This window comes from Glycine soja, chromosome 3 (assembly GCF_004193775.1).
Source record: "Glycine soja cultivar W05 chromosome 3, ASM419377v2, whole genome shotgun sequence".
Taxonomy (NCBI): Eukaryota; Viridiplantae; Streptophyta; class Magnoliopsida; order Fabales; family Fabaceae; genus Glycine; species Glycine soja.
The window spans coordinates 28,052,786-28,124,874 of record NC_041004.1 but is presented as its reverse complement, the minus strand read 5'-3'; the positions used below and the strand labels follow the sequence as shown (position 1 = coordinate 28,124,874).

The following is a 72,089-nucleotide window of genomic DNA, read 5'->3' as shown; positions in this document are numbered from 1 at the left end:
ACAACCTTCAACAATGCGTCTAGAATTGGCAAAAAGTGGAGCAAGTCACAATTTTATCGGCCCTTAGGTCACCCATGCCTTAGGGCTGAAGGTGGAACAAAATAGATGCCTGAAGTAAGATTAGGAGATGGTCACCGAGTCACTACTATGGGGAAGTGTCGGAATTTGGAGCTTCTGTTGGGAAACTTTCCTATAGTGGTGGACGCGTATGTTTTAGAACTAGGAGATCTGGATTTAATCTTAGGAGCCTCCTGGATGCAGAGTTTTGGGAAAGTGACCTTTGATTGGGACAAAAAGAAGTTGAGTTTTCCTTGGCAGGGAGGAATAAAGGAAATATAGAGGATGAACTACAGAAGGAAATAGGATAAGGAGACGCAGAAGACAGGACATTATATGCCATCTCTATATTGTTTGTTGTGGGAAGATGAGTTTAAGGGGGAAAGGGTAAATGAGGTTGATCTGGACCAGCAACAGCAAAGGGAATTGGAAGAGGTATTGAAGCAATTTCCTGAAGTATTCCAGGACATCATAGGTCTTCCTCCCAAAAGAGAAATAATGCATTCTATTGTTTTAACCAAGGAGGGAAAACCAGTGAGTGTGCACCCTTATGGCTATCCTTATCACCCCAAAGAGGAGATCGAGAGACAAGTACAGTACAGGATGGAACTAGGAATTATTAGGCATAGCTCCAGTGTTTTTTCTAGACCCATCATCTTAGTTAAAAAGAAGGATGCATCATGGCGAATGTGTGTGGATTACAGGGAGCTGAATAAGGTTACTGTACCTGACAAATATCCAATTTTAGTGGTAGAAAAACTCTTGGATGAGTTACATGGAGCTTCATATTTCTCAAAGTTGGATTTAAAATTAGGATATCATAAATTAGGATGAAGGAGGAGGATGTGCATAAAACTTCTTTTTGAACACATGACAAACATTACGAGTTCTTGGTGATGCCATTTAGGTTTATCAATGCTCCAGCTACTATGAATCAGGTGTTCAAACAATTGTTAAGGAAAATAGTATTGGTTTTTTTAATGATATACTTGTGTTCAGCAGGGGATAGCAGGAACATATGGAGCATTTGAAACAAGTTTTGAAAGTGCTTCAAGATAATCAATTGATAGTAAACAAAAAGAAATGCACTTTCGGTAAAAGGCAGGTAGAGTATTTGGGTCATGTAATTTCAGGTGAAGGGGTAGTTATGGATCTGGAAAAGGTAATGAGTGCTATGAATTGGCCTATACCTTGCAATGTCAGAGGTGTAAGGGGTTTTTTGGGATTGACGGGATATTATAGAAATTTTATTGCAGGATATGGAATGTTAGCTAAGCCTCTGATAGAGTTAACAAAGAAAGAGGGGTTTCATTGGGGAACCGAGGCACTCAAGGCTTTTGAAAAGCTAAAGAGAGTGATGACCCAAGCCCCAGTGTTGAAACTTCCAGACTTCAGTCAACCCTTTGAAATTGAACGTGATGCGTCAGGAAGAGGAGTAAGAGCTGTGTTGATGCAAAATAAGAGACCCATAGCATATTTCAGTAAGGCTCTATCTAAAAGTAACTTAAGTAAGTCAGCATATGAGAAAGAATTGATGGCATTAGTGTTGGTAGTGCAGCACTGGTGACCATACTTGTTGGGTAGGAAATTCATGGTGTATTCAAATCAAAAAAGCCTGAGACATTTGTTACAACAAAGGATAACTACAGTTGATCAACATAATTGGTCAGACAAACTCTTAGGCTACCAATTTGGTATTATCTATAAATCAGGGCCATACAAAAAAGTTGTTGATTCACTGTCTTAGATATATAAAGAGGGAGGACTGTAGAACATCACTTCATTTTCAGTTTGGATGCAAGAGAAATAGGTTCAACAGGAGGTTTTTAAAAAAAACCCTGCTCTATAAAGATAGATTGGTATTGTCTACCAAATCTGCTTGTATCCCTATATTGATGAAGGAATTTCATGCCTCTCATATGGGAGGACACTCTGGTTTCCTACAAACCTACAGAAGAGTGGTTGGAAGCATGTATTAGGTTGGAATGAAGTCTACCATCTAGGAATTTGTAAGGAGTTGTGACGTTTGTCAAAGGTAGAAATACTCAGCATCATCTCCAGTCAGGTTACTTTATCCACTTCCAACCCCAACTCGAATTTAAGAGGAGATATCCTTAGATTTTGTAACATGGCTTCCTAAGTCTAAGGGTTTTGAGGCAATGTTTGTGGTGGTGGATAGATTATCCAAGTATGCTTACTTCATACTTTTAAAACATCCTTATATCACTAGGAAGGTAACAGAGGTGTTTACCAAGGAGATAGTGTGTTTGCATGGGATACCACAATCAATTGTAAGTGATCGAGATTCACTTTCTGTTAGTCTATGTTGGAAGAAGCTGTTTAGATTGCAGGGAACGGTTTTGAAATGATTTCTTCATATCATCCAGAGACGAATGGGAAAACAGAAGTAGTAAACATGTGCTTAGAATCATATTTGTGATGTTTTGCCTCTGAACAACCAAAAAATTAGACATATTGGATATTGTGGGAAGAATTATGGTACAATACTACTTTTCAAATGTCCACTGAAATGACTCCGTTTGAAATAGTGTATGGAAGGAAACCTCATTTGTTGGTTTGTGTTCTGTAAAGGGAAACATGGGTAGAAGCAGTGGAAGCTGAATTGTTGGATAGGGATGAGGCATTGTGCCAGTTGAAACATCATTTAAGTCATGCTCAAGAATTGATGAGAAAATATGCTAACCATAAATGCAAGGATGTGTCATTCAAGGTAGAAGAATAGGTGTTCCTGAAACTCTAACACCATAGATAGGTATTTGTGGCTAGAAGAATTAATCCGAAATTAGCTCCTAGGTTCTTTGGACCTTTTCCAATATTGGAGAGAGTTGGGGTTGTGTCGTATAAGTTGAAATTACTAGAAGGAGCTAGGGTGCACCTAGTATTTCATGTATCACAATTAAAGAAAGTAGTGGGAATTATTCTATTGATGTAAAGTTGCCTGTAGGATTGGAGCTAGAACTAGAAGAAATTGAGGAACCAAAGGAGTTACTAGCTTTAAGAGAAATATTTGAAGGAGAACATCCTATCAAATAATGGCTGGTCAAATGGAAAGGCAGGGCAACTGAGGATACTACTTGGGAAGATAAGACATAATTGAGAAGTCAGTTTCCCAAACTTCACCTTGAGGACAAGGTTGTCTCTTCAAGGGGAAGTAATGATAGGGAACTAGTGCACAAGGGTGAATTTTCAAATAGTAAGGAGGGACATAAGGGCATTGTATGGAAAGTCTACACTAGGAGAAAAAAGATAGAATCAAAGGGTGAGAGTTAGTTACGTGACGTGGCAGGAGATCAAAACAAAATCTATTAGAATGGTATCATATAAGGAGGGAGGAAAGAAAGAATAGGGAAGGAAGGAATTCGGTTAGTAAAGGAGATCATTCTCTAAGTGAGGAGTCTGTGACTCTGGCTACTTTTCTCACTAGCTAGTTGTAATAGAGATTTGGGAATTATTCCCTCTTGATAAATAAAACTATTACTCTATGTTACCTAAATTCACTGATATTTTGTTTTTAGCATTGTGACTTTTATCAATATTCATATCATAATTTGACAAAATATGTGAATTAAGATAATACAATATATAATATAAGATGTTAGGAACTATGTCAAAAAAAATATTATTTGGTATACATCATACGCAGAGTTCAAGATGAAATATGGTTTTCATATGTATCTCAACGCATATTGTGGAAAAAAGCCTTGAATGGAAACAAGACAAACTTTAGAACCTTGTAATATTTTCCTAAGCTATGAGGCAAGTTCATGGGGAAACATACCAAATATTGAAATGTGTTGGTACAACTTTTATTTAGGTTTTGCTCTATCCCCTGTATTCCCTATTGCATAAGATTTTGTCATGTAAGGCAGCCATTTATGTTTTCTATTCTGATTTCAAGAACACATGAACTCTTTCCATATGATTAATTTATGCTATTTTTAAGAGATAGGTATGCATATGAGTAGTTGTAACACCCCATTTTTCGTAAAATAAATTAAAAAGGATTTTATTTCTTTAAAAATAAATAATTTTAGAAAAATGATGAGGTTTTTATAATTAAACAAATAAGGAGAAATAACCTTATAAATTAAAATAATGGTTTGAAGGAACATAAAAAAGATGTTTTATTTATTCATTTGATAGGAAATAAAAGAGAGTTATTGTTTATAAAATAATAAAAATAGAATAAATAATAGGCTGGGAGTACCCTAGCTATAAATAAAGATACGTTAGGTTATTTTTCAGACTGATGATACATCTCAATGCTTTGTCTTCCTCTCAATTTCTTTTTCTCTTCTTCCTCTCCCAAAACACTCTCTTTTTCCCGCATACACTAAACTTATCTTAATAAAATGACGATCTCGAACACTCTAACCGTTGGATCGTTGTGAAATTTAGTATTAGGTTTGGAACTCATTTCCAAACATTCTCACCGTTGGAATTTTTGAAAATTTGTTTGAGGTGATAGAAATGTCCTTTGCATCGTAGCTTTCTCTTTTCCCATAGAGATCCAAAACATGTCTCAGTAAAACTACGATCCCGAACTCTTCAACCGCTGGATCATTGTGAAATTTGGACATCGCCTTTGGAACCCATTCTTGCACATTTTCACCACTGGGTTTTGCAAAATACTTTCCATAGAGAGAGAAATGTCCCTCGCATGGAGACAATAAAATGGAGGCTTCAATCCCTTCTCTTTGGCTCTAACACTTGGAAACCCTAATAGAGCAATAAGAGAAAAGACTTGAGGAATCTTAGACAACTACTAGAGATGCCACTATCACTGTCGGAATATACATGTGAGCCCGCTTAGAGGTAAGGGATGAGTTTATCACAATTAGGGTTAAAATGAACATGTGTAGGGATCCTTAGAGGATTAAATTAGATTTATTTTGGGATGTTTATTGAATTATAATTTTTCCTTTATGATTATAAATATGATATTGTTTTGTTTGAAGAACTAATTGATGTTCTGATGCGAATTGGTTGATAAATTGAGTGCTCTTGGTGTTTTCATTTTTTTTTACCTATGATTTTAATTCCTTGATTTTGATATGATTATGTAAAATTGTTTGAGGGATTTTACTCCCCACGTTATGAGAAACATTTTTGTATAAATTGTTTGTATTTTGGATAAGATTTACTAGGTAAGCATGATAAATTGTAATATTGAGATCATGAAATTGTGATTAAAATTGTGTGTAAATGATAAATTGAATATGTGATGAATTGTGGGATAACATGTTGCTTTGAGATTATAATATTGTTATTGAGATTGAGTATAAGTGTAAAGTTGAACATGTGTTAATGTGTGAGATACACATAAACATGTGATGGTGGATTGTGAAATTATGAGATGTTAAATTATGGACATGAGATTTGATTGTGAATAAGTGTGTGGTTAACACTTGATGTGACAATACTTGTGTTGTGAGCTGTGAATTATACAATAACCTAACTGGTGTTTATCTTGAGAAAAGTGTTTATGCACAGTGTTAAAGGAAAAGTGTAGGATTCCTAGTTAGGAACCTAAAGTGTTAAATTGTAGCGTAATGTGTTAAACGTGTTTGAAACATGAGTGTGAGGTCGTGAGTATTGTATAATTCATGAGCAGTGTCTACGTGTAAAAACTTTTTTAGGGGTTGAACCTGAATCAAGAAGGTGAGGCCCTAACGAATTCTTCAGAGTTTAGGCCTTGGGGGTAAAGACACTCAGTTTAAGTGCTCCTTTAAGCCTATGTTGATCCCATATGGTTGGAGTATTCTCGCAAAACAGAATGACCCTGACTGGTCACCTTATGATTTTACTTAGTGAGAGTGACCTGACATACCCATTGTGTGGTGTGTCTTGTTTTGTAATTCTAAGCACCCCAGGATGGTTTTTTAGTGACATGGTACCACATTGCAATAGGCTTGAGTCTTAGTATAATTGTTTCATAGCGCTTGCTAATTGTTTATTATGAAATTGATGAGTGTTACTACGTCTTGACCCGAGTGTGTGATTCATGTGTAATATGATTGGTGATTGAAAAATGAATTTTAAATGATAAAGTGGTGAAGTGACATGGATTGTATTAAGTTGAGCTATGTTATAATTACTTCCATAATTTATTTTGATTACTTCTTTTTTATTTGTATTATTTTAGAAATGTGATAACTCACTCCCGTGTGTTATTTGTGTTTGGATCTTGTAATGATCTCGAACCTTGTGTTTGTGGGAGCAGATAACTAGGTGGATGACTTTAAAGAATCTCGTGCTGGAGGATGTTGGGACACAATGCTCTACTAAGATGTGATATTGGGGATGAGTTTTTATTTTAATTTCATGATGTTATTTTATTTTATTTTATTTTATTTTACCTCACTGGTTTAATAAAATTTCTTTTATAAACTTTGACGGCCTTGTTCTGAGCCGGATATGTTTTTAATAAATTTTATTTGGTAACAGTAAAGTGAATGTGAACTTTTTACCCATGTGAATTTGTTTATCAGTATTTTTATATGTTTTATTTACTTATATGTATGTCGGGGTAGATGGTGTTACAATAGTGATACATGAACCGACATCACTCAAGCATTTAACACTAGCATCCAATGGCAAATACTTGGCAAAGTCATTACAATGGTGAAAGGTTGCTAAACCTCCTACTGAGCAACCTGAAAGTAAAGCCTACGCCGGAGATGAGATTGAGTTTTACAGTCATGCATGGTGTAAAATAGTTTAAGACAGTCTTTTAATTATAAATTATCATTGATATGACTTTGAAAGTACATAATATAAAAGTCAACAAACTTGTATAGTAGTCTATGATGGAACATAGAATAAAATTGTTTTATAAGGTTAGGTCAGTGCATAATTTTTTTCTCTTATAAATTTCGTTTACATCATACATAATACTATTATAATTTGTTGACTTAAACTAATGAATGTTGAGACTTGAGAGAATAAACGAAAGCAAACTCCATAGGGGTGGAGTATTACCTCTCGTGCATTTCCCAAACCTTGTGGTAGAAGGTCGTGAATAATGGCTTCCCAAATCTTTTGCCCTTTGAAATAAAGTATTGTTGTCTGATATTCATCACATAAGCATGAAGAGTTATTTTATGCAGCAAACTTGGTTTAGTCACATTAAAAATGCTGATGAAATTTACCTTGTTAGTGAACATGGCATCTCTAGTAAATGAAGCTCCATCGCAATATCTCAGCTTTACAATATGATAAACTTCAAGGTTAAGGCTCTTAGGGCGACAACACAGTCTTGGCCTTTTTCTTCTTTTCCAAAATGGCCTTGGCAAGTGCCTCCACAATTCTCTATTGCAACTCTAGAATAATCTCAGTGCGCTTCATCTCCACCTCCATCTGCATGGTCTCAATCTCCCTCGCCATCTCCTTTTGTTTCGTTCTCACAAACCCATCTCCCAAAACCTTAATTGCAGCAACTAACTCCCCCACTGGGTCCCTCTCCCTCTTCTTCCCAAGATTAGGGTTAGGGTTTTGATTCAAACTAAGGTTGAATTTCTAATTCCCAAACACCTTGGAGCCAAATCCAGGCTGGGCCATACCCAACCCAGTTGGAATTCGAATCCAAAACCCACCAGTACCAGCATCGGCACCAGCACCAGAACCGACAGTAGAACCCGAAAAGCCATTCCTATACATCTTGTTGCTACGTGAGTGCCACGGTGTGGTAGAAGTGATACAGCGGCAACAACACTGGTGAGGGCTTCACACTTTTGCAAAATGTAAAAGGGTGTAAGTGAGAGAAAGGCATGTCTTTCGAAGAAGTGAAGATTGCGTGAAAATCAAAAGGAAAAACACATCCCTTTCGAAGACGATTTTTTAAAACTGACATTGAAGTCTTGCTTTTTAACGTCCATTCTTGAAGAAACTAAGGTCGTAATTCATTTTCAAAGACCATCTCTAAAAAGTTACAATTATTTACAAAAATGACACCACATTTTAAACGATATTAGTTTTTACAGAATCATCGTTAAATCAACCCACATCTTATATTATTGGTGATTTAAAAAATTACTTAACCATCTTTTATTTCCCATTACCTGGACGATTAACTTTGGTAGGATGCCAAAGTTTGTCAGTGGCATAAATAGTCATCTTGTTTTTAACTATATCCTATAAAAAAAACATATTGTGCATTATTTTTCGAAATTACATATGTTCTTATTTATTAATATTTTATTTTATTTTTTTATTTTCGGTGTATACAATATTTTTTTAAAATCAACAAAATTACCCCAAAATCATGTAAAACATTAGCCAATGGCATTATCTTGAACCAAAATTAACAAAAAAAGAAATTAATTAACAGCAAAAAAAAATTAACTAACTCATGTATCTCATTCTCAACAATGGTCAAAATATAAATTAGATTCCAAAAAATGCATGCCATCTACATTTAGTTTTTTTAGGTAGGATAGAATCCACATTTAGTCTAAAGTCTATTAAGAGAATAAGTCACTCAAAAAATCAAAAAATCGTCATTCTTCTTCCCAATGGGAACATGACTTAATTCGTCAATCCACACTTTATTATTATTATTATTATTATTATTATTATTATTATTATTATTATTATTATTATCCAACAGCGTTTTTGTTTTCTCTCCTCCATCATCACCCGTTGGAAAAAACACGTTGTCCACGAACACTTCCACGTCGCTTTTGCTGAACCCCACTTTGTTCTCAACCTCATTTTCGGGAATATAAGGTGGCCTCGCAATGTGCAACACCGTGTCCCACTTAACCCCCTTGAAAAAATTGTGGCCCTTGATTTCATTAACCTGAATCCGACGGTCAGGATTTTTCTCCAACAATTTCCCAATCAAATCCCGTAACGCCGTCTTCTCCCCCGTTAACTCCGGCTCCTTCATTAAGATTCGGTAAAATGTCTCTTTCCTATTCGAGCCCTTAAACGGCGTTGTTCCATACAACATCTCATACAAAACAACACCGTACGACCACCAATCAACGCTGAAGCCGTGACCTTTTCCGGAGACTATTTCTGGTGCCACATACTCTTCTGTTCCTACGAACGAGTTTGATTTTTCAACCAAGTCGGACTCGGTGTGACGCACTGAGTTGACGCTGCTGAGTGGGGGCTCCGAGTCCGAGTCGCAGGGCAAGATTCCCGAGTTGCAGAAACTGTAGAAACGCATTAATCGTTGCTTCCTAGTTTGTTTTGTCTTCGAGTTGGGACTCGGGGAAGAGTTTTGACTCAGTGAGTGAGGGGATTTAGGGTTTAGCTTTTTGGAGAGGTCAAAATCAACCAACATTATGTGACCGTTATCTTGAATCATCACATTCTCTGGCTTCAGATCTCTATACACTATTCCCAAATTGTGCAAATACTCCAATGCGAGAACCAATTCCACTGCATAAAACCTTCACACAAAAAATCCCAAGACAAAAAAGAATCAGATTCTTCGCTTGTTTTTGTGCTTTGTTTGGTTGTTATGTAAATGAAAGAAAATTAATATTTTTGTTTTCCTTCATTTTTTTTTTAGTAATGTCAATTGACGATTGTAAAGATCTTAACATAAAAAGCACAAAATTTCGGTATTATTTTTTTTTTCGAAAACAACCAGAGAAGCAAAAAAAGCCTAATTGGACAGTGCGAATAGGACAAGTAATCAGAATCGGTCTTGTTTGGTTGCCGAGAAAATAAATTCAACCATTAACATAGACTCATCATATAAACTGAAAAAAAAAATGGAAGATCTTTTCTGTTTCCCCAAATTACACTAATAATTAATTAAAAATACTTTAAATTACATAATCAATAAAAAATAATCTTCATTTTATACACCTAAAACACATTCTAATTAGAAATTGTCCTTTAATTTACTCTCCACGTAATAAAGTGATAAAACAAACAAAACTTCCAAAATTTTCATTCCCTTAAGCTTAGATCATGCTTGGTTAGAGTATTTTTTTTGTTTTTATTTTAAAAAAAAACAAAAGATAAGAATAAAAATGTGTTTGGTTAATTTTTTTTTAAATATTTCTCTAAAAATAATTTCAATGTTAAAAAACAAGTTAAAAATTGAAAACAATAATTTACCATTTTCAGCATTGTCTGAAGAACTAAAAAGGAGTAAATATATGATAAATATTTATTTTATAAATCAAAATAAATATATTTTTAAAATCTTGAAAACTTATAAATTAAAACTATTTTCAAATAAAAAATATAAAAAATAAAAACAAAAAACGATAAAATCAAATCAACCACTATATTAATTTTCATCTAAACACACATTTAAGCTTAATTCTTGGCTAACCTAATGGGGAGAAGGAATGAGAGAAAATCACATCCCATTCAGAAACAAACATAAAATTCAGAATTCTCAAATTCTCACTTTCCCAACCTTTCTTGGTATCCAATCAGTGTGAAAAAGAAAAAAGAAAAAAATATATTTTAGGGGTTAAATTAGTATTTTAATTTTTTTTATTTAATTTGATCATCTAGTATTTTAAATTGATTTAATTTGATCTTTTCTTTTAAACCATAAGAAATCACACAATTTAAAATTATCATTAATTATCATTAAGTGATTTTAAATCATCACAAAATACATAATTTTTTTAAAAAAAATCAATTTTAAAAATTTAAAAACATAAAATAAATTAAAAAAATCAAATTAAATCAATTTTAAAAATGAAAAACTAAATTAAATTTAAATAATAAATTAAAACAGCAAATATTAATTTTAGGTTTAATTGTTTGATTTTTATATTTTTAATCCTTATAATTTTAAAATAATTTTTTTAGTCTTTATATTTATATTTTAATTTTATTTTAATCTTTATAGTTTAAAAATAATTTTTTAATTCCCTTTCAAATCATAAAAACTAAGAAAATAATATAAACCGTGAATCTATAAACAAATAAGTAATTTAACCTTGATTTTAATACCTGATCGTGTCATCGGAGAACATTTTCTCGGTCTGTTTCTTCCTAAGCGAATGGAGCGTGCCACCGTGGCAGTAATCAATACCGAAACCAACGACTTTCTCAGTTTCGAAAACCCCTCTTAACCTAGGCAGAAGCAGATGATCGAAACGACGTAGCACCTGCTCTTCAAACGACACCCTGGTGTACTCCACGTCGTTTATTAGTTTCGCCTTCTGAAGAATCAGCGCCTTCGGTATCACCTTTAGCGCCACGCATTCTTCCGACGACCGGTCACCGGTTCTCGCGAGGAACACGACGCCCTTGGCGCCGCGCCCCACGGCCGAGACGACTCTCAGGTTTTCCAAATCGAGTGGCTTTGTGATGTCGTTTTGGCGGGTGTCGCTGTCGCTCATGGTGCGGGTTACCAGGTACCGGGAGAGGAGGACCTGGTGGAGTTTTTTCTTTCTTTTTTTGGTTTTTTTTAGGTTGAGGTATGAAGATTTGATGTTGTTGCGTTGAGAGAGGCTTTATAGGGTTTGCGCGTGAAAGGTGGGTGGATAGTTAGATACTCTTTGTTTTTTTTTTCCTTGCTGCACAAGAATTTCGTGAGTGAAAATGGTTCTTTTTTATGTATGGGTTGAATTGAATTGAAGTCACGTGGTGTTTTGACACGTGTACAAAACGACGTCACTGTTGACGTGATTTTGTGAAGAAAGAACGAAACTGGGGGAACGTGACTAAAACGCGTGTGATTTCTAGATGCTGTAGCGTAGTGTGCGGCACCTATCTATATTTCCATTCCATCAGTTTCTGACAAATTTTAAAAAAAAAATATTGGAAAATCGTTTAGTAATTATATTTTAGAAATTTTAAAAAAAATGAAGAAGCTGGGTCAAATTTGCTTTTATTCTAGCAAAAAGCAAAAACAAAGAAAAAAAATTATTTCTTAATTAAGAGAACTAAAAAATTGTTTTAAAATTTTAGAGAGAAAAAAAAAACAAAGTTAACCTAGATATTAGGCACATGTTTATTTGTAGTTATAAAAGTTGTTTTTTTAAGTAGATGTGTAAGGAGCAATGTGTTAAATAGTTTATGATTTAAATTTAATTTTAAACCTTTTAGTTTTAATTTTTATTGTTTTAAAAATTGAAACAAATACATTTTTATTTATAAAAAATAGCTGTAACAGACAGACTCATTACAATAATAATGTTATAATAATAATAATAACTTGATGATATTGGTCATTCGTTTATAAAATATGGTGCAAGGTGTAAGTAAGATAATTTTACCAACATTGATTCACTTGATAAAGAACCAACACATATATCATAAAAATGTCGATTGATGTGAAATTTTATTGATAAATAATCTGTACGTTGGTAAATATTCATTGAATTTTATGGCTTTTCAAATGAATCCTTAAAATCAAACTCATCTAAACTTTACTATATTAAAAAAAAAGGGACCGTTTTGTCTTCCATCATCATAAAAAAGAAAAGGCCGTTTTGTCTGCATTTTCTTCCTTTTTACCAAGGAATTGTCTTTAGCTTGGTTGTTAATTAAGTTTGACAATAGGACTTCTTTTTCTGATTACTTTTCTTTAAAAATTTAAAATAAGATACATGGTGAGTTCAGTGTTCACACTAACATATTGTTATCTTTATGACAACTTAACCTAGTAATCTAGTATAGTAATTACACCCACGCAACGCACGCTTAGCAAGATGTGTAACTTGTGTTTAGATTTTATGAATATATTACACCAATAAAAAAATATTATCACATTTTTTATTCTTACGTATAAAGTATAAATTCTAATAATTGCCGTGAAAAAATTCACACTATTGAACATTAAAAATGAATTTAATCAAATTGTGAACATGGTAAGAGCAACATATTCAACCCCTGTTATATAAAAAAAATGCAGCTAACCGAATAACTACAAACAACAGTCCATACATGATAACTTCTGCAATAAGTTTCGTAAATTCAAGTAATTCTTTAAGAATACATTATCAATTAACCATGTCTCAATCTCATGATAACTTAATGGATAAGTTTTTTCTTCTTTTAATTTATTTTTAATGTTAGATTTTGTCCTCGTTCAATTAGCTCCTTTACTTTAAAAGTATATAAGAAGTTTGAATATAAATATCTAGTTACCCATATAATATAGGAATGGATATTATATATAGTTGTTGATGGTGAAAATTTATAATAAATTTTGAAAAATACGAAAACTTATAAAATAACTTTTCCCAATTATTCTAATAAAAAATAAAGTATTTTTTATTTGTGGGACTTAGAATCATAAGATTCCAGGATGTGGATTTTTTTATTCGACCCAGTGATTTCCACGCTTCAACCTGAGAAAATATGACTATTCAAATATTAATATTAAAACAATCTTAATTAAAGAATAAGTACTAAAATGCAAGTTTCAGTACTGAATATAAGTAATAAGTTTGCATCTTTTGATGAAAATGATAATTCTTTTGCAGAATATGTATTTTTTGATGAAATATATTAAATTTGAAAAATGATTTAGAAAATCAATAGTTAAAAGAAGGAGTTATCAAAAGTAGAGTTCAAGATACGAAAGTAATTGCATTAATGCAAAAGTTTGAGGTTAGAGAAGTGGTGGGGTTTAGAAGTGATAAAGTTTAAAGTTTGGAGAAGAAATGGTAATGAAGAGGTGAAAAAGTAAAGTTTTGGAAATAAATTGTAGGGAGAAAGAAATTATGCAAAAATCGAGGAATCAAAAAGCAATAAACTGGTAAAAATATAAATGACTTTTATTGAAAAGTGAGTGAGAACACACACATCACTTGATGAACCAATAGTTGTAAACCTAGGCATGTGTGGTGTTACAAAGATATAGTGTAAGTATTTTCAACCAATGAAAAAATTGTTATATGATTCATATTTATAGGAGTTTTGGTCTAATAGTTAAATTATATGATTTCAACACGTGTACCTTGAGTTCTAACCCCTATTCTAAAGATTTTGACACTTGTCCTTGGAGTTTTGAATTCGATAATGGCCAAAAATTGTCTTCTAACATCTTTTTGATGATGCTTTTGGAAAATAATCGCTAAATTTGACTTCCAAATGTATTCTGAATTGCTCCTCAAAACTATCTTCCTCGAAAATGTGTTTGGTCTTTCGATTTCTGAAATCTTCCAAGTATTCATTATATCATCTCCAACACTTAGTCATTTTCTACCTTGGGCTTCATTATATCCTTGAAAAACAATTTTTTTTTTATAAAATATACTTTTTGGTAAGGACAATTTTCAATGAAGTTCAATATTTTATGTTTACATCTCTAAAGTGCTTCCTCTAGCTTTCATATGTTTTATACTTATCAAATTTTACACCATGTTATTTTTTTGAGGAATATACTTCCCAAGAGACAAATTCTAAAGAATTTAGATATTATGTTTTTATGCCTCAAAAACATTTTGTCTTGTCTTCATAGGATTAAGACCTAGTGGATTTTTGTATAGTCACTCTCGATGACCTCTAAAAAATAAACCAATTTACTTAGCATCCTTAACAATAGGTATCTAGATGTTTATATCTAGGCCAATTATATTCTCACTTTAGTTCAAGGTGTTAACTCATACTTTAATTATAAATACAACTAACAAAACATTTTACTAAATTTAATTGTAACAATATATTATATATAACAAAATTGTAATCATATATTATGTATTGTACGAGACCTACAGGTAGTCAGTCTTAACCGATTACCCCTAACCAATGGCATGTCCTCAGTGGACAGTGGGACGGTTACCAACTCGACCATCGACTCCTTATAAATAGGTATCAGAGCAGAAAAGAAGGTAAGTTACATTCTACAGTTTAGACACCCTAAACAAACACTTACTTTACCATCAAAGTCCCTTTTTCAGGTATCCCACCCCACACCGGAGAATAAGCTCAACCTAAGGAGAAGACAACATCCAACATACCAAACGAGTACAAAACTCAGTAAGAACATTTGGCATGAAACGTGGGGCCAGAGTGAAATTTACTTCTGTCAAAAGAGTTTATGGTAGCGACCAGGAGTTTAACATTTAGGTCGAATACCATGGAGGAAAGTTTGGTGATGTAGGGATTTAAGGAGTTGGAAGCTCTACAAAAGAAGAAAGTCGATGAGATGGTTGCGTTATGACAAAAATTAAAAGTAGATTTACAAGTATTGCACTTAGAAAATGAAGCTATCTGAGTGTAGTTGGAACAATCACAAGCAAACACACAGAATACCATACCTACCCACCAACATATAAAAAGTGTCAATGCAGTGGAAACAAAGAAAGCCCCACACCAATCTCTGCCAACAATCACATTCTCAAATAAAGACATCGTCAAAAACGATCCAACACATATTGATCCCATGGTGATAATAGTCATAATAGCCAGTTGGAGAGTTTGAAAAACACTAATTGATCATCAAAGTTTCTCTAACATTTTATATTGGTTAACTTTTGAAAAGTTAGATGTTTCTCACAGTCTTAAAAACTTCATAAAAACCTTTACTAGGTTTTGCAAGTGAACGAGTACACTCGGGATGTGTGGAGTTGCTAACAACTTTTGGCTTGCGAAAAAATTCCCAATCATTGATAGTTCCATATCTTTTTATGGATGCAGATACTTCATACAATATCCTACTCGGGAAGCCTAAGCTGAATGTACTTCGAGCCATAGTTTCCATTCCACACTTGGCAATGAAGTTTCCCTCATCTCATGGGGAAATTGGCATTGTCAAAGCAGATAAGGAGGATGCTCATGAATGTTATGTTAAAAGTTACAATATGGTGAGAGAAAAGAACAACAAAGCATCAACTACCAGTATCAATACCGTTAGCGCATCATGGGCGAACCTCGACCCCTGACCAAATCCTTAAGATCAGAGCCCAACTCCTATTGGGGAGATTTGACCTCTCCAAATTGGTAAATAGTTACATCAGTGTACCAAAATCGGCATACAAATTGAAGACACATTGGCTAAGGAAGTGGAACAAGTGCTCCAAAGCAATGATGACCTATTTGCTTGGAGTGATTCTGACATGTTGGGCATTGACCCCAACTTCATATGCCACAAGCTTATTGTTTTCTCTGAAGCAAAACCCATTGCTCAGAGAAAACATAAACTTGGGGAAGAAAGGGGAAAACATTGGAGGCAAAAAATGATAAATTGTTGAAAGTTGACTTCGTTTGTGAAGTGGATTGCACCACTTGGCTAGCCAATATGGTCATGGTCAAGAAAGCAATCGGAAAATAGAGGGTATGCATGGGCTACACTAACCTAAACAAGGTCTCCCCCATAGACACTTACCCCTTGCCCAACATTGACAAACTAATTGATGAGGCATGTGGTTTCAAATTTCTTAATTTCTTAGATGCCTACTCAAGCTATAACCAAATCAAGATGTATCCACTAGATCATGAAAAGACAACTTTCATCATTGATGGAGCTAATTTTTGCTATAAGGTAATGCCCTTCAGCCTAAAAAATATAGGTGCCACTTATCAAAGGCTAATGTACAAATTTTTCAAGAGATTGGAAAAAATGTATAATTCTAATTAGATGACATGGTGGTGAAGTCATTATCTCCTGAACAACACACTTGTGACTTGACTAAGGTCTTTGCAGAGCTCAAAAAGCATAACATGAGACCCAATCCTGAAAAATGTACCTTTGGGGTTGGGGGAGGTAAATTTATAGGTTTTATGTTAACCTATAGGGGAATAGAAGCAAATCCCGATAAGTGCAAAGCTATCATAGCATTGAGGAGCCCAAAAAATGTGAATGAATTTCAAAAACTAATAAGAAGATTAGTCTGTCTCTCTTTCTCTCTTTCTCTTTCTCAATTCTTACCTAAGATGGCGAAGAAGGAAATGTTAGACAAGTGGCCTCAGTTATCTTAAGAAGGGGGGGTTGAATTAAGATAACAAGAACTATTCCCCAATTTAAAATTTCGCTCTCTCTTTTTAGATTAACAATGCACCCTTAACATGAATTACTCAAAAGGCAATTCAGAATAAACTTCTCAAAAGATAAATAGCAATAATTAAAAGAAGTTTAAGGGAAGAGAGAAATGCAAACTTGATTTATACTGGTTCGGTCACTTCCTGTGCCTACGTCCAGTCCTCAAGCAACCCACTTGAGATTTTCCACTCTCTTTGTAAAATCATTTTACAAAGTCTGAATCACACAGGGACAAGTCTTCCCTTGTGTTCAGGAATCCTTTACAACAAGAGACCCTCGGTCTCTTAACCCCTTTTCAGAAGTAAAAAGAAAAGAAGAAGAAATCTCTCTTGAAAGAGATAGATTGTACAATGAAAATCAATCACAATTCCTTATTTGAATATGCAAGTGTTTGACCAAGGAATCTTTGAGAGGATAAGACATTTCAATTTAGAAAAACTCTCTTAATCTTTTGAGAGGATAAAACTTTTTGGGCAATCAAAAACTCTCTCTTCATTCGTGTTTCCAAGTCACATATAAATAGACCTTTGATGGCCATTCATAACCCATTTGAATAGATGTGACTCTTGAAAATTATTTTCTCAAAATCTCCTCTGGTAATCGATTACAATATTTGTGTAATCGATTACAGGCTTTAATATTTGAATTAAAACGTTTATTAACTGCTGATAATCGATTACCAATATGGTGTAATCGATTACACAGTCTAAAATTTGAATTCAAATATTTAGTAGCTGTTGTAAAGCATTTTTGGCCACTGGTAATCGATTACCAGAGAGTAAATCTCTTGAAAAACACTTTTAAACATGCATTACTTGGCCAAACCTTTTGCTATATCAATTAGGAATTTCCTTCCTAATGTACTAGTGATCAACTTAATGTTTGTGTCTTGTATTCTTGAATCATTGTCTTGAATTTAATCTTGAAAAGCGTATTTGCATCATTTGCATCAAATCATCATGATCATCATCAAAACATCAAAGTCATTTGCTTCTACAGGAAAAACCATTCTTTAAGCTATTGAAGAAGCGACAAAATGACTTCCAATAGGATGATGAGTGTGAAATAATGTTTATAGAGTTCAAGAATTTCTCGGTGACCCCGTCCATTATGACTTAACCTGATTCAAGTGTTGAACTTTTTCTTTATTTATTCATTTATAATACAATGATTAGTTCAATATTGATGCAAGAAGACAACAAAAACAATTGCCAATCTACTATACTAGTAGAGTTTTACAAGGGACCGAACAAAGACACCAAATGATTGAAAACTTAGTATTATCGTCGATGAACTTAGCAAGGAGCTTGCACCCATATTTCCATAACCATCAAATAAGAGTCAAAATCGATCATCTCATCAAACAAGTTCTTAGAAAACCAAAACTTGTTGGAAGGATGGTCACATGGTTTGTAGAGCTATCTGAACTCGGGTTGAAGTTTAAACCTTGAGGACCTATAAATGCACAATGCTTGGCTGACTTCATTGTCAAGCTTTTCTCTAAAGCAAGCAACATTGATGGTGATGATTGGTGGATGCTTTACATTGATGGAGCGTGTAACCCCAAGGGTAGCAAAGCAGGAATTATTCTTAAGGGACCAAGAGAAATATCATTCAAGTAGTCATTAAAGTTTGATTTCAAAACCTCTAATAATCATGTTGATTGCAAAGCTTTGATTGCAGGTTTTCAACTAGCAAAAGAGGTTGGTGTGAAGAAATTTAGGTACATAAGTGATTCAAAACTAGTCATTGGTTAGGTCAATGGAGACTTCCAAGCAACACACAAATGCATAAGTACTACCACTTAATAATGCACTTGCTTAGCTCCTTTGACAAGTATGAGCTTAAGCACACTTTTAGAGAAAACAATGGCATGACAATCTTATCAAAATTAGCGAGTTCCAAAAAGTTTAGACAACGCAAAACATTCATACAAGATACTCTCACCACATGAGGCATGGACACATTAAACATTTTTGCAAATCAAATAGGCAGCAACTCATGGATGAGCCCGATATGGAACTATACGGTAAATGATTTGTTACTAGAAGATGAAAATGAAGCCAAAAAGGTGAAATTGAAGTCAACACATTATGCTATTATTGATGGAGAAGTCTTCAGACGAGGAATCTCAGCCCCATTGCTGAAATGTTTGAAGGATAATGAAGCCTAGTATGTCATGAATGAGATTCACATGGGCATCTGTTGCATGAATACAAGTGGAAGGAGTATGACAACTCGGGTTCTCTGATCTAATTATTATTGGCCAAGGATTTGAGCAGATTGCTAGAGTATTCAAAGAAATGCAAAGAACACCCAAGAGTTTGTCAATCTTCACCAAGTGCCCCAAAGAAATTACGCAACATATATTCACCATGGTCATTTGCATGTTGGGGCACAGACATACTTGGTCATTTTCCAATTGCAAAGGGTCAACTCAAGTTCTTGTTGGTCGCCATTGATTACTTCACCAAACAGAAACTTGCCAAAGTCATTGCTCAGAAGGTTTAAAAGTTCTCATGAGAAGGTTTAGAAGTTCACATGGATATCACCGATTTGTAGACATGGTCTTCCTTTTGCTATAGTTATAGATTGTAACACCCTATTTTTTGTAAAATAAATTAAAAAGTATTTTATTTAAAAATAAATAGAGTTTTAGAAAAATAAAAAAAAATGTAATTAAATAAATAAGGAAAAATAGTTTTATTAATTAAAATAATTATTTAAAGTAAATAAAAAATGTGTTTTTAGAAAATAAAGAAATATTATATTTATTCATTTGATAAAGAGAAAATAGAGTTATTTTTTATAAAATAATAAAATAAAGAAAAATAGAGTAAACAATAGGCTTAGAGTATCCTAACAATAGATAAAGACATATTAGGTCATATTTTACATTAAGATATGTTTTTACGCTCTCTCTTCCTCCTAAATTCATTCCCCTTCTTCCTTTTCCAAGACCCTCAATTTTTCCCGCATATACAAAAACTTGTCAGTAAAACTACGATTTTGAACTCGTTAACCATTGGATTATCCTAAAATTTGGACACCAAGTTTGAAACTCATTTTTGCACATTTCCACCGTTGGGATGTACTAAATAATGTTTGTAAAGAGAGAAAATCCTCTCGCACAAATATAGTGAAATTGAGGCTCCAATCTCTTCTCCTTCTCTCTAATACTTGGAAACCCTAACAGAGAAACCAAAGGAAAAAATTGAAGAATATTAGAGAACTACTAGAGACACCGCTATCACTGCCGGACTATGCATGCGAGCCCGCTTAAAGGTAGGATGAATTATTCACAGTTGAGAAGTAGTGAGAACATGTGTAGGGATCTTTAAAGGATCAATTAAGATGAGTTTTGGGGTGTTTCTAAAATTTTGATTTTATCTTTACAACTATAAATGTGGATTATATATGTTTGACGGGCTAATTGATGTCCCGATGCGAACTTGTTGTGAAATTGATGTGTTCTTGTATTGAGTGTGAACCTAAAAATTTGGTTTTTTTTTTCTAATTAGTGTGAATTGATGAAATTAAGTAAGAAGAGATTTACTGTAAGAGAGACTGAGATATTGATTTTGTATTTTTCCTATTGTCGTATTTTTTAGGGTTTTTTATATGTAGTTTGGAATTGATATTATAATTTTGAATTAGAATACACTAATAGAATGACATTCTCGATTATTCTTTTAGTTTTAATATTTAGTATGAGTTTATTTATTGTTTCATATTTTTATTCTTTAAAATTGGTTAGAGTCTATTTAACTATAAGGTTCTTCGAAAGTTTTAGTGAATCCTTGGTGCAATTTTTTTTTATTATATTTCAGTTTGTAAATTCATGATTATAATATTTATGTGTTTAGTTATTTATATACTATGTGTCTTTATATATGTAATACTATTTGTATATTATGAATTGTGATTGAGATTGAGCATAAGTGACAAGTTGAGCATGTGTTAATTCACGAGATACATGTGAGCATGTGATGGTGGATTGTGATGTTGGGAGGTGTTAAATTGTGGACATGGGATATGGTTGTGAATAAGTGTGTGGTTAATACTTGATGTGATACTACTTGTGTTTTGAGTTATGAATTATACAATAACCTGACTCGTGTTTACCTTGAGAAAAGTTTTTATGCATGAGGTGTTAAAAGGAAAGTGTAAAATTCCAAGTTAGGAACATAAGGTGTTAAATTGTAGTGCAATGCACGGGGTGTTAAAAGGAAAGTGTAGGGTTCCAAGTTAGGAACCCGAAGTGTTAAATTGTAGCACAATGCACGGGGTGTTAAAAGGAAAGTGTAGGATTCCAAGTTAGGAATCTGAGATGTTAAACTGTAGCACAATGCATAAGGTGTTAAAAGGAAAGTGTAGGGTTCCAAGTTAAGAACCTGAGCTCTTAAATTGTAGCGCATTGTGTTAAATGTGTTTTGAAAATAAGTGTGAGATCGTGTGTATTATATAATTCATGAGCAATGTTTGCATGCAAAAGTTGTTTTAGGGGTTGGACATGAATCAAAAAGTGAGGCCCTAACGGATTCTTCGGAATCTATGCCTTGGGAGTAAATATACTCGATTTGAATACTCCTTTAAACCTATGTTGATCCCATATGGTTGAAGCATTCTCGTAAAATAGAGTGACCCTGACTGGTCACCTTAAGATTTCACTAAGTGAGAGTGACCTGAAATATCCATTGTGTGGTGTGTCTTGTTATATACTCCTAGGTGCCCTGGTGTTATTTTTCACTGACATGGTACCACATTACATATAGGATTGAGTCTTAGTGTATTTGTTGCATAACGCCTATGTAATGATCATTGCGACTTGTTATGTGATGGTGGGTAATGAATTGTGTGAGAGATGTTGTGTTGTATTAGAGATGTGTTGTTTTGAACATGTGATTAATGTGAAAGTGTGAAATGTGATTTGTGATTAAATCCTTGGGGACAAGTGACGTCATGCAATGAGTGGTAAAATGATGCGAATTATGTTAAATTGAGCTTGTTATACTTATATTATATGTATGTGTTTTCGTTTATCTCTACCTGTTTAGGAATGTGATAACTCACTCTCTATGTGTTGTTTGTGTTTCGATCCTGTGATGATCTTGAACCTTGTGTTCATGGGAGTAGATGGCTAGGTGGATTGCTTTAAGGAACCTTGTGCCGAAGGATGTCTGGACACAATGCTCTGATAGAATGTACATTGGGATATGAGTTTCTATTTTAATTGCATAATGTTTCGAACATGTTATTTTACTTCATTTTATTCTATTGCCTAACTTGAGTTCTTTTGTAAACTTGTTTTGAGCCAAAAATATTTCTGATAAGTATTATTTGGTAACAATGAAGCGAATGTGAACCTTTTACCCATGTGAACTCTTTTATGCTTAGAAAATAAAATCTCTTTTTATGTAATTCCATATTTTCGTGTATTTTATTATATAAATATGTATATCGGGATAGAGGGTGTCACACAAATAATGAAAAGTAAATCATGGACAAAAGGCATGAACAATTCTTACAGTAGCTTGGAATCAAACACTTAGTGTCCTCAATTGAGCATCTATAAACCAATGGGCAAGCTGAAACAACAAACAAAGTCATCTTGAATGAAATGAAGAAGAGGATGGGTAAAGCAAAAGGACTTTGGGCCGAAGAGTTGCCTAGCATATTATGGGCGTATCAATGCACTCTACAATCCACAACAAAGGGCATTTATATGATCTATTGGAACAATTGTTGTTGTTATAGTTATTGGCCATCTTTATCATTCTAGAAAGAACTTGGAACATGGACACATGTTTTCTTTTGAAGAACAGATTGATCACAAGATTGTCTTTCATAAAAAAAGAATTGCAAAATATTTAGATTTTTATATTATTAGTTGGACACTCTATTTGGTTCATACATATCTATTTGTGTTATATTTGTTTGGTTTAAAGAAGGTTCTCGATGTTGTCATATCTGTTGAACGTGAAAACCACATTCATGGTTTTTATTGCACTGAGGTCGGCTCATTGTGGGTGGCTCAATAAGTAGAAAATTTGATAAAATCTCTTGGATCCACTACTTACAAAAGAATTGACATGTCAATACTTATGTTTTAGTCGCCAAGGAGAATGAGACTAAAGCCCATCAATTAGTCACAACAATGGGCACATGTCTCCATGTGATTGGCAATCTCATGAATGAATTTCAACAGGTAACAACAAAGTTGTTTGTTGACTAAAGTACATCAATAACGAAGTTGTACTGTAAAATGTGGCAACTATAAGGTTGAGGTATACATTCAATCTACTAAAATAATCATAGATAATTTTAAATACCTCTTAATGAACCCAACAACAATTGATTGTGGGAGTGATAGTCATATATCACTTTTGAGGGTTCACCTAGTAAGTGTGATGGTGGAGCCACCACTAAAAAACATAAGCTAATCTCTAGGTGACACTCACAAAACATGATACATGCACAAGACCGTGTAACACACAATCACTTATTAGAACTCAAATGAACACATACATTGTATTGTGTTGTGTTCTAAACCCTGGTTAAAGGAGATGTAGTTCAAGACAATCAAATCATTGCACTTTCCTCAAGTGAAATATCATATGCACTAGGTATAAGGCTTCAAACACCGAAGGTTCCTTGTATTGAAACCACAATGTATTATGCTTCATTAAAAATATTTTTATCATATTTTTTATTTCTTTAAATTTTGAATTAGATGGGGGTTGTTGGAAAGGAAGATATAGTTTTACTAGGCCAAATCTTTTCCTAATTGAACGTTATAAGCTCATGCTTGTTGCCCATTGGGGGAAGTTTTGGCCTTTTTCTATCCGTTGAAAGGCAGTTGTTGGGCGTAAAATATTTTGTGTCTGCTACCTTTTTGGTTGTTGACAAGGTTGTTGACTTTTAAAATAATCATTTTAAAATAATTCAAATGATAATTTATGATTGAATGATATTGTAAGATTATTTTTCACCGTTCAGTGTATAAACATTAAACTCATTTATAATTTATATTAATTGATTATAATAAAAAAATTGTTTTAATTCGATGTGTTATTACACCACTGCTATTTATTGTTCCACTGCTATATATTTATTGTTTCTAGTTTCTTAATTTTTTATCTATCAACAATGCTCAGATTATAGAAGGTGGAAAGTATACACTAAAATCAGCAATATATATGCTCGTCCATACTTATAGACAGGAAAAAAAAAGAGTACAGGTATAATAATAAAATATATGATATGACAAGAAATGAGAGAAAAAATATATTTAAGTGTTTATATATCATTTTCCTGCTTTATTTGCAATGATGAAATATCTTTTTCATTTGAGCTTTTTCATTTTTGTTGCACTAGCAGGTTTTCCATTGTGAGGGGACTTGTTAGGTTGTTTTCATGTGCATTAGATAAACCGAACCAATTAATAGCACATATACTTGTTTTTCACGTGCATCACGTTTTTAATACTCTTTTTTTTAATGCCAATCTCTATTATTGGCTGTCCAGCAAAAAAAAAAAAAAAAACTCTATTATTGGGTGAAGATTTGAAACATAAAAATATGTTGAAAAGAAAGTATTACACATCTTCTTAACAAACATACCTCTTTATGCTTTTGTACACTGAGCTCCCATATTATGGAATGGGAGGGTCGGATCAGTTTCATGGAGTCTTGTTATGTTTTTGTATATAAAAAATAAGCAAAAAACAAATGTTAATCAGTGCACTCTTATAAGAATTTCAAATGCGCTCCAGCATGAAATTTGATTAAAATATTTTATTCATTAGTTTCTTAAGCATTGTTATTAGGGCACTGACTAACAACATCCATTGTCTTTTTTTTTTTGAAGTCAACATCCATTGGTAAATTACAATTACAACCTCTAGTTGTGGAATGTGGATATTATTAGGCTGTAAGCTTTATGTATTGCTTTACAGTGAGAAAACAATGGAGGTTTCCCTTATTTTGAAAATCTCCGGTGATCTATTCTTCACTAGGGTACAAAAGATGTTGGACGATTGATTTTGAAGATGAAAAAACTAGTAATTGAAAAGATGAAGAAACACTTTTGCAATTTGATCATGTACAAAAACCTAATGTAGATATATTGGCGAGGATTTTCTTTAGAGTATAAACCTAAATTAAATACTTTCATCAAAAGTATGGAGTACTTATTGACTTTAAAAACAACAGTTTACTTATATATTATAAATTATAATTCAAAGTTTACTCTCTCTTTCTCTGTCACTCTCAGATGTTTTCTAACATTTTTTGTTATGTTCTCTTTTTTGGAAGTATATCTCTAACATTATTCTAAAAAAAAAGCTGTCTTTTAACCATCTCAAACTACTTTTCTTTTATTTTTATCTCTAAATTAAGTTTTAAATCATTTTAAAACTAATTATTTATTACAGTTTAAATTTATATTATAAATCTGAAATATAATTTTTACCTTCAAAGATATTTATTTATTATATTAAAATATTTATTTATTCTGAATTTTAATTATACAAATATAAACATTTATCCTATGTAACACATAGGCTGGAATCTAAACTAGTATGAAATGATTCATGGATATATGTGATTTTTAAGGAGGTCTAATTCAATTGATTGATAAGAATGTATGAGTGTTATAATCGTTCTAGTTTTCTAGATATAAAAAAAGTAATAGTAATTGCCGCAACCATTTGCTTCTCTATCTTCTGAAAACAATTTCTGTTGAAGTTGCTTGAGACTAAAATTCATCAATCTTATTCATTCCACATACTTGACGCACACCTTGATTTTTCAAAACTACCGAATTTTGAAAGTTGAGAAGCTCATTGATAGATTGTCCAAGCTTGTTGGGAGAAACACCAATCCATTGGTGATGCATCATAATTTTCTATTGATAAATTTTAAGGACTGTAATAGCCTTAGTAACTTAAGACAGCAATTGGATTCTTCAACAACTCTAATTCTAGACAATGTAGTTACAAAGTATGTGCATTTTTCAATAGTGAGATCCAAACGTATTGGATATATATCCCTACATGGATGTGAAGGATTAGAATGTGGTGTACTTTCTTCTCTCATATGTCTCCATTTACAGAACTTGTATCCTGAATTCATCATTTGGAAGCTTGTCTACACCTCTAGTTTCCATGGATATTTTTGGGTCATCTACAGCCAAAGCATGGTGAATTTTCAAGCTTCAAAGTGCATATGGGTGCAATGTCGCTCTAAGTTTCAAGTAACACAAGAATGTAGAAGAATTATATGAATTACTTAAATGGTGTAAATTTCACTGAATTAGAAACATCATTTGCACCACAAATTTCAGAGAATTCCATGGATTTCATGTAGGAATGGGAAATTACCAACTCATGAATACCATTAGCTAGAAGTGAATATATATATATATATATATATATATACACACACACACATAAAGATGATCCTTCTGGATCTCTCTTTGTTCCCGTGTGTGTCTTCTCTTTGGTCAATGGGAATATGATGAGCTTGGAGCTTAATTAGCAAGATCAAAGTGATAATCAATTTCCATGGTCTCTAGACGAGCATGATTGCATGGCAATAACTGATGGTAAGTCTTAATTACTACATTATTCTTCTACATATACTTGTGCCAATATGTTACCATTAGCTATTGAAACTGAAAATAGCAAGACCGACCTAAGGTTAAGTCGGGCCAAGTCCTTTAGATTCACCAAAAAATGAATTTTTTTGCTATTAATACATGTATATCCAGCATTTGCAAATGATAACACTCTGTGTTGCTATATGTTTGAAAATAAAATAAAAATCTCTCATTAACTCATTTAATTCTTTTAATCTTGAATAAAAAAATTTCTTTTAGAAAAGGACTTTACAAGAGGAAGGGTTGATACCACACTTTTCATTAAAAGAAAAATTCATGATATTCTCCTAGTTCAAATATATGTAGATGATATAATCTTTGAAGTTACTAATGATTCCTTGTGCAAAAAATTCTCTAATGATATGCAAAGTGAATTTGAAATGTCCATGATAGGTGAGTTGAATTTCTTTCTTGGACTACAAATAAAACAAACCAAAAATGAAATCTTTATTAGTCAAGCAAAATATTGTGAAGAATTGCTTAAGAGGTTAGGAATGGAAAATGCTAAACAAATGGTCACCCCTATGAGCACTGCTTGCTACTTGGATAAAGATGACGCTGGTCAATCAGTAGATATAAAAAAATATAGAGGTATGATTAGATCTCTTCTTTATTTATCAGCAAGTAGACCGGATATTATGTTTAGTGTTTGCATGTGTGCTAAATATCAAGCCAATCCCAAAGAATCTCACTTAAGTGCCGTCAAAAGAATAATGAGGTATTTATTAGACACTATAAATTTAGGCTTATGATATCCTAAGAATTCTTCTTATAACTTAGTAGGATACTCTCATTCTGACTTTACTAGATGTAAAATCGATAGAAAAAGCACTAGTGGAACTTGCCACTTTATTGGTTTTGCACTAGTATCGTCGCATAACAAAAAGCAAAACAGTGTTGTCTTATCAACTGCAAAAGCGGAATATGTTTTTGCTGAAAGCTGTTGTGCACAAATCCTATGGATGAGACAACAACTCTTTGATTATGGTTTAATGCTTGATCACATTCCTATTCGTTGTGAAAATACGAGTGCAATCAACCTATCCAAAAATCATATTTTGCACTCTAGAACAAAACACATTAAAATTAGGCATCACTTACTTAGAGATCATGTTCAAAAGGGTGATTGTATACTAGAGTTTGTTGAAACAAAAAATCAATTGGTCGATATCTTTATAAAACCTCTGCCCAAAGAAAGTTTCTTTACCATTAGACGAGAATTAGAGATTATTGACCAATCTGACTTAGATTCCTAGCCCATAAAATTATATATAATATTTTCATCTTTATATATTTAATGGTTTGAGGGAATGTAATCGATTACATTAAGTCTGTAATTGATTACCAGGGAACAATAATGGTGTAATCGATTACCATATGTTCGTAATCGATTACAATAGATTTGTAATCGATTATCAAGGCAGTTACATTATAACGCTTGTAATCAATTATAATGGTATGTAATCAATTACAAGTCATCCCTGTCCTTAAACACGACTTTTCTCTCTCTCTCTCTCTCTCTCTAAGTTCATAACACTCATCTCCCCTCTCTCTCTCTCTAATGGCGCCCCACACCCTAAAAACATCAAATCCTCATATCTTCTTCATTTCTTCACCAAATCACTTCAAACAAAGTGCAAAATTCTTCTCTTTGAATCCTTTACAAAACCCACCGATTGAAATTTTCAAGAAAATTCACCAAATGGAAAAATCGTCAAAGAGGCGCAAGGACTCATCATCCTCCACCACCATTGTCGGCCACCATCGCCACGGTCCTTCTGGTGACCCTCCGACACCACCCAATCCATCTCTTTCCTCATCGCGCTCTCTCACTCTGTTTTCCACTAATGTCTAATGTGAGAGGCATTACTCATCATTCTCAAATTGTGATATTATTGACCCTAAATATCAAGTGTTTCAAAATTCTGAACTAGTGGATTTCATGACCAAGAAATTGCCTTATTACCCTGAATTGGTTCGAGTGTTTTATAACAAGTTGGAAATTCGTGAAGGAGTGATATTTTCTAAAGTGAACAAAATATCAATTGTTGTTGATAAATCCTTGTTTTACTCCTTAACCAAACTTAGCAGTTAAGGCGTGCCTTCTGAAGGAACTTTAGTTGATGATTGGAAACCAACTTATCCTAGTCTTGATGCTCGTAAAATGGTTTGTGCTGCAAATGCTAATATATCTGGTCGCTTACGTGCTGGATCCTTTACTTTTGAATGTCGTATCATGCATTACATTCTCTGTCGTGTGTTGCTTCCTCATTCTACTAACCTTACTCAAGCCACTGAGGAAGGCTTAATTTTGATGTGGACATTGCAAACTAGACGCCAAATTGATTGGGCACATCTTGTTTGTTACCGTATGCACAAGGCATTACGTGCAAATTCCCCTCTATCATATCCCCATCTGGTTACTCTGTTTTTGAAGCACTTCAAAGTCCCTCTTACTAATGAACCATCTGTCAAGATTAAGCGTTCATTTACAGTAGGAGTCGTTGCAGTTGCTTCTTTTGGTTATAAGAAATATCTTGATGGACAATGGGTTCACAAACAGGATTACCAAGCATATGCTCCCGACGAACGCACTCCATCTCCACCACCTAGGGATCCCTCCCCTGCTTTACTGAATGATGTTCTCAACGAGATTTGGGATCTTCGCGCTTTTGTTTGCAAAAGGTTTGATTCCATGGATTCTCGCATCATTGGTCTTGAGGATGACATGGGATTTATCCGTCGTTGCTTTGATCCTCCAACCGATCCTTAGCATTACAATTAGTTATAATAATTATTAAACTTTCAGTCTTGTTTAAGTTACATTAGGATATTTAGTACTTAAGACTTTTAGCCTTATTGCTTACTATTATTCTACTTGGATGGTACTCTGAATGATAATATCTTACTTATTATAATTGATGTGTGTTTTTCTTCTCTCTACTCTTAATTTATTTTTGATGTTGCCAAAGGGAAAGAGATAAATGAGATGGATGGTAAGGAGAATTATAAAAGACTCATTATCTATTTGTGTCGTTCACTCCCCTAAATGGATATTATTATTTCTTTCTTTACTCCTTACCTAAAAATGGTTGTCATCATCAAAAAAGGAGAGAATGTGAATGTATATCATGCAAGTTTAGATGATGCCAAAAGTTTACTTGATGAGCATGAACTGAATCAAGTCAAAGAACAAGATCAAGAAAATCTAAGATAAGGACTTACTAAATTTGTTAAAAGAATCTCAATTTGATTGCTATAGTTTGACCTCAAAATCTTTATTGTCAAAATTCTTTTATTAAAGTTAAATCAATTCAAAAATCTCTTTTTGAATTGTTGATCGATTACCAAGTTCGTGTAATCGATTACCAGAGAGTTTGTGAAAATGGCATATTGAAAATTTTGAACTGATGAACCAACTGCACAAAATTATTTGAATTTTGATCTTTGTAATTGATTACAAGAGACATATAATCGATTACCAGCGAAGAGATTTTAAAAAAACAATTGAAAAGTCACAACCCTTGAAAGATATGACTGTGTAATCCATTACAAGTGTCATGTAATCGATTATCAGTGAAAAAGTTTCAAAAAAATCATTTGATTACTAGTGTGCGTGCGTGTGGGTGTGTGTGTGTGTGCTGGACGTAGGCACGAGAAGTGACTGAACCAATGTAAATCGAGTTTACAATTCTCTCTTCCCTTATCTCGTTTATTTTATTGTAATTTACCTTGTCTTGCACATTTAAAGAACAATTTTAAATTGATTGTTGTTTCTTCTTCTACATTCTAAATCTATCACACATCATTTAAAAGGCGATTAAAACTTGTTAGTCAAAAAAAATTTAAGACTTAATTCACCCCCCCCCCTCTCTTAAGTTATTGAGGTCACTTGTTTAGCATTTCGAGAGTCAACAATGAGCAATGAAACACATGGTGGATCTTCGCGAAAACAATGAGCAATGAAACACAGGGTGGATCTTCGTGAAAGCAGGGAGAGCCAACTTGTAATATGACCTAATATGGTCCACAGTAGCACTTTCCTAGTTTTCTCTTGAGGAGTTGGAACATATCCTGTCGAGAAGTAAGCAGAAAATCGACTGCCTCCACAAATGAGGTGCCCGATATATGATTGAGAATACTGGGCGACAGTTTACCATAGGTGTCCTCGTATGGTGACAAGTTGGTGGCGAAATGGCATGAGGTGTTATAACACCACTCAACAAGACATAAAAACTTTCCCTACTGGGAAGGTTTATGATGTATGAAGCTACGCAAGTATTGTTCCACCACGCGTCGCTCTGGGGGTGATAGGTTGTGCTCATGCACAAATTAGTGTCGTTTAGCTTTTAGAGGTCGCGCCAGAATCGGCTCATGAAAATGGGGTCTCTATCAGAGATCAAACTCTTGGGAAATCCATGGAACTTGCAAATGATTGCAAACGATCTTAATGAATAGTTTGACTACCTTATGTGCTGTGAAGTGAGTGGAAAGCATGCCAAAATGAGCACCCCTCGAAAAACGATTGACAATTGCCAGAATGACGATGGCGCCCTGGTAATTGGGAAGTCCGGTGATAAAATCGAGGGCCATATCTTCCCATGGACTCGACGAAGGTTGAAGCAAGCCTGCAGGCCTCTGTGGTATGTACTTGGTTTGTTGGCAATCTGAACATTGTATGATGTACTGTCGGATATCCTGTTTCATGCCAGTCCATAAGAAGTTTTGATGAAGGTGACTCAAGATTTTGGCCAAACCCATGTGGCCACCGAGAGGGGACTTATGATATTCCTTTAGTAATAATGGGACAATTGAGTTACTTTGTTTAGTCAAATGCGTCATTTGTAAAGGATTTGGTCGTCTCTGATTTTGAATTTAGGGTGGTCCTCTGTCTGGAACAACTCGCGCTTGTGATCATCCAGGAATTGAAAATGGAGCATTGTTAGAATCCAAAAAGCCTCTGGCGATGGTTCGTGGATGCGCGAGAGGGCATCAACCACGACGTTGCTATGTTCGACTGTGTATTGGATGGTATAATCATACCCCAATAGCTTGGCAAGGTAAATATGTTGTTCGAGTGTTTGAATGGGCTAGGTCATTAACTCGCGCAAGTACTTATGATCTGTTAAGATGACGAAGGAGTGGCCCAGTAGATATTGGCGCTAGGGTTTCACGACGGTCGTAATCGCATGTAACTCGCGAATATAAGTGGAAGAACGAACAACTTCGGGCAAAATTGCTTGTTGAATTAAGCAATTGGATGACCCATTTGCATCAACAAAGCACCCATTCCCGTACCAGAAGCATCAGTCTCCAGAAAGAACGGAATATTGAAATCGGGGAGAGAGAGTACTGGTGTCTGAGTCATAGCCCTTTTGAGGTTGTCAAAGGCCGTTTGAGCATTAGGGGACCATGAAAATTGATCCTTGCACAAAAGTTGGGTCAATGGAAAAGTGAGTTGGGCATAGTTCTTGATGAAACGACGATAGAAGCCAGTCTTACCCAGGAATCCGTGCAATGATTTTGGTGAAGTGGGGGCAGGCCAATCCAGCATAGCCTGTATTTTTTATGGTTCTGGTTCAATGTCGTTCGTCGAGACAATGTGCCTTAGGTAATCGATACGGCGTTGGCCAAACATGCATTTAGAAAGCTTAAGGTTGAATTCCCCTTATTGCAGAGTTTGCAAAACTTGGTCCAAGTGGTTGAGATGTTCATTGAAGTTTCGTCTGTATACTAATACATCGTCGAAGAACACGAGGACGAATTTTCGGATGAACAAGCGAAACAGGTCGTTCATCGTGGCCTAGAACGTGGATGGGGCATTGCATAGCCTGAACAACATAACCACATACTCATAGTGTCCCTGATAAGTATGAAATGCGGTTTTTCGGATATCAGACTCTGCCATTCGAATTTGATGGAAACCTTGTGCGAGGTCCATCTTCGAGAACCAAGTGGCGTGACCCAAACCATCCAAGAGCTTATCGATGGTAGGGAGAGGAAACCGGTCCTTTATAGTAACTGCGTTTAAAGCACGGTAGTTGACACAAAACCGCCACAAGCTGTCTTTCTTTTTAACAAGCAACACTGGCAACAAGTAAGGACTGCGACTTGAGCAAATCAGATGGCGATGAAGCATGTCCTCGACCTGTTTCTCTATTTCTTGCTTAAAGTAAGGATACCGGTATGGCCTTATGTTGACCGGTTGGGAGTTGGGAGTTGGGAGTTGGGTGTGAGGTGAATGGTGTGGTTGGTTGGTCGAGGCGAAGGTAGGAGGGTGGGTTGCCAGAAAAAGGGAGAATATCAGTAAAGGAGGTGATGAAGTTTAGGTGGAAGAGGAGTGGTGTCAATGGTGATTGAGCTGGTGGTGTCGTGGAGCTGAAGGTGGAAAAGGGTTGCCACCCTAGACGTGTCTAGGAGGCGCTTTACCTAGCCGTGGGTTACCTCTGTTGAGCCAGGACCAGAACAACCTTGTAGTGTGATGGGCTGGTCTTTCCACACTAAGGACATGGTGAGGTGTGAATAGTCTGTAGTAACTAGACCTAAAAGTTTAAGCCAAGCTACCCCAAACACCATGCCGGCACCCCCAAGAGCCATGACATACAGATCCAAGTGAAATTGGTGGCCCTGAATCAAAACGGGTACGTTCTTGCAAACCTGGTCACACCTAATCTCGCTTCCATTGCCAACCATAAACGTGAGGCGAGGAGTGGATTGAGCCGCTAAATTCAGAAAGCGAACCATTCGATCCTGTACGAAGTTGTGGGTACTTCCCCCATCGACGAGGATTACTACCTCGTGGCCGTTGACAGTGCCCGTGATGCGCAGAGTAGCCGAAGCCGGGTGGCCCGAAAGAGCGTGGAGGCTTAGTTGAGCCAAGGATGGTTCTTTAGGTGATTTGGAAAAATCACCGTGGTCCAGGTTTGGGAATCGGAATCAACAATGTCCTCGTCCTCTGAGGCAATGAGGAGGAAAAACTTTGCACGACATTCATGGTTAGGGCCATAGCGTTCGACGTAATTGTAGCACAATCCTTTCTTGCAACGTGACGCCATTTCGGATGGGGTAAGCTTTCTGAAAGTTGTTTTTGGTGGGATTGGAAGGAGAGGAAGGAGTTAGGGTAGGGGTAAAGAAGAAATGGGGGATGGCAGAAGGGAAAGGGAGGGGCGATGGCGAGAATTCAGCGAGAGTCATTGAACTTGTCTTCCTGCAACTTGGCGAAGGCGGCGACCTACACCAAGGACAATGGTTGAAGGGCGAGGACCTCCCGACAAATGTCTAGCGAAAGACTAGAGATAAAACAACTTAGGAGGAATGGCAGAGGGAGTCCGACGATACGGTTGGCCAAGGCTTGAAACTCATAAAGGTAGGCATCAATTGAGTCCTCCTGAGAGAGTTTCAAAAGAGCGTCGTGGGGATCGTCATAGAAGGAAGGTGCAAAATGCATTTCCAAAGCCTGAAGAAAACCATACCAAGATGGCGATTGATCGCTGCGGAATATCCATTGAAACCAGCTGAGGGCTAGCCCGTCGAGGTAGAAGAAGGCGACCTGGAGTCGCTCGTCATCGGGGGTGCCATGGTAGTAAAAAAATTGGCTAATCTTGATTATCCAAGACATAGTATCAGTCCCGTCGAAGCAAGGAACCTCAAGGTTCATACGGGGAGGTTGGTGCCGCGATGAACGGATAGGAGAAGCGGTTTCAAGGGTGTGAAGGAGAGAGATAACCTAGTCCAGTTTGAAGTGGAGGGAGCTCTGTGTGGAGGTGAGTGCGCTTTGGTTCTGGGTCAAGAGGGTCACGACCTCCTCGAGGCGAGACAGGGAATAAGAACGAGTATTATCGATCATGGGGAGGGATCAATGAAAGCACCAAATGATGGCTCTCACTGGAAATTGGCTTCCTGTATTCGAGGTCAGGAGATACCTCCAGAAAGAAAGGTAAGAAGAAGATAGGATTTTAGCTTGCTAATTCTCCCCTTTCATTGATATCTCACTATTTGTAGGCTTACATTTGCTAATAGGATGAGGACAACAATAACATAATAATAAAAAACGAAACAAGCATAACAGAATGGCTAAGCACTAGGGGGACAGCCACTAAGAGATACCACTAACAAATATTGATCCCACTACTAACAGAATTCAGGTGATGGTCTGATGCTTTAGTGAACAAACTCTTCCCACCCTTGTGGCCCTTTAATAATTCTTTTGGGCCTGCGATTAGCATCTGAGTCCAGATTGCTATCACATTCGCATAATTATCATAACATACACCAGCACCATGTGTCAAAATCCTTATTGATAACTGTCACAAAATAAACTACTAAATATAATTACCAAGGGTTTTCTGTAATACAAACCACATGAATGTATGCTTGCAGTCAAGTGATATGTTATACGGTACCAACAACACTATATCACACACTCTGCGTATTTATTCAAATTTCTTAATCAATGACAGGTCATTTAACATTTTCTCGATGGCTTCATCATCCTGAGCCCGTCCTCTTGACTGCAGGTAAAAAAATTATGCAATTAACGAAGAAGATTTAATGGCAGGTACGTTTGTTATTCAGACATATCATGCAAAATATAACTTGCTTAGCAGCTTCACAGAACCCAATAGGGCATGAATAATATTTCCGTTTAACTGGTTACCTTACCAGCAGACGCAAAAAACCTCATGTTAGACCACAACCAACACATGTGGCCAGAATCAATAAGCATAGTAATTTTACTAACAGAGAAATTTTTAACCATGTTCAGTGTGGCAAATATATGCTTATGGGGTACAGTAAATAATGATAACTATGCTACCAAAGTTTCATGCATTGGGGGAGGATAAATGAAGGGAATTGTTTGAGATTATTTTAAGGAGATACAAATAAGAGATCTCTAGTTAACATAACAAAATCCTTCAATTAATGAGCATTTACTTTTTTTGAGCTCTCCACTTCGGAGTATTTTGTAAGCTAAATTACTTTATACACTTTCTGGTGCTTGTCAAAATTGAATTTTAACATTTATTAGAAGAGCAGAAATTTATAAAAACATGTCATATTTGCTTTTTTATTAAATCCTTTATTTCCTTCCTAGTTCATTTTAACAAGCATCAAAGAGAGAATGAAAATCATCCCCCAAAAAAAAACCAAGCATACCTAATACAAAGAGAGGGGGAAGCAAATCATTTTTACCTTGATAGATGGAACCATGGCAATAGCTTCCTCCACAGTTTCCGGGCAAAGGTTTCCAAGGACACACAACTGCAACAGATTCATTTAAATCATATATTGTAATGTGTGAACTGACAACTCACTCAACTTTTTTTCAAAATAAAATTTTAACAGTTGCTTCCTTAACTGAATTACCGAAGGAAATAGGTTATTACCTCAAACTCAGCCAATTGATATCTTGCGAGAATTCTGCATGTGAGTTAAGATCACAATTCTGAAGTACGGCAATAAAATATCACATTACTAAGCATTTCCTTCCAGGGAAAGAGGAACTAGCATGGATCAATTTTTCTCAGAAGTACCAAATGAGATACAATAGTCCTTTCTTTAATTTATCAAAAGACAGATATAACTTGAATTGAAGGAAAATCCAAAATTAATATAGACAATAAAAGTCAGTAACAATATGAAAGAAACTTAGGTTAATTTTCTAAAAGAATAGGGTATTGAGATCAACATTCAACATAATTTAACCGAAAGTAAATGCATGGACAAAGAAAAATGAAAAATGGGTCATTCAATTTTAGTTTAAGAGGATACTCTCGAACTTGTCTAACAGCATCAGGATTTTTATAGCGGCTGAAACGCTTCACATACTGCAGTGACTTTTCAAATACCCTGAATAAAAGAGAGAAAAAGAATCAGTGCTATAAGGTGGGAATCATGCCCAACAACTTTGCTCCTATTCCATCTCATTATCAATACCAAAACTAATTCTGGCAAAAAATGTCAATTGGGATTAGGAACTTTCCAGACATGTTTTATAACATTAATACTATTACATTTAAAAGACACAAAAGTGGAGCACATTTTCAGTTGTGTAATAAAAGACAAGATCTTGGAGGAATTAAGTGCAAGCCAATTGTGATAAAAACTAATTATCCCAAGGGGATCAGAAAACATTATACCGGGACCTTTGTGTTAAATAACCATGAACTTGATAAGGAATTTAACTCACTGAGAAACTTGATTCATGGGATCATCGGATGTCTGTTGAAGCTGCTCATACTTGTGCTCAAGAATCAATGAAACTTCACAGTTCATTAAGCACTTTGCCTTCAAAAACTCTGGAAAAAAAAAAACTATTTCATTAGTGTGAAATCAAAAGGTGAAAACAATTATACCAAAGATAAAAACATGTTCAAGCAATCAAACGCGATGCAATACAATAAAACCATATATTGTAGAATCAATCAGACTTCTGATGATGTAAGACAGCTTTGTGCAAGGAGCATGATGCATCTTGCAGATATGGATTTATAAATTAAACACATAAATCAAGTTATTAAATTTTCAAGAATAAATAACACAGCTCAAACTTGAAAACCATACGAATTAAAGTACTAACTACTAAATTTTTCAGATAAAGATGAAGATAATTTACTTCCTGCATTATCTAAGATTCTAATCTCTACCCTTAAATTCTTCCATAATTTTATCAGTGCCTTAAAACATTAATTTATTTTTACCATATTCAATACTTTTCCAGGTTGGTTTTTTCTTAATCTGGGAACCATGTATGTGAAAAGGGCCACAGTCAAAGAGGAACACTGGCCTGCCACTATAATGGTTACTCACTCTTAGGTTTTCACGCCACTTCCAAACAACTTGACAATTTTGTTATTAGCTACATTTCCATGAGGTGAAAACCAAATCACCAACATGACCTTGTATTTTTTTTAATTCTTTTGGCATTACCAAGGAAATATATACAGCTCAAATCAGGGGAGACTCTGAGCCAAAAGATGTGCCAATTCATACATAAGGCCCTGATCTTAAAGCAAACAATGACTTGGTTTTTAGCATATATACCACAGGTTTTTGTTCACTTTGTTTTTCAACATGCCCCAATGGCACAGACCATTCATCAACCTTCCATTCTCAATACACTCACTCACACCCAGCACTATTGGGTTTGATGCGTGGGTGACCCATTTAATGGATCTAAGATAGACTCTAATACAATCTTAGAATGAGTTTGGACTTAACTCAAAACCAAAAGGTAACCCATAGGATGAAGGTTGTCTCCCACTTATATATTCTATTATGGCCTTATCTCCAACCGATGTAAGACTTAAGTTTTCTCTCAACATTTCAACATGCCCCAGTGTCACAGACCATTCAGCCTTCCATTTTGACACCACATGCACCAGCAAGTGAGCATGTTAGCCATGCTTGCTAGCAGCACCAAATTCAAGCATTTAACCATTTATCAACAGGTCAAGTATTTAAAATTTAATATTAAATAAAATTCAGATACAGTAAAACCCATTCTAATCCCTAAACTGTATGCATCAATCGCTTGAGTTCCCAACTTTATAAAATCCATAATTTAGGTACAAAATGTCATTAATTCCTAGCACTTTTTCACTTCATTTTTTATACTAAAATGAGAATTTCATAGTCATTATACACTAAAAACATTCCCCTAATTCAACCGAAGATTTATCATGCAAAAAGGAAAAGTTTACAAATTGCAATATGGGGTTTCAAAAGTTGCGTAATGACGGTGTAACAGATTGAGAGAGAGAGAGAGAGAGAGAGAGAGAGTTTAATTACCGTCTCCAATTTTGAGCTCTGCGGCGTTTTCTTCCTCTTCCCCAGACATGTTTTAGAAAATGTTAGGTAGAACGTGAGAAGAAGAAGAAACCGCAAATAAAAAGAACGACGAGAGATTCAGCGTTTGTTTGTGTGTGTGTCTGGTTTTGAATAGTTTTGCGAGATGTTGAATGCTCTGCGTTTCAGGACAGGGAGACTATAAGTATTGCACTCTCCGCCCGGATGAAAGTCGGTATCACGCCGTGTGATTATGATTTATTACTTATTATAACTTGTGCAATACTATATTCGTTCCCAAATATTCTTTTTTTCAATTTTGTTTCTTCATTTTTAAAAGATTTTAAGTTGTTTTTTTATCAATTTTTTTTACCTAAATATTCATAATTACTTTACAATAAATATTATGTATTAAAATAATAAGTAAATTATTTCTCTGATAAAGATGAGATAAAAAGGCTAACCGAAATTAATTAATTAATTAGGAAAAAAAGTAATTATTTAATAGAGAGAGAAATTTTGAGTCCCAATATTTGTAAGGATAATTTTGACAAAATAATACATATTTCTAACAAAATAAAACTAATTATATTAACCAATTTTCTTAAAAGATATGAATTAGTTAAGGCTTAGATATATTTTTGGTTCATATAATTTAGGGCTTTATTTTCGTCCCTACAAAAAAAATTTAGTCCTTGCAAGATGTGTTTGTGTTATTTTTCATTCTTAAAGTTTTTTAGATAGCGCTTTAAATAATAATAAAAAATGTTTTGAACAGCAGAAAAAATGTTGTCTAAAATACTTTAAGAATAAAAAACAAAATAAACACATATTACAAGAATTAAAACAAAAAAAACTTGCAGGGACGAGAATGAAAAAAAATGTTAATTTGAAAAGATAAAAATATATATTTAAGTCATTAGTTAATAGAGTATTATACATAGGGACGAAGGTAATAATTTAAAAAGAAAAAAAATGGTTTAATCAAAGGTATTTGAGGTTTCTTATTTAGCACCCATGACTCAACTAATCTTCTTCTAGTGGATTGGCCTATTTTTGGATAAAGTGATATCTCAAGTTAAGGCTTCATGCCCAAAACAAATATCGAATTCCAAACTTTAGTTGAAGGACTCAAATGTCGAACCAATTAGTTAAGGTGAATGTTTTTTAGCTTTCAAATACAATGGAATTTAATTGTGTATATTAATTTAATAAAGTAAAATAAAATCTATAATCCATAAAGAGGTATGTATTTCACTACACACATTTTTGCCTCATTTTACTCCTTTTACCAAGCTTTTTAAATTTATATTTCATCTTAAACACTTATCTAGCCAAGTAACTAATATTTTCGTTGACTAAATTGCGAATTCGGTCTCTTAAATTTCTCAAATCCATGATTTTGGTCCCTTGGATTTTAATTGTAGCATTTAGTCCCCTAGGCTTATAAATTGGTGCTTTTGGTCCTCCTGATAGATTATTAATCAATAATTATGATTAATTTAGCTATTAAGTTAATTATAAATTAATCAAAATCATTAATTATTAAAAAAATGAATAAAATATTATTAATCATAATTTTCCACAACAGTGTGTTCTTCCTTTTGTCCTCAAACACCTCTTCTATCTCAATTGTTGCACGCGACTCTACCAACAGTAACATCATGCTAGAGTTAATAGTCTTTTATTAAAGCTCACTGCTAGAGAGAATGGTTTTAACATCGTTACGTTAACATCGTTTTTTTAAAAACCAATGTTAACAAAAACGTGGTAGCATATTCATAAACAATATGAGTTCGTTAACATCATTTTTTCAAAAGCTGATGTTAATGAACTCATGCTAACATCGATTTTTTCAAAAACAAATGTTAAAGAACTCATGTTAATAATGGTTTTAATAAAAACCGATGTTGACCCTAATTATAAATTAAACCCAAAAGTTGTCATTCTCATTCGATTCAATCTATCGCACACCCAAACCTTGTGTTCAAAGCCCTATGTTAGTGTCGAAAGGCCTTTTCCATCGCTACCGCTGCCATGCTCGTGAAAGTTGTGGTTGTTGTCGTCGTCGTTGGTCATGACTACAAGTGTTTGTGCTCGTGATTATCGTCTGGAGCTGTGGGTTCCCATTGTTGGTGTCGGTACAGAGCTTCCGTCGCCGCTAGTTTTAGGTTCCCTTCTTCTCTTCATTATTATTATAAGCTGAATGCTTTTCCCTTGTTCTCTTTTTTGTGTTTCGTGGGAGTAAGAGTGTTTGAGTTTAGCTGGATAAAATAAAACTAGTTCGAGTTAGGAATAAATTTGAACACCACAGTAATTATTTAAATTACCTTAAATCATTAGCAAAAACAAATGCATCTATGTATGGATTCCTTGAACCACAGTCCATACAAAGATCTAGACAATCACAATTTGAATATGAGGATTATATTAAGAAATGGATGCAAAATTCACAGAGAGATGTCTGTCTATTAGTCTAATTGAATGAGTAAACAAAATTGAACAAATCAATTTAAAATAATGTATGCACTATAATAATTTGATGTTCTTCAATGTAGTGCATATTGGCAATTGGTCTTTATATGTCCCAAGGACAATGTTGTCGTCTAGTTTTGTTCCTTGCACAATAAGCCCGACAACTACTACTTGAAAGAAATTATTTTGTATTTTGTATTACATTTTCTTTATCATTAGTATTTGACATCAATATTTTAATTGCACAATATGCATACATATTTCTCTTAACCAGTGCTTTGAAAGGATTCAACGATAGTCAAGGAAGTAAATCTAAGGCTACTGCTAAATGGATTCTAGTTAAATTAAGTAATTTAAACAATGCTTGATGTCTTAAAAATTACGTTTTATAACTATATTCACTAATTTTCGGTTAACTTCGAATATCTTATTCAATTTAGTATAATAAGCAAAGAGAAAACACTAAGTGCGACTATTATGTGATGCATTGAATGTCAATGGTAGTCCTAGGAGGTTTCAAGAATAATTGGAAAATGATAATTGTTTATTTCAAAACTAATTTCTTGTGTTATACATGTTATTATTTACATTGATTAAGTTATGTTTTATTATATTATGCGGTATTTTGCTGATCCAAGATCATTGGAATCAGAGAGAATAAAGACAATTTGCATTCAGTGAGCAAGATGTTATCTCAGAGTTAAAAATGAAACACTACGTATTTAAGGAATTTTACAATTTTAGAGTTATGTTTAATTACATTCGGCTATATATGATTTTATGTATTGACATTATTGTTTTCTTTAACTATTTCTTATAATTGATAGTAATTATTCAATAATAATATAAAAATTTGTACTGTGAAACTGCCTGGATTTGTTTGTTTTTTAATTTGTAGGTTTATATAATATTAAAAAAACAGACGAAATATTAAAAAAATTACAAATAACAACATTGATTTTCCTAAAAACCAACACAACAACATCGACTTTTAGGAAAATCAATGTTGCATGTTTTACATTTTTGTGGTTTATTGTTTATGATACGACATCGATTTTCTTAAAAACTGATGTTGCACTATTAGAAAAATGCAATTTAGCGACTAAAATTAGCGATTGGAAACTTTGTCTCTAATTGGAACCAAATTTATTGTTGGTGGCTGCCTTGCGTCAGCAACCGTGTTAGCAACCAAAATGTAGCGACACTGAAAAGCTCAGTCGCTACTTCGGTCGCTATGTTATGCTGATGATAGCGACCGAATTAGATTCGGTCGTTATAGGACAAAATTATATTGAGGTTAGCGGTCAAATGGATTCTTTGTAAAAAAAATTAAGAAACTAAATTTTTAATTTAATAGAAATCATAATAAATATATAATATAATCAAATACATTTAATACTTGAAAAGTATTGAAATTAATATATTAGTAATATTTTTAATTCACAAATCAATATTTCATTATTTTGTAAATCATAATAATTATATAATATTTTTAATTATACTTTGATCATTTTTAATAACATTAACAAACCAATATTTACATTATTAGATTAAGATAAATAAATCATGGTTATGATTAATCTTTTAATTTGTGTTTTATATAAAATTGTTTTTTATATAATTATTTAAAAATTATAATAAATAAATATCCTTTATATCATGAAAATATGTCATAATCAAATTTTGTAAAATTAAGTATTTTAAACATTGACCAGACTAGAAAGTTTGAGTTACCAGCATTTTCTTAATGAATAAGAACTTTAAACAAGTTTGATGAAGGATTAAAACCATGGTCCTTAAAGGATGAAATACACTCATTTATCACTATACTCAAATATTCATTTGAATGTTTGGTACAAAATATAATATTAATATAAGTTTTATGTGAAAACAGTTTAAAATTTAAAGTTTATTCTTTTTAAATTTATTATATTTTTATAGTGTTATATATTATCTTTTAAAATATAGTATAAAATAAAGCTTATATAACTATACATATTATAATTTATGTGAAAATAAAATTTAATCTTATGTACTATATTTTAAAGGATAATATATAAGATTATAAAAAATATAATAAATTAAAAAAAAATAAACTTTGAATTTTGAACTATTTTTACATAAAACTTATACTAATACTATATTTTATACCAAATATTCAAATGGTGACATAGATGTAATGGTAAACAAGTGTGTCTTTCATTCAAAGGATCATGATTCTAATCCTAACAAGTATTTTTTTAATTTCTTATTTTTTAAGAAAATATTGATCAACCTTCTAATCTAATTAATGCGTTTAAAATTAATCATGTAGATCACGGGCTCGTGCTGGCAACCACGCCGAAGATCTGCGCTGTAGAACACCTCAGAAGCACCAAAAGGTCTTCTTTCTTTCTCTCTCTCTTTTCCCTCAAGCTCGGAATCTCACTGTACTAAGGTCTGAGTTCTTGCTTTTAACTTTTATTTTTTTTCTTTTCCTTTTGTAAGTTTACTGTGATGAATCCTGAACCTTTCTAGTTTCTGCTCTCATGCAATTTTTATTTTTTTTGAAGTTAAGGTTATCTCCGTATATGAGTGATCAGATACTGAAAGAAAGAAAGAGATGCTCTGTTGATTGAAGGATTTGTATGCAAAAAAAAGAAATGGTTTTATTTTAGGATAGATTTTGATTGATGCATGATTTCAGTTTCTTTTTTCTTTTTTAAATGATAATATCATGACTTTACTCCATAGCTAGGAAAAGAAAACCTTTCCACCAAGGCACTAACACCGCACTGATGACACCTTTATAAGCAACTATAATTTCTCTTTCGGGACAATATACTATGTACTAACATTTACTGAATAGTGGATCTGATTGTTATCCACCTTTACTATTAGTCAGCATAAAAAAAACCTTTAAAAAATAATAATGTTATCTTAAAATCCTACTTTTTAAAAAAAAATATTTTTTAAAGTTTAATTAATTAAATACAATTAAATTTTTAAATGTGATTTTTCAAAAGAAAAATTTGAGAGAGAATTGTTACGGATATGTTGGAAAACATGAAAGTCAAATGAATGGAAAGAGATGAGAGGAAAATAACCAATCTTTCTATCTCTAGCAGTTTCTAGTATCATTTACAATAATGGGAAAATAAAATTTAAAACTTTATATCTCATTTTTTTAATTAAACCTACAAAATCATATCATTTTCTACTTTCTCTTACTTTTTTTCACCTGTTTTTACTAACCTAAATATACCATGAATTAGTCAAATAAATTAATGACCCAACGTGACATGTAGCCTATAACAAAAAGAAGAAAGATAAAATAAAAGTTGAAAGAAAGGACTCTTAATTAGTCAAACGAATTTTCTTTAAAAAAAAGTTAGTCAAACAAATTAATTAGCTAACATGACATGTAGCCTATAGTATTAAAGTGAATAGCCCACAGCTCCGCAATATATAGCTAGAGACAAAGAGAAAGTAAGGTAGAATTAAGATTTACTATTCTTATGATTTTTTTTTATCAATGTTGGTTGTTTATATAATTGGTGGCTTCATTGATGTAATAGTATGTGTGTTTGTATGAACACTCCATTAAATACTACCAAATCATTTCATTTCATGATTATATTTTCTTACTTCTTAACATTTCTTAATGGAGATTTGTTGTTGGTAGTTTGTATCAATGGAGATTTTTGAGAACCGAAGGTGGATGTATCAGAGGTTAGATGCTAATAAACGTCGGACAAATGAGTTTAGAGAAGGAGTGTTTGAGTTTGTACAGTTAGTTACTAGTCAGAACATGTTTCAAATGCAAGGTGAACAAACAAGGCGTCCCTGCAAGAAATGCAAATGTAAAGTTTTCAAGTTTGTGGATGATGTGATGAGGGATCTTTATGAGGAAGGGTTCATACCAAATTATTATTGGTGGATAAACCACGGTGAAGAGTTATCACAATTTCCTCTCGTAGTGTTGCAAGGTTCATACTACGAAAGTGGTGAGCATAGGGAAGAATTGAATCCTTATGAGCAAATGATCATAGATCATGCTGGACCATCAATTGGCCAATACATAGAACAAGAGAGTGTAATTGAGACATAATGAATGGAGGAAAATCCTAATCCTAAAGCTCAAAAGTTCTTTGATATGCTTGTAATTGCACAAGCACTATTGTGGGAAGGATGCGAGTATCATTCAGAATTGTCAGCTTCTTTAGTCTATCTTAGCTTGAAATCTAATTATAATATGTCAAAAAGGTGTTTTAATCATATGGTTCAACTTATGGGCGACACCATGTCAAAAAAAAATACCATGGTTAGTAATTTTTATCAAGCTAAGAGGTTAATGCAAAAATTGGGTCTCGGTTATTTGAAAATTGATTGTTGCCCAAATGGATGCATGTTGTATTACAAAGAAAATTTAGATAAGAGCATAACTAATTGCTCTTTTTCTGTAAAAGTGATCAGTACTTGACAGTTAATAGGAGAGGGATTGAAAAAAAGTTTCATGTTAAAAAAATGTGGTACTTTACACTCATTCCAAGACTAAAAAGATTGTACTCTTCAATGGCCACTGCATCTCACATGAGATGACATAGTGAGAATCAGAGGGACCCGAATGTCATGTGTCATCCATCTGATGATGAAGCATGGAAGAATTTTGATAGAATGCATCCAGAATTTAGTCATGACCCTAGGAATGTCATATTAGGGTTATGTTCATATGGGTTTAGTCCTTTTGGTCAATTTGAGAAGACTTACTCTTGTTGGCCGATTATCTTAACTCCATATAATCTTCCTCTTGGCATGTGCATGAAGAGAGAATTTATGTTTTAACTGTCTTAATTCCAGGTCCATCAGATCCAAGGCACAAGATTGATGTGTACTTGCAACCACTCATAGATGACGTGTGCACCTTGTGGAATGATGGCATAACAACTTTTGATGTGTCATAGAGGAAGAATTTTTTGATGAAGCCTACTTTGATGTTGACAATCAATGACTTCCTGGCTTATGGGATGCTGTCAGGTTGGACAACTACTGGTAGACTTGGTTGTCCCATATGCATGGAACAATCAAAGGCATTCACAACTTTAAATTTTCACAAGGTTTGCTATTTTGATTGTCATCACCAATTTCTTCGGCTTAATCATGCATATAGGAGGAATAAAAATTCATTCAAGAAGGGTTGGGTTGAGACCTCACCCCTTCCTCCACGTTTGTCTAGTCTTGACGTTTGGAATAAAGTTGCACATTTACTGCTCTGCCTTGAGTCGCAAGAAGAAAAAGATTTTTCTGGTTATGGTGTTGAACATAATTGGAAGAAACAAAGTATATTTTGGTTGTTATCATATTGGAAAACACAGCTTCTGTGTCATAACATTGATGTCAAGCACACAGAGAGAAATGTGTTTATGAATGTCTTTAACATTGTGATGGACATCAATGACAAAAGTAAGGATACACACAATGCTTAAATAGATTTAGCAGAAATATGTCGGAAGGAGCTTGAGTTGGTGGATGTTGGTCGTGGCAAGTTCTTTAAACCAAAGGCAGCTTATGCAGTGACCAAATCCCAAAGACTTATTGTTCTTAAATGAGTCAAAGAACTAAAGTTACCAGATGACTATGCCTCCAATTTAGGTCGGTGTGTGAATCTTAACAAGGGAAAAATTTCATGGAATGAAAAGTCATGATTGTAATGTTTTCCTGCAATGGTTGCTTCCAATTGCATTTGACTCATTATGAAGACCTATTTGGAAGCCACTTGTTGAACTTAGCCAATTTTTTAGAGAACTAACTTCGACAACATTAAATGTTGAACATCTAAGAGTTATGGAAAATAACATACATGTGTTGTTATGTAAGTTAGAACAAATATTCCCACCCAGGTTCTTTGATTCAATGTTGCATCTTCCAGTTCACTTACCTTATGAGGCAAGACTTGGTGGTCCAGTCCAATATCGTTGGATGTATCCTTTCGAGAGGTATAAAATGAGTAATCATTTATACACCATTGTATTATATAGTAATTTTTTAAAAAATACTTATTCAAATTAATTTAGGTTTTTACACTCCCTAAAAAATAAAGTCAAGAATAAGACTAAAGTTGAGAGATCGATTTGTGAAGCGTACTTAGTGGAGGAGACATCTACCTTTGCCTCGTTTTACTATCCTGATCAAATTGCAACTAAAAGGGCTAGGATGCCTCAGAATATTGATGTGGATGAAGGTTCTTCATCTTCTCCTCCTATATCAATTTTCAATTACCCAGGAAGAGCGAGTGGTAAATCCAAAACATATTTTTTGGACCAAGTTGATCTTCATGTTGCTCACTTGTATGTTTTTCAAAATTGTCCAGAGGTTGAGCCATATTTAGGGTAAGATGATTTTAATACTTTTATAACTCTAATTAATAATTTAATGATGTTATCTTGTGTACTTTGAGTAATTTGTTTTCTCCTTTCAAGTATTTATGAGAATTTTTTGATGGAGCTAAGTCTCACTGCTTTAGATGCTCAACTTAACCAAAACATTTCATCCAACTTTCCTACATGTTTCAAGAAATATGTAGGTTAACACCTTATATATTATTCAAATAATATTTCTTCCATAATGACATTGTGTTATATACGATGTTAATTGTTAAATTTTTTAGGTTCTAAATCCAGAAAATAATATTCAAGATTCAATATTGGTTAATTTGGCATAGGGACCTAAGAGAAAAGTTGAATCATGTCCTATCTACATTATAAATGGATACAAATTTCAAACAATTAGCTAAAATGAAGGCATGAATTCTTCTAATTATGGTGTCACATATGAGGAACTGATGGTCAACTAGAATCTGATTTTTATGGAATGTTGTATGATATTATTCAATTGGAGTATAGTGGCACCCCATTGATGAAGTTAGTTCTATTCAATTGTGATTGGTTTGATAATACTCCTTATATAGGGACATGACTACATGAGTAGATAAAAAGTATGATATTGTTGAAGTAAGATAATAAAAAAGATATACTAAAGCATACAATTCATATTTGCACAACAAGCAGAACAAGTTTATTACACAACATAATCGTAATGAAGACAAAAGCTCGTAGCAGAATCACTGACAATATAGTAAGTGAAACTGAGCAAGAGGCTCCATACCAAGATGATGAGCTTGTAGGGCTTCAAGAAGTATTGGAAGTTGACCTTGATGTCATTAATGAATCTTTTGCGGATGTTGATGGAGGTGGAGAAGAGATAGATGCAGATTTACTTAAACAACTAGACATGGTTGAACCAGATGAGGATGAATGCATATTAAGTGAGAATGACATTGAGAGTGATTTTGATAATACAAATACTTCTTAGGTAACTCATACATTAAATTTTATTGCATGCCTTATGTTCATTGTGTGTGTGTGTATTTTTACATTTGTATGACTATGGTTTGCAATAATTATTACTTTTACTCTTGTAGTGAATATGAAAGAGAAGACAAGTGACCTATTTTGGTGTAAAAAACGTGTTTATGTGAGTTTTCATTAACAAGTTGGATTTATTAATTTGTTTACTAAAGTGCATTGCTTATTGTACTCTACTTTTTATTTATTTGTTCTTAAATATATTGCATGCCTTATCTATGCTTAGGTTTGCTCCAGACCTGACATTGCATTTGCGCTTGGAGTTTGGGAAAGATATCAGAGTAATCTAGAAGTGTTATGCATACATTATTTATGTATTAAAGTCACATAGCAATTATCTCATTTTCTTCTCTTTTATTGCTACTTTTGTGTTAAAACAACTGAAACTTAGCTTCTTCTGAGTTTTTATACATAAGATGCTAAAGTTAATGATTTTATAGTATTTTTGGTTGTATTTTTGTAGAGAGGTAGCAGAGGCATGTAAAAGGATTGGAGAACTTAAGTGTCGCACTCAGTGTGACATCCTCTCTTAGCGAGTTAGAAAAGCTTAGCCCAAGCAAGCCTGCTTAGCACAAGAAGCCACATTGGAAGACAACTATCATGAGCAAGCACGCTAAACGTGCATCCTATGGCTTAATGCATGGTCACTTAATCCAACTGGACATGCACGCTAAGCACGAGCATTGCACTAAGTGTACAAGGGAGTTCTGATTGGCCAACCAAGTGGTGTAGATATTTAAAGAAAATGAAGATTCAAAACTTCCTTAACAACAAAGAAAACAATAGAAAGCAAGGAAAAACAAGAAGTAGAGGAAAACAAGAATCCATTGTTGAAGGAAATATGTTTCGAGAGCTCTGGCTAATCCATTTCACTCCATTGCTCTTCCATTTTCTTCCATTTCATTCCATCTTTTATACTTGTAAGTTTCTCATGACAATTAGAAACTATAACCACCCGTTGTTGGGAGCTTTGTAAACCAAACTCTCTTTGATGTAATGATTCTAAACTATTTATTAATATGATGTTGATATTGTTGCTCTTTCATGTGCTCATTCACATGTTTGTGGTCTGATCATCCATTTTCATGAACTATTTTAGGATTTAGACATTGGGAAATGTTTATATGCTAAGAACTTGGGAAGAACATCTAGGTGATCCATGTCTAGGGATAAAAGTGGTATTGTCTAACCTATTTATGCATCTTTGTTCATAATGCAAATTATTTAATATAACTCTTAAAGGGTTAGGAGCAATATTAGGTAATTTAGGCTCTCTCACTTGAGGGATCATGGTTAGAGTATGTTAAAAGATGCGAGTAATAATCACATTCATGTTAAAAAGAGAAAAATCAATTACAATTGCATCAAGGGTAGTTCTAGTAAGCGGAGCCCCCAACATGTTCCATAACTCATCACCAACACCATTTCACAACTCCAAGCATTTGTTTTCTGAACCATTCATATTCCTTGCTTGTAGTTAATTAACATTAGTTTATATTTGTACCTAATCAATGAACAAGATTTGATTGAGTCAAAAATTGCTTAAACATTAGATATATATAACTCTGAGTACAAGCAAAGTCCATATGGACTCAATCCTCGGTCTTACCATTTTATTACTACGTGTACAAATTGATACACTTGTCAAGGAGTCAACAAGGTGTTGACCACTGGAAATCTACAAAAAAAGGTAATGAGATGTCTTCAAGGAACAAATGACTACATGCTCATGTACAAATGAACTTATGATTTGGAGGTGATTGACTACTCAGATTCAGACTTTGTTGGTTGCATTGAAACTAGGAAATCTACTTCTGGCCATGTTTTTATTCTAGCTAGTGGAGTTGTATCTTAGAGAAGTGCAAAGCAATCCTTGATTGCTATTTCCATTATGGAGGCTTAGTTTGTTTCTTGTTTTGAGGCTACCTCACACGGTGTATGGTTGAAGAGTTTTATATCCGAGCTTTGTAGACTCTATTTTTAGGTCGTTGAAGTTGTACTGTGACAACTCTATTATGTTATTTATGGATAAGAACAATAAGAGTGGAAGTCGAAGTAAACATATCGACATTAAATATTTAGTCATAAGAGAATGAGTTAAAGAAATTATGTAATATCCCAATTTTCCATGTGTGTGAGGTAGACAATATGATTGCTTTGTTGTGTGATTGTGTTGTGTTTTTAGACTATTGAAATGATAGAAAATGAGATGTTACCATAGGATACCTTGATAGGGTTAAACTCTTAAGTTTTTAACCTAAAGTCTAGAAAGAATAAGGATAGTTCAGAGAAAATTCTATGGTCAAATAATGATCAACTCATTAATGGCCTAGATGTTAGTAATTTGATTTTGGTCTAGAAATAGAAATTAGAAGTTTGAAAGAACAAAATTAGTAATTGATGTAAGTAAGGATATAAATTAAGTGGAGACAATTAAGGTTGATTAATGTTAATCTAGATTTCATAGAATTAAAAAAAGGGTAATTAAGTAATAAGATTTTAAAGTGGAAGGCATTTTTGTAAATGACTATACAATTAGTTTAAAAATAGAATTTTAGTTTAATTAGTTGGTGACTAATTATAGTGTCTAGTTATATGATCTAAAATAATTAAAATAAGTTAGAGTTGTAACACCCTGAAAAATTACAATTCAAACTAATAGAGAAAAATTCGTGTATTGTCATTTGTGCATGTAATAATTTAATTTCAGTAGTTATATGTTTTTAATCATAGAATTTTGTGCTATGTGCATGCATGTTCGCCCGCGCGTGTGTGTGATTGGTTTAGTAAAGCTTGGCAAAGAAATAGAAATTGTTTGAGCTACATTTCCATCTGTCCAAGAATTGCATTGTGCATTGAGTCACAGTGTAATTTATCTTTGTGTGAGTGGAATCTGTACAAGGTTCACTCTGAGTACATATTAACGTTTAAATTACAATAGGATTTACGTTAGTAAACTATAACCAAATCCCAATTGTAGTACTGAACCGAAGCTTAGGTCATCTCCCAAAGGAATAGTACAACAATGAATATTCAAATTAAAACCTTTTGGATAAAGATATTTTTGTGTATTTATATTTTAAAAAACCTAAAACTAAAACTAATCAAAACAAAAAATAAAAGATATATTTTTATAGAGAGATTAATGTGCTAAAAGTTTAATAATAGAAATTAAAAGAAAAGGTAAGAAGTTACTTATTTATGCGATAACAATTGTTGACAAAAACAATAACGCTAAGATGCTAAGATTATACTCAAAATCTCCTTATTTGTGACAATTCCTCACACTTATAAGTCCTTATATCGTTCATTCTCAATTCACGAATGTATTATATCCCCAACCTCTTAGGTGATAGACCCTAAATCACTTGCCTTGATTCTCAATCCCTTGACAAACCAACACAAGCAATCGACATTATCGTTTGGGAATTAGAGCGGCTTAACCAATATTATTGTATTCTTAAAGATAACCCAATTAGGTATCCAATTCGATTAGGGTTTCAACAAGACTTGTCAAAATGCATGTCAATTCTTGGAATCATGTATGAGGTGTGCAGGCTCACAAAGCATTAAATAGGGTTCAATCCTTCCCTCTCCTAGCTAAGAAAGAAACTAGTCACTCATGAAATACAAGAAGAGAGAAGAGAAAATGGTTTTTTAGTGAAGGGTGGTGTGTAGAGGTGTCTTTTTTGCTGCGGCCTATGCCTCTCTATTTATAGAATCATAGACATGTTTAAAAGAGACAAATAATCTCCTTAATTTACAAAATAATATAATCATACAAGGAAATTATCTCTTTAGTTGATATAATTTGTTTTAATTGTTGCAATTATCTTCCAAGTAATTTTATTGATTTATCTTTAAGCTATATCTCCATAATGAGCTCTATTTTGAGTTAATTTAGTTTCTGGACGCACTATTTGGCGTGCTCCTTGCTTAAGTGAGATATCTTTTTGTAAAATTTCATCTTCTCCTCTCTTTGAACTGGCTTGAGCAGCCTATACCTTGCTTGAGTGAGGCTACCTTGTAAAGTTATCCTATTTTTCTATAAAAAATCACAAAATCATATCAAAAACTTCTAAAATCTTAATTCTTATATAAAATATATTAAAAAATTAAAACATAATGAATTTGATTCAAAACAAGGCCTAAAGTATATTAAAGTATCAAATAAATGTCTCAAATTGCATATAAAAATACAATAAGTTTGATGTTTATCAACATTCCAAACTTAGAGTCTTACTTGTCCTCAAGCAAGATTGAACTAAAAACAAACTAACCAGTAAAAATTTTAAATAAAACTAGACTAAAAATAAGAACAAGGAATCACAATGATAAGTTGCAAACACACTTCTCTTGCTTTGCCCCCTTTTTATTCAATGATATATTTGATTATATGCTTCAATCCTCTAAGTATAGTGCCCACATTCAATTTTTTAGCTCAACCAAATAAATTGTTTGCAAAGTTCAAAACATGCAGCAAGAGTGGCATTACAAATCTAATCACTTAGCAACTTGTCCTCTCATAAAGTGTTTCTCTCTTAAGCTTGTGATTTAGATTGGCTAAGTGTTTCACTTTATTCACATCTTAGAACACCACAATTCAATGTTGAATTTCATCTCAAGCTAATCAATACATCAAAGGCATGCAAAGATCACTAAGGACTTTATTGGCTTGTAATGGGGCTTGGCTAAGAATGAGTATTTGTTTTTCTAGATATTTCAAAGTAACTTAGAGGAAGCAAAGCCTTAGTCTATTCAATCCTTGGTAACCTAGATTTTCAATTTCATACATACTTTGCTTTGTTTTCAATTTTTGACTTTTTCTTTACTTTGTTTCTCTCTTGTTTTTCTTTATTTTTTTGTTTTCATATTTTTTTCAATGCTTTACAAGACAGAATGAGGATAATAATTTTAACCTTTGTTCACGTGATAGCTTGTTGGTACCTTTATTTTGTTCCCTTTGAGTAGTGCATTGCCACTCCAAACTTAAAACTTTTCCCAATTCCTAGACCTATGTTCTCCTATCCTTTAAGTTAAGGGTAGTAACAAATGTATAAACATATAAATTTCAAGGTTAGGGAATTAAAAGCTCAAAGTAAGGTGCAAAGGAATGTAGGATAGGCTTTTTGGCCCTTGGCTAAACTTGAAAACATGGCCTTAATCATTTCAATGCATACAATTGCAATCAATCTACAAGAGATTCAATCAAAGTCTACTGTGAATGACATAAGAGTGTCTCTCAATATATATTTGTATCATTATAAGGAGCACTCACTTATTGATGTAAGCTCCATTGGAGCTTGTAGGCCTAGGATCTTCTTCATCAATGGATTCCTTTGCTTCTTGGAAGATGAATGGCAGCGGAATGGAGAAGGAAGAGAGAGAGGAGACGCCACTTCAAGGAGAAGATGAGTCTAGAAGAAGCTCACCACCATAGGAGGCCTTGGATAAGAGTTTGAAGGAAGAAGGAGATGAATGAAGGGAGAGGGAGAGAAGAGCACGAAATTTTGTGCTCTAAGAAAGCTTTGAAATCTGAAGTTTAATTATCAAATGATCGAAGTTTAAAAAAAATGCACACACATGACCCCTATTTATAGCCTAAGTGTCACACAAAATTGGAGAGAAATTTGAATTTCAATTCAAATTTCACTTGAATTTGAAATTGAATTTGTGGAGCCAAACTTTGGAGCCAAAATTTCACTAATTATGATTAGTGAATATTAGTTATGGTTCAGCCCACTAATCCAAGATCAATTCCAAGATTCTCCACTAAGTGTGCTTAGGTGTCATGAGGCATGTAAAGCATGAAGGACATGCACAAAGTGTGACTATATGATGTAGCAATGGGGTGTAGTAAGCAAATGCTCACCTCCCCCTCTAAAATTTAATTGGATTGGGCTTCTACCAATTCAATTAAATTTATTTCCAACCACACACATCAAATATTCACTTAGTGCATGTGAAATTACAAAACTATCCTAATACAAAAACTAGTCTAGGTGCCCTAAAATACAAGGGCTGAAAAATCCTATATTTCTAGGGTACCCTACCTACATTATGGAGCCCTAAATACAAGGACCACATATAATTACATCATAGTCTAATATGTACAAAGATAATTAGACCCAACCTTGGCCCATGGGCTCAGAAATCTACCCTGAGGTTCATGAGAACCCTAGGGCCTTCTTCAGCAGCTCTAACCCAATCCTCTTGGAGCCTCTTGCTCAGGGCTCTAGTGATTGGTCCCTTCCTAGGAAGGATTGTATCATCCCCTTCCCCTTGAAGAGGATTTGACCTCAAATCTGTTAGTTCCTCCTCCTCAATATCAGCTCCACCTGCAAAAGGAATTAAATCAGAAATGTTAAAAGTGGTGTTGACTCCATACTCTTCTGGGAGGTCCAACCTATAGGCATTGTTATTGATCCTCTCCAAAAACCTGAAAAGGTCCATCCCCTCTAGGGCTAAGCTTGGATTTCCTTTTAGTAGGGAATCTATCCTTCCTAAGATGGAGCCAAACCCAGTCACCCGCATTAAGAACTAGCTCTTTTCTCCCTCAATTACCTTTAGTTGAATACACCTTTGTTTGGTTCTCTATTTGGTTCTTAACCCTCTCATGCAAGTTCTTTACAAACTCTGACCTAGATTCCTTTTCTTTATGTATAAAAGAAGTGTCTCGTGGGAGGGGAATGAGGTCTAACGGTGTTAGGGGATTGAACCCATAGACAACCTCAAACGGGGACTACTTGGTGGTTCTATGAACTCCCCTATTGTAGGAAAATTCTACATGAGGAAGATACTCATCCCAAGACTTATGGTTGCCTTTCAGAAGAGCCCTTAAAAAGGTGGATAAAGACCTATTCACTACCTCTGTTTGCCCATCAGTTTGTGGATGACAAGTGGTAGAGAAAAGAAGTTTAGTTCCTAGCTTAGCCCATAAGGTTTTCCAGAAGTGGCTAAGGAACTTAACATCTCTATCTGACATAATGGTCCTAGGCAAACCATGGAGTCTCACAACTTCCCTGAAAAAGAGTTTTGAGATGTGGGAAGCATCATCCACCTTGTGGCATGGTATAAAGTGTGCCATCTTGCTAAACCTATCCACCACCACAAAGATAGAGTCTACACCCCTTTGGGTTCTAGGAAGCCCAAGGACAAAGTCCATACTAATGTCTACCCAAGGTGCATAGGGGATGGGTAAGGTGTGTATAGCCCATGAGGCATCACCCTAGACTTGTCTTGTAAACAAGCCACACACCTAGTGCAATGCTTATGGACATCTTTCTTCATATGGAGCCAATAAAAATTTTCTTTGAGTAAGACAAGGGTCTTGTTTATCCCAAAGTGGCCCATGAGCCCACCCTCATGGCTCTCTTTCACAAGTAATTTCCTAATGGATCCTTGGGGTATGCAAAGCTTTCCCTCTTTGAACAATACCCCTCAGCCAAATAGAATCCATCTTGGGCCTTTTTCCCACAACTCCCATAAATGGGAGAGAAATGTTCATCTAAAGCATACAAGTCCCTAATATTATCAAATCCTAAAATTTGAGCTCCTAGGGAGCAAAACAATGTGTGTCTCCTAGAGAGGGCATCAGCTACCACGTTTGTTTTTCCCTTTTTGTATTTGATAACATATGGAAATTGCTTTAGGTACTCTACCCATTTTGCATGCCTCTTGTTTAACTTGCTTTGCCCTCTAATGTACTTAAGTGATTAATGATCATTATGAATGACAAATTCCTTGGAAACAAGGTAATGTTCCCAAGTTTGGAGGGCTCTTATTAAGGCATAAAGCTCTTTATCATAGGTAGGGTAGTTGAGGGTGGCACTATGAAGTTTTTCACTAAAATAAGCAATAGGGTGCCCACCTTGTAACAATACAGCTCCAACTCCCACTCCAGAGGCATCACATTCTAGCTCAAAAGTTTTAGAAAAGTCAGGAAGAGCTAGAACAGGTGCCTTAATAAGCTTTTCTTTGAGCAAAGTAAAGGCTTGCTCTTGTTTTTCACCCCAGGTAAAGGCCACATTCTTCTTCACCAGCTCATTGAGAGGTGATGCAATTGTAGAGAAATTAGGAACGAACCTTCTATAGAAGCTTGCTAGCCCATGAAAGCTCCTAATATCTCCCACATTTTTTGGGGTGGGCCATTCTTGGATGGCCTTGATTTTCTCAGGGTCCACTTGGACCCCATTTCTACCAACTACAAACCCTAAGAAAACTATATTATCTACACAAAAAGTACACTTCTCTATATTTGCATAGAGGGTGTTTTTCCTAAGGACTGAAAGAACTTGCCTGAGATGTCCTAAGTGATCATCTAGGCTTCTACTGTACACTAAAATATCATCAAAATAAACAACTATAAATCTACCTATGAAATCCCTTAAGACATTATGCATAAGCCTCATAAAGGTGCTTGGTGCATTAGTGAGCCCAAAAGGCATCACTAGCCATTCATATAAACCAAACTTGGTCTTGAAAGCGGTTTTCCACTCATCACCCTTTTTCATCCTGATTTGGTGATAACCACTTTTAAGATCAATTTTTGAAAAGATATTGGCACCATGCAACTCATCAAGAAAATCATCAAGTCTAGGAATGGGGTGCCTATACCTTACAGTGATGTTGTTGATGGCCCTGCAATCTGTACACATTCTCCACGTACCATCCTTTTTGGGCACCAAAAACACTGGCACAACACATGGGCTTAGGCTCTCTTGGACCCAGCCCTTCTCCAACAATTCTTTAACCTGAGACTCTATCTCCTTAGTCTCCTGAGGGTTAGTCCTATAGGCTGGCCTATTAGGAAGGCTTGCTCCTGGGACTAAATCTATTTGGTGTTCTGTTCCCCTTAAAGGAGGTAGCCCAGGGGGTATCTCTTTGGGAAATATATCACCAAATTCATGTAAGAGTTCTTAGACCTTTGGGGATAAGGTCTCAAATGTAGGAATTGTGACAGTGCTAAGGGATGTTTCTCTTGATAGGAGAAGGTAGAAAGATTGTTTAAGAAGGAGTGCTCTTTTAATATCACCTTTTGTTGCAAAATAATTTTCCTTCTTAACAATCTTCTTGGAGGAATCTTTTCCCTCTTTTTCCTTCCCCTTGGCCTTTGAAGACAAGGCCTTACTATGCTTCTTTTTCTTTTGTTTTTCTAGTTTTTCTTCCTCATCCCTCTTATCTTTCATAGTTAGTTGATCTTTGTCCACCTGTGAAGGTGTTTGAGGATGCAACATAAATTTAGTGCCAAGATGGGTGAGGGTAATCTCATTAGTTAGGCCATTGTAAATGATCTTCCTATCAAATTGCCACAACCTTCCTAAAAGAATATGTCCTGCCTCCATGGGAACTATATCATAATTAACTTCATCCTTATATGTCCCAATGGAGAAAGGTACCTTCACTTGTTGGTTAACTATCATTTCACCTTGCTCATTGAGCCATTCAAGTTTATAAGGTTTTGGATGGGGAATGATAGTGAAGTTCAACTTGGAAACTAATCTTGTGCTACAACAATTGCAACAAGATCCACTATCCACAATGAGAGAACAAGTTTTATCTAAAATTTTGCATCTTGTATGAAAGATGTTCTCTCTTTGGGATTGAGATAGATCACAAGATTGACCTCCAAGGAGCCTTCTAACCATTAAGAGGTCACCTTCTTCATGGGGGTAGACTTCCTCACTAGACTGTTCACCCCTTACTTCATCTTCACTTCCACTAGAGGACGGGCAAGAAGTAGTCTCCTCTTGACTACTATAAATGTCTTGACCCCTCATGATCATGGTTTTCTTTGTGGGGCATTGAGAGGCAATGTGACCTCTCCCAAGACATTTGAAGCATTTAATGTTGCTAGTCCTTTCTTGGGAACTAGTCTTAGGGGTGTATTTCTCTATTGTCTTACCCTTATCTTCCTTGGGTTTTGAAGGTGCAGCCCCCAAAATTCCATGGGCTCGGTCCTTCCTTGGATAAGAGTCAGAGCCATAAGATTTTGAAGAAAGCTTTCTTTTAAGTTGTTACTCCACTCTTATACAAAGTTGGACTAGCTCATCTAGGTCCCTATATGGAAGGAGTTCAACCTTGTCCCTCACTTCTATATTAAGCCCACTAAGAAACCTAGCTATGCTTATTATTTCCTCCTCCCTAAGTCCAGCTCTTAAAAGGAGTAGTTCCATTTGTTGTCTATATTCTTCAACACTCATACTCCCTTGTCTAAGCCTTTGGAGCTTGTCCATAAGCTCCCATTCATAGTAGGAGGGAATGTGCCTCTTCCTAAGGGCACTCTTAAGATCATTCCAATACTTTACTAGAGGATCCCTATGAATCCTTCGTTCCTTAATAAGGGAAGTCCACGAATAGAGGGCATACCCTTGAAAGCTAAGGGTAGCCAATGGAACTTTTCTCTCTTCGCTAATGTGATGGCAAGCAAAGAGTTGTTCAACCTTTATTTCCTAATCTAAGTAGGCCTCAACATTATCTTTTCCATGGAAATGTGGGAGGCTAATGTTAACCTCTTGTGGCCTTCTATCCTTTTATTTTCTTTGGGAGTGATGTTTAGTATGTGAACTATGGCGCCCTCTATAATAGTCGCTAAGTTCTTCACTTAAACTCTTGCAAGAGTCATGACTACTATAGGAGGCATGTTTTTCTCTTTTAATTTCTTTCATTATTTTTCTTCTTTCTTCCTCTCTTATTTTCTCTCTTTCATCTTGACTTATTTCTTCCACTCTTTTTTTTTCCTTTTTCTTTTCTCTCTTGTTTTTCTTTCCACAACTTAAGGGATCTCAACTCATCTAATATCTTATACAAGGGGTCCTTAGGAGTAGAACCCTCACCATTAACACTAGATGAAGAATGAAGACTCATGTTGGTTCCTAAGTTATGGTTCTTTCTTGTTGGGGGTTTGAAAAAAAAAAGGTAAAAGAAACTATGGTTGAAACTAGCCAAAATAAACACTAAAAGAGGTGTGAAAGATAAGGTAAAAACTAATTGGTAAAAGGCAAGCTATCTAAGCGGTTTGACAATGGAGGATAAAGGAAATAAGCTATGAAAGTAAGCAAGAAATTAAAGTGCAAGAAATGCAAACTAGGCGGATCCTAAGAGTGTTTGGATGACCTCATTTAAGGTTTCCAACAAAACACTCACTATCCTAAGGGAAAATTGCCTAAAATTATTACACACAAATGGAAGTAGGGTGACCTATTGGAGGCTCCCAACTTACTTCCAATGAAAAGCCTTTTTGTTACAAAGTTTGAAAGCAAAGAAAATTGCCAATTACAAATTACAAAAAAAAAGGTCCTCAATTTTGGTGGCTATTCTCTCTTTTATGTTTCACTCAATTTGGAGTGCTTCTTATTCCAATAGCTCTTAAGATGGTTAGCCCCTTGCTTCTTGACTCAAATTCTTCAAGGTATGGCACCAATCCTCCTTTCCAATTCCCTATATGGCAACTCACAAGCAAGGAAACAAAGAGACAAGCAATAACCAAAGACAAAAAAAAATGATATGAAAGCTAAACCAATAGAGTTTTAACAAGACAAATTTTCAAGGATTATTCAACAATTAAAGCAATGAAAACCACAATAAAGCAAGCTAGGACTCAAAGAGAAACCTAGAATGGCTCTAGAGTAGAGTAAAAAAAACTAAAAAAAAAGACTCAAGAAACCTTTAGTTTTGGCACTTGTTTTCACAATAATTTTCAATTGAAATTTCAAAACTAGGATTGGTATAAAATAGGCACCAATTATAGAACAAATTTTGAGCCAAAATCACAAGCAAACTTCCCTTTCACTTTTTTTTTCCTGATTTTTCTGTCAACTTGTGTGATTTTTCTTATTTTTTCCTTTAATCCAAATCGCTTGGTTCTTTTTTCGCTCTGATACCACATGATGTAAGCTCCATTGGAGCTTGTAGGCCTAGGATCTTCTTCATCAATGGATTCATTTGCTTCTTGGAAGATGAATGGCAGCAAAATGGAGAAGGAAGAGAGAGAGGAGATGCTACTTCAAGGAGAAGATGAGTCTAGAAGAAGCTCACCACCATTGGTGGCCATGGATAAGAGCTTGAAGGAAGAAGGAGATGAATGAAGGGAGAAGGAGAGAAGAGCACGGAATTTTGTGCTCTAAGAGAGCTTTGAAATCTGAAGTTTAATTTTCAACTGATCAAAGTTTTAAAAAAATGCACACACATGACCTCTATTTATAGCCTAAGTGTCACACAAAATTGGAGGGAAATTTGAATTTCAATTCAAATTTCACTTGAATTTGTGGAGCCAAAATTTCACTAATTATGATTAGTGAATTTTAGTTATGGTTCAGCCCACTAATCCAAGATCAATTCCAAGATTGTCCACTAAGTGTGCTTAGGTGTCATGAGGCATGTAAAGCATGAAGGACATGCACAAAGTGTGACTATATAATGTGGCAATGGGGTGTAGTAAGCAAATGCTCACCTCCCCCTCTAAAATTTAATTGGATTGGGCTTCTACCAATTCAACTAAATTTTTTTCCAACCACACACATCAAATATTCACTTAGTGCATGTGAAATTACAAAACTAACCCAATACAAAAACTAGTCTAGGTGCCCTAAAATACAAGGGCTGAAAAATTCTATATTTCTAGGGTACCCTACCTACATTATGGAGCCCTAAATACAAGGACCACATATAATGACATCCTAGTCTAATATGTACAAAGATAATTGGATCCAACCTTGGCCCATGGGCTCAGAAATCTACCTTGCGGTTCATGAGAACCCTAGAGCCTTCTTCAGCAACTCTAGCCTAATCCTCTTGGAGCCTCTTACTCATGGCTCTAGTGACTGGTCCCTTCCTAGGGAGGATTGCATCACTTATCGGGCTAGGTCTACAAGTTTCTTTATTTGCTTTCAATTTTTCATGCCAAACTCATTACATATCTTAATCAAGCAAAATCTATGGTTTTCAATTTTTGCATTTGAGTTCAACCACACATAATGATTTAAGCACAAAATTTTTATTTTATTTTATTGTGGGTTTGCAAGAAAAATGGTGGTGCATCATTAATCACTTGTGTTTCCTTATCTTCCAAATAATAGACATATTCCTAAACTACCACACATATTCTAAACAACTAAACTAGCAATGTAAAATTAACAAAAACTAAAAGAGAGGGATAGAGAAGGCTTCACTTAGGGCTGAAGAGCCCTCAACATCTCCTTGTATCTATTGTAGCTTCACCACCTCCTTGGACAGTGAATACGTGGTCCTCCAAATGACTCGGTCATTAATAAGGCTGCACATGATGAACAAAACTCAAAACTTCAAGTTAGTGCTATGCTACTTGTGGCGTCCCTAAATAATGACTGGTTTAATAGTAACGATTTAAGTAACAAAAACATGGGAATTTTTTTTTTCTTTTTCTTTTTCTTTTCCGTTTCTTTCTCTATTTCACAATAATTAAGTTCAGAAGAAAAATCATCACCATAGAGTCCTGAATGGCCAGTTCACAACTCTATCCGGAGTCATTTCTTTCTGATCACGCATAACCTCTAAAATATGTTGCTCTTTCAAAAATAAAAGTATACCAGCCATCATTTTAGGTCGTCACAAGTAAATTAATAAAATAAAATGCGGTCGATGAACTCTCTTTCGAATAAAGTTTGTTAACACTTTCTTTTCAATAAAAAGATTAATCATAAGTACAATCATCATTTGAAGTTGTCCAAAATATGGGAGTTTTGCAAAATACATAGTGACATCCAGAGCAAAGGTATCCACTGTAGTGGCTTCAGCCACATATATATACAATCATCAAATTCCTATACAATAGGTCTACCCATACAAAAACAAAAGAGTAAATCTAACAGTTAGTACTAGATACACCCACCCTCAAAAGTATATAAAACTAGTCTAAGGAGCTGTCTACTATGATGAAGAGCCTCCACTAGTCGCCATCTCTCCAGGGCCGCTCTCTTCCGTAGAGTCTGCCTCAGATGCCAACATGACGTCCTCGGGAGAATCCACCTCAGGGAGTGGGTCCTCATTACCCTCTAGAAAGTCAAGAGCATCCACAGCAGGCTCAGGAGGTAGCTCCTCTGGGTCCTCCTCAGGGTCTTCCTCGGATGACGTCACCTCGATCACTTGGACTGGCTCCACTAGACGATATGGAGTAGGCGTAGGTAATATCCACTCCACATTGCGCTGAAGCATGTGTGCTGGTTCCTCTGGATGCACCAATGAAGTAGCCGTGAATCGAATCGTGCCACGGAATCGGCACCTCGCATTGCCTTCGAGGGTCTCCCAAGCTCCCTCTAGGCACTCCATCTCCACTCGATCATGGATTACTTGCGCCGCCATCACGATCTACAAGAAATAAAAGAAAGGGGTAGACTATTTCACGAGAGATCTAACTACGGTAGCAATACAATGCGTCCCATAACCACTACATACAATTAAAAGGTGTGCCTCAAGGCTTTTCATCTCTGGTAATCGATTACACAGCCTTGGTAATCGATTACCAGAGGCCAAACTCGAATTACACAGCTTCAGAACATGAAAACCTGCAAAATGCACTGTGTAATCGATTACACATAACTGGTAATCGATTACCAGTGGCCTGTTACTCTGTGTAATCGATTACACAGTATTGGTAATTGATTACCAGAGGCTTTAACAACATGCTGTCTCCATTTCTAAGCCTGGTAATCGATTACACCCCTTGGTAATCGATTACCAGAAGCCATCTCGACTTCCTGATCCTATTTTTAGGCCTGGTAATCGATTACACACCCTTGGTAATTGATTACCAGAGGCCATCTTAACTTCCTGTCTTCATTTTTAAGCCTTGTAATCGATTACACATCCTTTGTAATCGATTACCAGATGCCATATTCCAGATATCACTCAAAATCCATAGCTGGCCAGACACCACACAAGCCTCCTTGCTTTGTGGTCTTAGTTCTTTTATCGGTTGACTGCCAGGAGCTCGCCTGTTTAGGTACATCACAGGTTCTCACTGACTGACTATGCCCAGGTTGGGTCAGGATTGGTCAAGCTTGGTTTTGGGCAATAGCACCCCACCTGATGTCCCCGAGGTCTCCTGACCCCCGCGACATATCTCCAGGTACCACTCTGTGGTCAACGAATAAAAGTAGGAAGTTTCACCTTTCCACACTTCCTCACTTCAAGCTTGTAGGATTATAGGGTACCCGTCGCATGTGGTACTAGGTGGCGGTCGGGCGATGGTGCAAAACAGCTCTCCCACATCCACAAATCAAACATAAACCCACCATCCCCAGTTGCCTACCTTCAACTGAGCTCACGTACTCCCACGTAGCCCTTATCCTCGTTCCTCTCAACACTGGGTCCCCATCAATCCGTCCAAGCTTCCACAACATCTAAGCAATTCAACATCCAAGTATCATGAACTATCAAAGCCAAGAAAACAGGGCAGAGGCAGAAAACTCTGCCCAAAACACAAACCAATATCACAGCTTTCCTTACTTAAATACCCCAGTAACATTCTCTTCGTTCCAGTTTGTTCACCGTTGGATTGACTCGAAAAGTTTACTGGAGGTCCCTAGTACATAAGTCTACATTGTGACCGTTGGGATCTGCTAGAAAACATCCAGAACCCAATCTCTATTACTCTTTCCACAACCAGCAAATACACAACATTTTCTGCACAAAGCCAAAATTCTGCTGCACATTTCAACAGCAAAATTCTGCATAATGGTGCAGATTTTCGAAATCACACTTGCCCTCATCCAATTTTGTCCAAATTGAATCCTACAAGTCCGAAATCATGTATAAATCATGTTTAAACCAAGGACAAGCTTCAGACCAAAGCAACTCAAAATCTAGGTATCTAAAACCCCTCAATTTAGTGGATTTTCAAAGTTTGAGAAGTGAAAATGAGAATGGGGTAGATTTGGAGCAAACTCTCACCTCACACAAGTCTATATCATCAATCTAAACTCGCTCAAACTGGTTTTACAACGAAAACTCTACCGAATCAAAATTTGACTCCTCAACACCCAATTTACCCTAGAAATGGCTCTTGCCTTCACTTTGGTCATTCATTTTTCTCCTTTGCACAGCCCAAGCTTTCCCACAGTCCTAAATGACATTTTTAAACTAGGATTAACTTCCTTTAACCTCCCATTACCACTAAGTCCAGATTTAGTCTTTCAAACTCTCAAAGCATCACTTTTTTCCACTCATGGCACTACATTCTCACTTTCTAACCCTAGGTTAACTCTACCCTTCATCTCTAGCAGTTTTCCATAAGCAATTTCAGCACACAAACATCACAAGCATCATCATAAAAACACTAAAACAGAATGGGTAAGCTTGACTCACACCAAACATGACAAGTTTAGCATGCTTTCAACAAATTTCTTCACAAATAACTATCATAAGGCATAAACTTAGTAAAACTACCCATCATATCTCCTAAAACCCAATACCCACGAAAATCATGGGAGAAAAAAGTCCACCCAAACCTGAAATTTCGAAGTCCCACACGTAGAGATGCGCTTCACGACTCCGAAAATGGCTTCCTTTCGCGATTTGGAGCAGAAATGATGACCAAAGGTTGGAGCTTTGATGGAGCTTCAATGGTGGAGGAAGAAGAAGGGATGGCAACGTGAGAAAGAGAGAGAGAGGAGCTTTCTAAAAATTTTGGGCTGAATGAGTGAGGAGAGAGAATGTGGCTTTTAGTTTAAAAGGCTTTTCTTTATTTTTTTTTTAAAGATGTGCCACATGTCTTCTTTTGAGTGGAGCAAAAAGGGCCCACTTTTTCTCTTGATGTGACTCATACTAAGTCACAAGAAGAGAAAAATCTGACCTTTTGAAATGTTAAAATCCTGCATCGGTTTGCGTGTCGTTTCTCTGGTTCCAGTCCCTCGCGTTTCTCTGCACCCGTCGGGGCCAGTTTTCGAAAGTGAGCAATATATTTATATATCAAAATGCTCAAAATGAAACCCCGAGTGTGGTTCAGAGGTTGGTTTTGTTAAATTTTAAGTTGCACGCAAAACGATGATTTTTAGACTAATTAATTGATAATTAACCTATAACCATCCAGTTATGAATTTCTCTTCCTTAATTAGCCTAACCCGCGTATCTTTCCCCCAAAATACCTACTTCTACCAGGAATATACACATATATAAATACACTGAATAATACTCATATATATAACCATTCAAAATGCACCGTTTACAAAAATTCCGGGTAGAAATTTCTAGGATGTCACACTACTGAGTGATAAAAAAAAATTTGAACTCCAAAATTTAAGCTAAAAGCTATCCTAAGTGAATGTAATATAAAAAGTAAGAGTTATAAAGTTGGGTTCCAGTAAGCGCTTCTTTAACGTCACTAGCTTGACGTTTAGTGTCACTCTAAGGATTTTTTAGCCTGATGACTATGGTGTGTTGTGGGACTTTTCCACCAAGGTAGATCTTTAATCTTTGGCCATTTACCAACCAACTGTGGTCTTTGGATTGGTCTTCTATCTCTCTAGCTCTATAAGGCTTAACGTCTTTCACAATAAAGGGACCACTCCATCTTGATTTTAATTTTCTGAGAAACAACTTTAATCTTGCGTTGTAGAGTAATACTTGTCATTCGGGTCTGAATTCTTTGTGGAGGATCTTTTTGTCATGGTACCTCTTGGTTCTTTCCTTGTAGAGCTTGGGTGATTCATATGTGTTAAGGCACATCTCTTCAAGTTCCTATAGTTGTACCTTCCTTTTCTCTCCTGATATTGTAGAGTCAAAGTTGAGGAACTTCAGGGCCCAATGAGCTTTTATTTCTAACTACACTGGTAGGTGGCATGCTTTTTCGTACACTATTTGAAACGAGGAGAGGCCAATGGCTGTTTTGAAGGTTGTTCTATATGCCCATAGGCAATCATCAAGCTTTACAATGCAATCCTTCCTTGAAGTAATTGTGGTCTTTTTTATTATCCTCTTGATCTCCCTATTTGAAACTTCAGCTTGTCCATTTGTTTGTGGATGATAATGCGATGCTACTCTATGTCAAACATCATAATGTTGGAGGACCTTTGAGAGTTGAACATTACAAAAGTGTGTTCCTTCATCTCTAATCAAGAGTCTAGGCACTCCAAACTTATCAAAGATGTTTCTCTTTAAGAACTTAATCACCATCTTTGCATCATTGGTTGGACTAGCAATTTCTTCCACCCACTTTGAGACATAGTCCACCGCTACCAAGAGATATCCGTTGCCATGCAAGGATGGTAAGGGACCAACAAAATCAATTCCCCAACAATCAAAGACTTTTACGTCCTGGATGTTCTGTAAAGGCATTTCATGTCGTCTATATATGTTGCCAGTTCATTGATAGTTGTCGCATGATCATGCATGGTTATGAGCATCTTTGAAAAGTGTAGGCCAATAGACTCCAGCTTGAAGGATCTTTGTAGTTGTTCTTTCTTCATTGAAGTGACCTCCATATGGTGAGTTATGGCAATGCCAAAGTATGCTAGCTTGTTCTCCCTTTGTTACACATCGCCTTAACAAATTGTCAACAACAATACAAAAAAGAATAGGGTCATCCCAAACATACTTGGTGGCTTCTCGAAAGAACCTTTTTCTCTCATGAAATTTCATATCTTCCTGTGGCTGTCTCGTGGCCTTAAAGTTTTCAATGTCAACGAACCAAGGGTAGTCCTCGTCCTTGAAACTTACTGCCATGAGTGTCTCATCTAGAAATTCTCCTTCAATTTCTTTTTCTTTCTTGGTGACTTCTTCATTGACCAATCTTGATAGATGATCGGCTACTAGGATGGCACACCCTTTTTTTGTCTCGGATCTCTACATGGAACTCTTGTAGTAAAAGGACCCATCTAATTAATCTTGGCTTGGAATCCACTTTGGTGAGTAGAATTGAATGGTTGGTGTACACAATGCCCATTGATCCTATAAGATATGATCGAAACTTTTCAAGGGCATAAACCACTTCTAGCATTTTCTTCTTCGTTGTTTCATAGTTGATTTGGGCTCCATTTAGCACTTTTTTGCATAGTTGATAGCATGAAATCTTTCATTCCTCTTTTGTCCTAATACTCCTCCTATCGCATAGTCACTAGCATCTCACATTAATTCAATTTTCCCCCAATTAGGAGCCACTATAACTAGTACGGTTACTAGCTTCTTTTTTCAAGAGGTCGAAAGCTTGAAGGTATTCTTCATTAAAGTGGAATGAGTTCTCTTTGACAAGTAAATTACTAATGGGTTTGGCAATTTTAGAAAAACATTGTATGAACCTTCTATAAAAACCAACATTCCCCAAAAAGCTTCTTACTCCTTTCACCTCTCGAGGTGGAGGGAGCTTTTCAATTACTTCTATCTTGGCTTGATCAACTTCAATACCTCTTTTGAAATTTTAATGTTGGATCACTATACCTTTGGTTACCATGAAGTGCGATTTTTTCCATTTAAGCACAAGTTCTTTTCAATGCATCTTTCTAGGACTCTTTCCAAGTTGTTGAGGCATGACGTGAAAGAATCTTCAAATACAGAGAAATCATCCATAAATACCTCTGCATTTTTCTACCATGTTAGAAAAGATGGCCTTCATACACTTTTGGAATTTGGCTGGTGCATTGCAAAGTCTAGAGGGTATTCCTCGATAGGCAAAGACTCCAAATGAGCAAGTGAAGGTTGTTTTCTCTTGATCCTCCAGATTAACAAGAATTTGATTATACCCGATTATCCATCCAGAATGCAATAGAAGGCTGACTGGCTAACCTCAAGCATTTGATCCATGAAGGGAAGAGGAAAGTGGTCTTTCCTTGTTGCCTTGTTGAGAAAGCGGTAATCGATACACATTGTCCAACTGGTCAAGATCCTTATGGGAATCAGCTCATTCTTGTCATTCTTTATCACTGTTATTCCACCCTTTTGGGGGACTACTTTCACAGGGCTTACCCATGAACTGTCGAAAATGACATATATCATTCTAGCTTCAAAAAGCTTCAATACTTCTTTTCGAACTTCCTCTTTCATCACCGGGTTGAGTTTCCTTTGTGGTTGTGCCACTAGTTTGAAGTCCTTTTCAAGGTTGAAGTTGTGCATTCATATGGATGGGCTTATCCCTTTGAGGTCGAAGATTTTCCATCCTAAGGCTTTCTTATGCTTATTTAGTATCTTCATTAGTCTTTTTTCTTCCTCTTTGTGCAATGTGCTACTAATAATGGTTGGTTTCTCATACTTGCCTTCTAAAAAGACATATTTAAGGTGAGGAGGCAAGGAGTTTAATCAAGGTTCCTAGATCTTCTATTTTATTTTCTAGCACTTCCTTTGAGGAATCTAGGTGCTGGATGCATTCCCTCAGCTCTTCATTAGGCTCAGGTGTGAGGTTTTCCTTAGTGTTGGTTAAAGCAAGCTCTAATGGTGTTGGTGTTACGATTTGTGGAGTTTGCTCTTCTATTACTTCATCAATTATATCCATCTTGAAGCAAACTCCTTTATTCTTCGGGTGCTTAATAGCTTCACACACATCAAATATGATCTCCTCGTCATCCACTCGTAAAGTGCATTTGTCATCCGCAACATTGATGACGACATTAGTGGAATTCATTAATGGTCTTCCTAGAATTAAAAGGACAATGACATCTTATTTGATATCCATGACGAGAAAGTCCACTAGCATGGTGAACCTCCTAACTCATACAAGCATGTTCTCCATCATTCCAAGAGGAAATTAATGGAAGGATCCGCTAGTTGTATCATCATGCGTGTTGGTTTCGTTGCTACCTTTCTAATTTTGTTTAGCAAAGATAATGGCATTAGGTTGATGCTAGATCCAAGATCAAGGAATGTTCTTCCTACTGATAGATTTCCAATTGATATAGGAATAGTAAAACTACCGGGATCACTTAGCTTCTTTGGATTCTCCAAGATGGCATTGTAATCCTCTTCAAGAGTCACTATGCCATAGTCTTCCAAACTCTTCTTCTTAGTTATGAGGTCCTTTAAGAGCCTTGATTATTCTAGCATCATGTCTATGGCATTAGTGAAAGGAATGGTGACATTGAGTCGCTTAATCAAGTCTATAAGCTTTTTATATCGTTGTTCCTTGTCTTACTTTGTTGGTTTGCGAGGATACAACTTCTCACATGTAATTGCTTGTTTAGCTTCTCGTTTTAGTTGACTATTTGTCTTAATTGGCGCTTGTGCTATTTCTTCAACTATCATGTCCTCCTTCTATATGTCTTCCTTTACTCCGTAATCTACCTTCATGTCTTTTCTTACTGGCTCTTTAGTTGCTAACTTGCTTCTTTTTGTTACGGCATTGCAATCAACCTTGTTGGAAATTTCTTTTATTTGCATCGCTAACTCTTTTACTTGATCTTTCAACAAATTTATTACCTCCATGGTGTCTCGAGGTTGGAGTAGGACGTGGTGCTAAGGTTGATTATGGCTTCTTCTAATTTTTTAGTGCATTTTTCTCATGAATTTGGTTACCACCATACTCTTCACATGAAAAACTTGGTTATTTTGGCAGTATCAATAGTTGAAGTTGTTTTACTTGCTTTTGGTTACGTTCTCCATTATAGCTTTCATTTGTGTTTGTTGTTTGATGGATTCATCTTCGATGTCTTCTTTGGGTACGTCCTTTGGAGAGGTGCAATTGCTATCACAACCTCGTTCACTAGTTGCTACATCTTCTATAATTTACTTTACTTTGGGCGTGGTTCCATTAACATAGTATCCTCCTGTTGAAACATTTATCATTGTTCTAAATTCATCAGTTGTTCCTTTTATAAACATGGAGATTTGAGTGTAATCGGAGTAACCGTGGAAAGTAAAGCTTTATACATTTCACATGCATCAAAGAGAGACTCATATGCCATTTGTCGGAAGCTAGTTATCCTTTCCTTGATGACTTCAATTTTTTATTCTGGAAAGAATTATTTGAAGAACTCGCCTTTGATTTGCTCCCATAAGGATAGACTATGGTGTGGCTGAGAATTAAGTTGAAAAAGGGAAAAAGTAGCATCTTAATGTGATTGTTTTTTATTCTGGGTATTCTTACTAATGTCCCTATTTGTTGGAATCGCATAAGGTGGGTATGTGGTTCTTCATTGCTAGATTTCATAAATTCAGTGTTATGAAGAGTATTAATGATCCGACTAGGAATTTTTACTTTATACTCTCGCTTGTTTGATGGACGAATAGGTTTTTTACATCTATGCCTTGGTGGACTTCTAATTTGGCCATGGTTGGGTCTTTAGCCATTTTTACACTTATGTGTAATACTAAAGAAAGAAATATTTATTATTTCTTCCTAAAGAAGAGGTAAGTGGTATTTTTGGACAATATCAGATAATAACTAAATAGAAAATTTATATAAAGAATAGAGCATTTAACCTAAATATTTTTTTTATTATAATTTTTTTCTAATTAAAACAAGTAAGTAGAAATATTTTTAGAAAAATAAAATTTAAGAGATAAGAGGTAACATTAAAATATTAAAAATAGGCAATTTATTTTTTTCAAAAATCAATCGAAGGGATTATAGATATATTTTTTGAGAATTTGAATATTTAAAATGGGAAGAGAAATTTTTTTGCTGAAAATTAAAAGATAAAAATAGGAAAATAAATCTATATTAAAAACTAAAATATATAATTATTTATTTTCAAAAAATTTATAAAAAAAGGGAAACTAAAATTTAATGCTGAAAATTGAAAATAAAAGAAAAATTCAAATATATTTGTCTATTTTATATTTTTTTTTTATCAAAAGGGAAAATAAAAGAAAAAATAAATGTTGAAATTCTAAAAGATAAATTAGAAAGATAAATTCAAAATATAAATCTATGATCTAATAAGAAAACTGAATTATATCTTTATCTATATGTATATTTTGAGATTTTTTTTAAGTTAAAGGAAATAAAATCAACGGCTGAAAATTTGAAAGGATAAATCAATTAAATCTAATAAGATAAAAATAAAAGATAATATAAATAACAATCTAACAAATAAAATCTACAAAGATAATAGTTATGAATAACATCTAATCTACAAATATAATTTCCTAAAAGATAATATAAAATAAAATCTAAAATATTTTAATTTGAATTTCAAACAACTGATTCCCATAAAAGACACCAAAAACATTGTTAACGCTTTAATTTTTTTAGAATTTACGTATGCTAAGTGTAACTCAATCTCAATTATAGTACTGAGTCGAAGCTCAGATCATCTCCCAAGGGAATAATGCAAAGATGAATATTCAAATTAAAATCTTTTGGATTAAGATATTTTTGTGTTTTATATTTTAAACTACCTAAAACTGAAACTAATCAAAATAGAAAAAAAAGAAATTTTTCTTAAGAGATTAATGTGCTGAAAATTTAATAACAAAAAATAAAAGAAAAGGTAAGAAGTTACTTGTTGACGGGATAAAAATTGTAAAGGGAAACAATAATGTTGAGATGCTAAGGTTGTACTCGAAATCCCCCTATTTGTTTCAATTTCTCACACTTATACGTTGTTATATCGTTCATCCTCAATTCACTAATATATTTTATCCTTATTCCCTTAGGTGATAGACCCTAAATCACTTGCCTTGATTCTCAATCCTTTAGCAAAGCAACACAAGCAATCAACATTATCATTCAGGGATTAGCGAGGCTTAACCAAGATTATTCTATCCTCAGAGATAACCCCAATTAAGTGTTTGATTCAGTTAGGGTTTCAACGAGACTCATCAAAGTGCACGTCAATTTCTTGGAATCATCTTTGAGGTGCACAAGC

At 34.7% G+C, this 72,089-nt stretch overlaps 3 protein-coding genes across 3 annotated transcripts; 1 reads left to right on the top strand and 2 right to left on the bottom strand.

Moving 5' to 3' along the window:
* Nucleotides 1–8,431: 8,431 nt before the first annotated feature.
* On the bottom strand, nt 8,432–11,607 carry LOC114406361 (serine/threonine-protein kinase OXI1-like). Its single transcript, XM_028369049.1, has 2 exons — nt 11,014–11,607; nt 8,432–9,479 (listed from the first exon to the last, which is right to left on the bottom strand). The coding sequence occupies exons 1-2, from the start codon at nt 11,403–11,405 to the stop codon at nt 8,558–8,560; spliced, it is 1,314 nt and encodes a 437-aa protein (XP_028224850.1). The 5' UTR covers nt 11,406–11,607; the 3' UTR covers nt 8,432–8,557.
* Nucleotides 11,608–34,936: 23,329 nt separating this feature from the next.
* LOC114406360 (DNA-directed RNA polymerase II subunit 4) lies at nt 34,937–38,687 on the bottom strand. The gene is made up of 6 exons (XM_028369048.1): nt 38,447–38,687; nt 36,846–36,954; nt 36,428–36,505; nt 36,043–36,076; nt 35,849–35,917; nt 34,937–35,166 (listed from the first exon to the last, which is right to left on the bottom strand). The coding sequence occupies exons 1-6, from the start codon at nt 38,493–38,495 to the stop codon at nt 35,089–35,091; spliced, it is 417 nt and encodes a 138-aa protein (XP_028224849.1). The 5' UTR covers nt 38,496–38,687; the 3' UTR covers nt 34,937–35,088.
* A 5,883-nt stretch (nt 38,688–44,570) lies between these two features.
* Nucleotides 44,571–45,019, top strand: LOC114405448. The gene has a single exon (XM_028367974.1). The coding sequence runs from the start codon at nt 44,592–44,594 to the stop codon at nt 45,006–45,008; it is 417 nt and encodes a 138-aa protein (XP_028223775.1). The 5' UTR covers nt 44,571–44,591; the 3' UTR covers nt 45,009–45,019.
* Nucleotides 45,020–72,089: the final 27,070 nt, after the last annotated feature.

Bases quoted from the DNA above. Each gene is read 5' to 3' on its own strand.
- LOC114405448 (XM_028367974.1), top strand. From the start codon at position 44,592: ATGGAGATTTTTGAGAACCGAAGGTGGATGTATCAGAGGTTAGATGCT.
- LOC114406361 (XM_028369049.1), bottom strand. From the start codon at position 11,405: ATGAGCGACAGCGACACCCGCCAAAACGACATCACAAAGCCACTCGAT. The intron at 9,480-11,013 runs GTATTAAAATCA...TTTTGTGTGAAG, and splicing joins TTCTCCGATGACACGATCAG to GTTTTATGCAGTGGAATTGG.
- LOC114406360 (XM_028369048.1), bottom strand. From the start codon at position 38,495: ATGTCTGGGGAAGAGGAAGAAAACGCCGCAGAGCTCAAAATTGGAGAC. The intron at 35,918-36,042 runs GTAATAACCTAT...AATCTGTTGCAG, and splicing joins ATCAATTGGCTGAGTTTGAG to TTGTGTGTCCTTGGAAACCT. The intron at 35,167-35,848 runs GTAAAAATGATT...TTTTACCTGCAG, and splicing joins CCATGGTTCCATCTATCAAG to TCAAGAGGACGGGCTCAGGA.